This window comes from Neolamprologus brichardi, chromosome 6, assembly GCF_056152115.1.
Source record: "Neolamprologus brichardi isolate AB-2024 chromosome 6, ASM5615211v1, whole genome shotgun sequence".
Lineage (NCBI taxonomy): Eukaryota > Metazoa > Chordata > Actinopteri > Cichliformes > Cichlidae > Neolamprologus > Neolamprologus brichardi.
In genome coordinates, this window is record NC_142109.1 from 6,359,391 (window position 1) to 6,429,387 (window position 69,997).

The 69,997-nt window shown below is 40.7% G+C and overlaps 6 protein-coding genes across 7 annotated transcripts; 5 read left to right on the forward strand and 1 right to left on the reverse strand.

Annotated features, from left to right (window-relative positions):
* Positions 1–249: 249 nt before the first annotated feature.
* On the reverse strand, positions 250–4,373 carry rps19bp1 (ribosomal protein S19 binding protein 1). Its single transcript, XM_087841552.1, has 4 exons — positions 4,176–4,373; positions 2,725–2,898; positions 2,370–2,467; positions 250–1,135 (listed from the first exon to the last, which is right to left on the reverse strand). Exons 1-4 carry the CDS (start codon positions 4,228–4,230, stop codon positions 986–988), a joined length of 477 nt encoding a protein of 158 aa, XP_087697678.1. The 5' UTR covers positions 4,231–4,373; the 3' UTR covers positions 250–985.
* A 713-nt stretch (positions 4,374–5,086) lies between these two features.
* Positions 5,087–9,801, forward strand: LOC102779789 (3-mercaptopyruvate sulfurtransferase-like). The gene is made up of 2 exons (XM_087841551.1): positions 5,087–6,077; positions 8,933–9,801. The coding sequence occupies exons 1-2, from the start codon at positions 5,498–5,500 to the stop codon at positions 9,229–9,231; spliced, it is 879 nt and encodes a 292-aa protein (XP_087697677.1). The 5' UTR covers positions 5,087–5,497; the 3' UTR covers positions 9,232–9,801.
* A 202-nt stretch (positions 9,802–10,003) lies between these two features.
* Positions 10,004–27,735, forward strand: LOC148102449 (interleukin-2 receptor subunit beta-like). Its single transcript, XM_087841553.1, has 10 exons — positions 10,004–10,346; positions 21,815–22,120; positions 22,224–22,335; positions 22,453–22,543; positions 23,207–23,294; positions 23,414–23,547; positions 23,710–23,914; positions 25,218–25,302; positions 25,431–25,509; positions 26,241–27,735. The coding sequence occupies exons 2-10, from the start codon at positions 22,030–22,032 to the stop codon at positions 27,219–27,221; spliced, it is 1,866 nt and encodes a 621-aa protein (XP_087697679.1). The 5' UTR covers positions 10,004–10,346; positions 21,815–22,029; the 3' UTR covers positions 27,222–27,735.
* Positions 27,736–37,283: 9,548 nt separating this feature from the next.
* LOC118455208 (apolipoprotein L6-like) lies at positions 37,284–41,840 on the forward strand. Its single transcript, XM_087842396.1, has 9 exons — positions 37,284–37,292; positions 38,401–38,502; positions 38,622–38,714; positions 38,988–39,074; positions 39,166–39,205; positions 39,308–39,359; positions 40,697–40,826; positions 40,906–41,094; positions 41,418–41,840. Exons 1-9 carry the CDS (start codon positions 37,284–37,286, stop codon positions 41,838–41,840), a joined length of 1,125 nt encoding a protein of 374 aa, XP_087698522.1.
* A 4,989-nt stretch (positions 41,841–46,829) lies between these two features.
* Positions 46,830–53,214, forward strand: LOC148102450 (uncharacterized). The gene is made up of 9 exons (XM_087842397.1): positions 46,830–47,045; positions 49,874–49,993; positions 50,115–50,207; positions 50,480–50,572; positions 50,661–50,700; positions 50,795–50,846; positions 52,044–52,173; positions 52,253–52,441; positions 52,792–53,214. The coding sequence occupies exons 1-9, from the start codon at positions 46,830–46,832 to the stop codon at positions 53,212–53,214; spliced, it is 1,356 nt and encodes a 451-aa protein (XP_087698523.1).
* A 1,978-nt stretch (positions 53,215–55,192) lies between these two features.
* atf4a (activating transcription factor 4a) lies at positions 55,193–59,743 on the forward strand. 2 transcript variants are annotated; one of them, XM_035913380.2, is made up of 4 exons: positions 55,193–55,370; positions 56,342–56,503; positions 56,743–57,057; positions 58,018–59,743. In XM_035913380.2, the coding sequence occupies exons 2-4, from the start codon at positions 56,455–56,457 to the stop codon at positions 58,986–58,988; spliced, it is 1,335 nt and encodes a 444-aa protein (XP_035769273.1). In that variant the 5' UTR covers positions 55,193–55,370; positions 56,342–56,454; the 3' UTR covers positions 58,989–59,743. The 2 variants fall into 2 exon arrangements, with proteins under 2 accessions (XP_035769273.1, XP_006803853.1); XM_006803790.2 differs by having other exon boundaries at positions 58,021–59,743.
* The last annotated feature ends 10,254 nt before the right edge of the window (positions 59,744–69,997 follow it).

The following is a 69,997-nucleotide window of genomic DNA, read 5'->3' on the forward strand; positions in this document are numbered from 1 at the left end:
CTTTCCCTTAAACAAAAAAAGCCCATCTCGAAGGGGAAACAGTTAAGAGCTCACTAAATGAAACAGCTTTTTATGGTTAATCTTTAAAAAAATGTAAAGAGTGAAAATGTCTGTGCTCTTCCCCTCCAAACCTTATTTTGCTTTTATTAGGTTAAAAGGTGAACTAATATTAATCTGAACTGAACAAGAATAAACCCATGACAGGAGTCATTATTTCATTACTTTAATAAAGCAACAAGTTTGAGGACGACCATATCAAAACACGTGTTTATAGGAGGAATGATGAAAATGATGGAAGCTATTAATTCAAGGTGGTTGCAATAGAAATCCCAAACCTTTGTGTTGACTGTAATATTATTTAATAACTGATTAATTAGCAACTCTAATATCTTTAGATCTATCGAGTGTTTCATGCAGTTTTATTCCCAGAATAACAGCTTTTATTGAAAAAATAATTCAATAATCTTAAAAAAAAAGTCTAAGAAGATATCAAAGAAGAAGGGATGAGAAACAGAAATGTATTGTATAAATCATCCATAAACCCATAATTTCAGGAATTTGCTCTCTCACACCGCCCTGTAATGGCTCTTGCTAAGCTTTTCTGGTTATTAAGCCATGAATATGGTGTTTTTCTTGGCTGTGAATTAAAGGTGAGCTTCTTTACGTTTGTAGTTCACAAACAATGAAACAAAGGACTCTCGAGCTATGACTGACACAAGTCATATCTCAGTCATTTCCTCTCTCTTTGCAAATGATTTTTCATACTTTGTCTATGAACTTCAACCTGTGGTTGGTTCAAAATGTACATATATTACTCACACAGACACCCTTGAAAGAAAAAAAAAAAAGAAGGAAAAAAAAAACCCAAACCAGACAGACACTACATGAACATGAATGAGAACAAAATCTGGTCCAGAAATCCACTTCGATCCTCCAAACGCAGCCCTGGAGCTTCTGCTGTGGGCGCAGTGTCTTTGTGTCTGTTTTATTTCTTTTCCTCCACAGTCCTGCCAAAGTATTCCTTCTGAAACTGCTGGAACTCCTCCTCTGTGAACAAAGACTTTGCCTCTTTGGTCTTCTTCACAGGCCTGTCCGGGTGATTTCTTGACTGCCTCCCTTTATTGTGGTTCACGATCTGAGTCAGACAGAAATCAAATCAGCACGTTAGGGCCAAATCAGCACATTAGGGCCACCTGTAGACAACAAAAGCAGTTCATCAGTAGCCAGTGATGGCTATGAATAGGGATGCACCGATACCGATACTGGTATTGGGGCCGATACTGTAAAATGTGTGTGTACTCATACTCGTAAAAGTTAACCGATACCATGAACCGATACTAACTTATTTCATTAATCAGAGAGTGGCTTGTCATTTCTGTTGTCGTTTTTTAGATTGGCCACTAGGGGGACATCCCGCACTAAACAGGCACAGGGTTAGGCGAGTGAGACTGGCGGCAGTCCACGGGCAGTTTAAATAACAGAGGCTCTGACTCATTTTATCGCTCTGGATGACCTGCCACGCCAGCCAAGAGGTAAAGACAAGCAGTGTGTGCGCAATGTCAGGCCTTGGTTTAACGGCACAGTGGACTGATGATCCACGGGCAGATGAGGAGTTTGTTCGTCAATGCCAAATACTTTCGTTATTTTGTTTGTTTGTTTACAATATGGACACTCTGCAATAATTTAAAAGTTTATTTTATTCTCAAACCTAATTTGTATTTATTTTATTCCAAACAGAAGTGTTTATTTATTATTCTGAAAGCTCGAGACAGTGCCAATAGTTCAGTGATATTTTTTTAAATTACAATGTGGAGACTCTGCAATAATTTAACAGAAGTGCTTATTTTTCACTTGAAATTTTTTTGTGGTCATTTTTATTAAGATTTTATTTTTTATCGGCAGAGAATAAAATAAAACCTGTCTTCCAATTCATTGCATTTGTGTGTGTGTGTGTGTGTGTGTGTGGTAGAAGTATCGGTTTTTGTACTCTGTATCGGCAAGTACTCAGATCCAAGTATCGGTTTGTAAAAATTGGTATCGTTGCATCCCTAGCTATGAATCCATTTGGGTTATCAATAATGCAAAAACTAAATAAATAAAATCCTGGGATTTGGATCATTACTGTACAGGATGTTTATTGTTTGCCGACATTAAAATTGATACCATTGCTGAATCTGTGAGCAGGCTGAGAGGTACCACCGGATGCCACCAGTATTTTTGTGTCTGTGAGCAAGCTGCTTTTTTTATGTAAATATGACTCTTCTTTTTAAATCCTGCTTAACATTTTGGACTCCAGTGTTCCAAGAATAGATAAAAGTCACAGACAATGACAGTACTTGTAAAATGTGAGGGACTGATGACCTGGTTACCTTCATTGTGTCAGAATCTGTTGCTTTACAGCCAGTTGCCATAAAGTATTTGAGGTTCTCACTCAAATGGCTCTTCCCCTGCTTCTTCCTGAACTCCTCTGCAATTCAAACCAAAGAACAAGAAATTTAGAACAACATCAACTAGACTGTAAAAGAGTAACAGAACAATTATTCAGGTTTAAGTTCTTTTTCAGTGAAAGGCTGTACATTTTACAACTGAGTTTAAGACCAATGCTGCCACCTACTGGTCCTTACATAAAAAACGCAAAAGCCTCTGTACCCATTGTTTTTACTTTTTCACAGATGTCTTTTATTCTAAGCATGAAGAAGACTGAAATACAGCAAGCAGACTGACCCACTGCAGACTTGATCCTCTTGTCTTTAACAGTGGCTTTGCTCTTGCCAGGCCCGAGACGGCCTTGCAGTCTTTTGACCTGCTTGGTAACTCCCTGCCGCTTGGTGCTCACCAGCTCCATCACTGTGGCTGAGCTGGGGGTCTGCTGCTGCTTCTTCTTCACTTTAGTGACATCTGGCAGGAAACACAGGGCAAAAAGACACGCACAAAACCCAAAGTAAGCTGCAGACAAGGAAACATGTTCTTTTAAGAGTGTGAATCGATCTTATTGTCATTCAAAAGCTATACACTAATCATAGCATATCTGAATGGAATTGCGCTGCACTGGCTCACAACATTAATAAAAATTGTAGTAACAAACAGAGCTATAAACAAATTTATGTAAAATGCATAAAAATATACTGTATAAAACACAGCAGCATTGTTAAATTACCAGTGTATTACACTTATAGATAGCAATGGAGTATTGCAGCAGCAGGGAGATCAGTCCAAGTGTGGTCCACTCTGTGTGTGTGTGTGTGTGTGTGTGTGTGTGTGTGTGTGTGTGTGTGTGTAGATGGGAGGGGTAAAAAATTAGAATTTAGAAGCCTGATGGCTATTAGAAAGAAACTGTTGGAGGAATCTGGCTCTTCTGCTCCAACTATACTCTCTTCATCTGAGACAGGAAGTGCAGACATTGCTGTGCTCCCATTACAAGAGAACTACAAAGCTAGAAACTTAGTGCTGCTGTCCACCTCCTCCACAATGTTATTGATGAGAAGCTGTGTATGTAAGACAGTGCTGTTTGTGGTACATCGGTCCCCATTAATTGTCTCCACTTGCCGCATGCTTTCATGCTGGGAGATGATTTGTGTTGAATGCGGAACTGAAATGCGCATTGTGAGTCCTAAAGGTGATAATCATTAAGACATGGCACTGTGGACTGTTTTTAGGAACTAGTATGATGGTAAAATTCTTGAAGAATGATGGTACAACTGCATGGTTCAGTGAGGTATTGAAGAGGTCTGTGAGGACATGACCCAGCTGGTCAGCACATTCCTTGAGCACCAGTCCTGAGGCGCTGCTTGGGTACGTCAGTTCTTCTCAGGGTCCTCCTGACATCAGCTGTGCTGAGACCAAGTACCCGCTCACCCGGATGAGGAATTGCTTTCCTCACAGGAATGTTATGTAGGTTGAGGTTAAGCATAGTACCGTTATTCAAATACGTCTTCTTCGGGCTCTACGTTGCTATGGTTTAATAACGACAACGTGAAAACCTCCGAAATAATATTCAAGTAATCAATTTTAGACCTAAAAGCAACATTGTAAACCCCCTCTATTACAGCCTAACTATAACAATGTATAAAAAACAGAGATCAGTCACAAGTTATCGTCAGAATTATAATAGCGAGAGCGCTAATATCCAATACTGTTAGCCAACTGGCATAGCAAGCTCAAGAGGCTAAACTGACCTTTAATGTCATTGCTCAGCAGCTCCAGTCCTCTCCTGATCAACGAAGCCGACATCCTGATTCAAGCTACAAACGTTTTCTTCTACTTTCCACAAACTACAGCCACAGAAATGTGCTTTTATAACCGGGTAACAACATGTGGTTCCATAAACATCCGGCAAGCTCGCGTGCGTCGGTTAAAAGCAGTCGGCTTGACGATGTAAAAATGAACAAAGTTCCTACCTGGATGACCTGTTGTGCTATTTCAACTACTTTAGTTTTAATTTTTTATTCTTATTATTCTTATTCTTCTTATTATTAGTAGCAGTAGTCAGTGCGCCCCAGGGCAGCTGTGGCTACAACGTAGCTTGCCATCACCAGTGTGTGAATGTGTGGATGACTGAATGTAGTGTAAAGCGCTTTGGGGTCCTTAGGGACTAAGTAAAGCGCTATACAAATACAGGCCATTTTAGTAGTAGTAGTATCAAAACAGAACAAGCGCACTATGGAAACTGTGGGACAAGGAGAAAATGTAGTAAAATGATAAGTCATGCTTTTTTAATTGTAGGTCGAAGCAGTCTCCAGATTAGGTGAAGAGAATTAGCCAATGAGGCGTCCAAGTTTACTGGCCTGTTAATAACAGTCGGTTGTGCAAATATGATAAATGGCCTGTATTTGTATAGCGCTTTACTTAGTCCCTAAGGACCCCAAAGCACTTTACACTACATTCAGTCATCCACACATTCACACACTGGTGATGGTAAGGTACATTGTAGCCACAGCCACCCTGAGACGCACTGACAGAGGCGAGGCTGCGGTCACTGGCGCCACCAGGCCCCCTGACCAGTAGGCAGCGGGTGACGTGTCTTGCCCAAGGACACAACGACCTAGACTGTCGCAGCCGGGGCTCGAACCGGCAACCTTCTGATTACAAGACGAACTGGCAACTTTCAAATCAAATATGCTGTCGTCACCTCCACAATGCTACAATATTTGATCGTGTTCAAATATGGAACAAGTGACTCCAATCCTCTGTTATTTTCACTTCACACGGAGATAGGTTAATAGATGGAGTTGGAAAAAATGTGCATGTCTCGCTGCAGGCTTATGAATGAGTGTCGGTTCAGACTTTGTCTAAAATGTAGGCTAATGCCATTTTTACTGTGTCCCCCTTTCACTTTTATCAGTGTCAGGTGAGCCGAGGGGCGTTACGGTTTGGCATGCGCTCTCTCGCCACCATTAGTACCTTTGCTCACTCGACCGCTCCTGACTTTTGGCTCGGTTTTGTTAAATACAGTGAAACTTAGGCAAACTTTGTAGCCTGTCTGCATCTCCAGTTCACCATGGCTCTCCAAGCCACCGCTCTGGTCACCTCTAAATGGCTGGCTCAGGCTGTAAAGGTCCAGGGGAAAATGCGGGTCTTGGACACTTCGTGGTATTTGCCCAAACTGCGGAGAAACGCAAAGACCGAGTTCAAGAAGAAGCATGTGCCGGGAGCAGCTTTCTTTGACATTGACCAGTGCTGCGATAAAACCTCTCCTCTGGACCATATGTTGCCGTCAGAGGACTATTTTGCGGAATACGTCGGGAAATTGGGAATAGAAAAGGACACGCACGTCGTGGTCTACGATGGCAGCGAGTTCGGGGCGTTCTCGACGCCCCGCGTGTGGTGGATGTTCCGAGTGTTCGGGCACAGTGCGGTCTCTATGCTCAATGGGGGGCTCAGGAACTGGGAGCTGGAGGGTCGACCTGTGAGTGACCGGTACGTCAGACCCACAGCGACCGAGTTCAAAGCCTCTCTGAACCGCTCGTGGATAAAAACCTATGAGGATATCCTGGATAACCTGGAGACTAAAAAGTTCCAGGTGGTGGATGCCAGGCCCACAGGCAGGTTCAAAGGGCTGGACCCAGAACCCAGAGACAGTGAGTAGTCTGCATTAGAGCCTTTATGTCCTGTATGCCCCACTCAGGCTTTTGAAGAGATCCATTCTTCTCAGAACTTCATTACATTTTCAGATTACTGACACCCTTATTTCAAATAGCATCCTCAGACTACAGGCACACTGACACGAGGGGGCGTGTACTGTATCTTTATTCTTATTGCCTCTTGATGACAAATGCGTTGATTATGATTAAGATAACTTAACAACTCAGCTATTGTTGGGACACACTTGTGCCAGGATTTCCGGTCTGACTCGTGTCCGTGTGTAACTGAAATACTTCTAAAGAACCCAACGTTACACTCTTTTCCCTTGGAAAAGATGGTGACATGCGTTTTTTAATGGAATTTTTATCTTGGTCGAAGTGATGACTGAGTGACTCACAGTAACGTCCCACAGTAGCTTTTATTGCGTACATTGCTGATCATCACTTTTTCCATTAAAGGATTTATAGACAACATTGATGATCTTATCGTGCCTGTTTTTAAAATAAACAGAATGATTGAACCAATCAACTTGTTTAAGAGTGTTTAAGAATGACCGATCAAAAACTGGTTCGAGGATTGCAGCTGGAGGCGGGTATGAATTACCAATTTGAAATTCTCCAAATGTCTTCCTGTTGTCTGTGCAGATTTGTTTTTCTGGCAGTTGTACACTGCAAAAGAAAGACTTCAAACTCATGGCAGTGGAGGTGGATAGACACACAAACGTGTCACAATAAGTTATTATTGTTATTAGGGGAGTGTATCATGGCTCATGATATTTTATGTTATTGACCCCTGACACTCTTCTCTTTATTGATGGGATAATTAATGAACAAACATGGACAATAATTACTATCTTATAAAACACAATTACAGTTTGACTCTGACAGTGACGTCAGGGTGACACGGGTATGCAATTGGGGGGGGGGGGGAAGAGATAATGGTTTGCTAGTTCCTTGTACATAGTGTTTTATGGAGTTTGCTCTGTGCAAACCCAGCAGGCTGGGCTTGGATGACTGAACAACACAAACATGAAAAGAGGTCAGGCAGACAGGCCGTACTTAGATAGCCCACATTTTAGCTATAGCCAATGAACCATACACACACACACACACACACACACACTGCTGTACCACAGTAGCAGACAAAGTGAATGGTTAAACATTGAGATGCAGCAATAGTCCAACCTTTGATCTGCTGATGTTTTTAAAGACTGTACTCAGTGACTGGACAAAACAGTGATAAGGTACAGATGTCTTATATACTTCCCACAGTACACACACTGTTAGAGGGTAAAACTTTGATGTGCTGTTACAGGGCTCCTCTGCAGGCAGAACACTTCTGAAAGCAGTTTGAGCAGTGACCTTTCTGACTGCTCTCTTAAAAAAAAGAACTTCCCTTTTCATTGCATGTGTAAATCCAGCCTGGATTTAATTTGGGGGGAACAAATAAAACTTTCATATGCTAAATCTGCTCTTCTGATTGACTCTCTTGGGAGTATACGCATCAGTTTTTGTAATGTCTGTTTTCATATCAAACATCGATACAAACACACATATTTGTCTGTGGTAGTAAAAACGTAGCAAATGCGGGTTTCACTTTCTTTTCCTCGATTCCGAGTTTTGCTTTTGAAACACTGAACCAATTTCCCACTATAACTGATATAGTCAAGACTAAAATGCCGCCTGTCCCAGTGTGGTTGTGGTTTATTAACACCTGGCTATTTTTTTTAAACATTTAAAATGTGATCTGAAGAAAACCCTTTCTGGGGTTTCGTCCACATGGTCCTTCTGTAGCCAAAAGGTCACAGGGTTGAGTCATCAATGATCACATTATGTTCCTTTTTTTTTATCTCATATTTAAGACTGTCATCTTCAGTCATGGACTTTAACAGTCCTCTGTCTCATGCTTCTCTACTGATTTATTCAGAGTCGAGTGCAGCTGAGCTGGACCAATATAACTTACGCCTCTTACTCTTTCTGATGCTAGCAGAGTGGAGATGCCATAATAAGAGGCAGTCAATACAAAGGCAGATTATAATGATTTGCTAATCATGTGTACTCTATAACAAGTTATTCAGAAATGGGGATCATAAGAGTTTTACTAATGGCACTAAACATGTGTGGTAAAATTATTTGTGATGTAAAAGGTCACTCCAGGGTTAGAGACTACATCAAGGAGGGGTGTAGCTAGAAAGGTCTAAAAAGTAAAGCCAACACAGAAGTGCCTTAAACCCGGATTCTTTTTAATGGCTGGCACAACTTCAATAGTAAGCTTTTACCCAGTGATTGTGCAGTGTCATTGGTTTCACAGTTGCTTGCCACATGTGGTTTTAAAACACCACAGTCACAATGATGAAAATGCGTCACAGTGACACTTCACTTACTAGTTAATGGGTGATGTCATAGTTACTACTTGCTACTTAAAGAAATGACAAGAAAGCTTGTCTAAGAGTTTGGGCTGTGTTGAAGAATAAAGGTTGTCTAACCAAATAACGACAAACTCTGTTTTTGCCTCATATACTGTATTTCCATGTATCTTTGCATGTGTTTCAATAAATTGCTGCACATATTTTCCACATATTTAGAATAAAGAGCAGCAGCTCAAGAATTTTACTGTAGTCTACATTCAAAGTGTAGAACATAATCCAGACTGAGAAAAACAGAAGGGATCAACACAGGGTTAGCATGACTTAAAAGCCTCAGAGCCACCAAGGCTAATCAAGATCTCTAAAGGTATTTTTAATTGCATGTTTCTGTGTAACTGCCCACTTCTTAATTAATTAAGAGTACACATTTGCTATTTCAGATCATTTAATCATATTCTGAATGTATCTGCTCTTTCTGATTGACAGACACAGAGCCGGGCCACATCCCTGGCTCCATCAGCATTCCTTTCCACGCCTTCCTGTCACCTTCTGGCCACTTCCTGCCAAAGGAACAACTCCAGGCTCTGTTTGCCCGTGCTGGTGTGGATCTCGATCGCCCGCTTTGTGTCTTATGCGGCTCTGCAGTGACCGCGTGCCACGTGGCACTGGCGGCCCACGAGTGCGGGCACCCGGGGGTGTCGGTGTATGACGGTGGATGGTCGGAGTGGTACACCCGCGCCGTGCCCGAGCACGTCATATCAGATGGGAGAGGGAAACATTTGTGATAACAGGAAGGACCTGTGACCGATGGTTTTAGGCTGGATCACTTGCGCTGTTGTTGCTTTTGAAGTTTGGTCATCTGGGAATTGTGTGACTTCCTCCTGTGAAGCCACAGCCAGCAGCAGGTTAGCAAAATTTCCCAGAATGTCCAAAAAGCTCCTGTATTAATAATACACCACTGGGGATTTTTTTTAAATTGTTCATCTATTATATACTGATAGATGATTTGTGATTAAAGTCATCAATATGTGGACACTAAACTGAACTTCTTGTTGGCAGCTCATGGACTCAAAGACACCTACACTTTGTAATCTTGTCTAATCTTTGGTAAAATAAATGTTTATGTTTATCGGCGCAGTTACTGATTAAAAAAGACTGAAAATGGACAAAGAGCAGAGTCTACTTTGTTAGGCTCTTACAATAATGCAGTTTAAATGATGGACTTTTGACCTGTCGACTGATTAGAGCCTAAGAATAGTGATGTTTTTTTGTTTGTTTTTGTTTTTTTTCCCCTTCCAAAGTCAGATATCCTGAGAAGTTTGTGTCTAAAGAAAAAATAAATTAATATATCATCATGGTTGCTACTGTCTCGTGTCATGTTACACATTGCCAATTACTGTACAGCATTTTAGAAGACTGTTTTTCTGTGGTGACTTAAAATGATTTCAGTGATGCAATGTTGATGCTAAAAATATTGCTTTTAATATAACAAGTAAATCACTTTTGCCATATACAATAATCATTTCTTGAGTAAAGTTCAGCATGAACAGATATAAAATAGTCTTGCACAATTAAAAGCTAAAGGAAACAAAAAGGTGGCATCAAAACCCACGTGTGACTATCACCAAGTACTTGTGACGTACTTGGTGATAGTCACACGTATTTCATTACAGGCTTTTTTCCACTGCATAGCAAAGGGGTTGCTGTACATAAGTTAAAATGTTAAAGCTGACCTGTGAAAAGGAAGTAAGACTCAAATGTCCTCTCTTCCTCTTTCGCATTAATAAAAGCCTTTTGCTTTTTCTGAGCAGTATAGTTGTACATGTGTCACCAAGAGGACATGTTCATTATTTGTGCTGTTGCAGTGTGGGAGTAGTCACCCTGTCCTGGCTCTTAACTGGTGAGTGTGCTGCTCTGATAAATGATTTCTGTTATCTTGCTGTGAACATGAGCTCCTTTGGGAAAGTTGTTGGTGATAACTTAGAACAGCAGTGAAGTCCCAAGATAATCTCTTGGTTTGTTTCTCTATTTTCTCTTGGTTTGTTTTTTATGTCATAAATAATTGGGTTTTTTTACATTTTTATTTTATTTCAAAACACAACCTAAATTCTAGTTAGACTAAAAACAAAAATACTAATAAGAAGAAAAAGCTCGCTTGTTTTAACACTGATTATATTTTCAGGGCTTTAATGTGAAGTTATCTTTGTGAAGTTAATATTTATCCCTTTCCACTTTATAATGACCAACATTAAATGCCATTTGAGTTTGTGTTTCTAAAGCTTCCACTCGAGGGCAGCACTACACTAGAGTTTTAAACCTTGGCATTCAGCACTGTTGTATAATAAGAGCTCAGGTGAAACAGTCTGAACATTTAATCATGAGTATTTTTAATTAGTTTCTCTGAGCAGCTTTGCTGAGCACCTGCATCTACACACAGAGTTGTCTCAGGATTGTATCCACTTGAAAAATGTGTTACTTTGTATATAAAATGGCTTTAATTCTTAAATAGTTCTTGTTAAAGTGTTGCCGTAAACCTCACCCAAACAGTCGCAGCAGATGGCTGCCTCTCCCTGAATCTGGTTCTGCTGGAGGTTTCCTCCTGTTAAAAGGGAGCTTTTCCTTCTCACTGTCGACAAGTGCTTGCAATTTGGGGGTCATGTTATTGTTGGGGGTTTCGCTCTATCATTATAGTGGCCTTACATCACAATAAAAAGTGCTGTGAGGGAACTGTTATTTTGATTTGGCACTATATAAATAACATTGAACAGAATTGAAACTGACATTGTTAAAAAACTTGTGGAACAGTCAAACATTTACTCGTCAAACAGTAAATGAAGGTTTTTCTTCAAGAACACCTCCAACATTTTGACATTTATTAAGTATCTTTTGGTTATAGTTACATAATTAAATTCATATTACGATCATTTATTTGTCTATACATAACTATTAATGTACAGTTGGTGATCTTAACTTGGCTTTAATGTCCTTTATGAGTCTAATGGGCACCATAACTTGTATAAATCACGTTTTAAATAAATGTTGGAACTTGTCATTAAGACCCATCAGGAAAGTGTTTCCTCGGGTCTTTTTTCTTTAGAGTTCAAGGCTTTTTTGAAACTAGAGTCTTGAGATATTTCCATCTCTGGTTGGTCTCTTGCTGTTAGCTGTTTTCAGCATGCTACTGATGCTTAGAGAGATCTAATGTTCTGTTCGCAGCAGTGCAAAGGCAGACATCACAGACAGAAAAATAATATAAAAGATAAAGTTGTAAAAACACTTTATAAACTGTTCCTTTTTTCATCCGTCTCAGGAATGCATGATTTAGAAAGTAAAAAGATGACATAATCAAATTTTTTTTTCTTAAAATGTCAAGCATCATGGACAAATGACATTACATAGCAGTCGGTAGTAACGGTAGTTACAAAAGGTGCAATGAGCAATCAGCTAATACCCGCCACAAGATGTCACAACAGTACAAAATATTAGTATAATATTATACTACTATAATATTAGTTATAATATAGGCAATGTGCTAAGAAGTGAAGAGTGTGCTGAGAAGATTAAAGGAATACTTTAAGAAGCTAATGAATGTAAAAAATGAGAGCCAGAGGGGGACGGAAAGTGGATAGTTAGCCAATAAGGAAGTGCAGAGGATTAGTAGCAAGGAAGTGAGGCAGCTATAGAAGAGTGGAAAGGCAGTTGATCCAGATGACATACAGTGGAGGTATAGATGTGTCTAGGAGAGAGGGCAGTGGACTTTTTAACTAGATTGTTTAACACAATCCTGGAGATTGAGAGGACCCATGAGTAATGAAGAAGAAGTACACATCTTCTTCATTCCTTTCCAAGAACAAAGATGATGTGAAAAGCTGTAGCGGTATGGCTTCATGCTGTGAAAGAGCACTTCAGGTGTAATGTTTGCTTTAAGAGTGTTGCTGGGTGGGCACTGGTTTAGCATAGTTGGATGAGCAGGCGACCATGTGCTCTCTGTGCTCTCCCTCTGTCTCTTTTTGCATTCCTGTCAGTCTTCACTGTCTCCATCTAATAAAGCCAGAAAAAGGCCAAAAAATATATTTTTTAAAAAGTGTTGCTGGAACGTCAAAAGGGGTTGCAGTGTCTTCATGGATCCAGAGAAAACATATGATAGGGCGCCTGAGGTAGCGTGTTAGGAAATCAGAAGTGTATGTGAGTGTGGCGCAAGACATGCAGGACGCCAGCGAGACAGTGGGTTAAATGTGTGGTAGAAGTGCCAGATGAGTTCAAGGTGGGGATGGGATTACATCAGGGTCTGACTTTGAGTCCTTTCCTGTTTTTGATGGTGATGGACAGCCTGACAGGTGAAGTCAGGCAAGGGTCTACGTGGACTAACGATGCTTACAGATGCTATTTTGCAGTGGCGAGAAGGTAGCAGAGAGCCTGGACATGTGGAGGTTTGCACCGGAGAATAGAGGAATGAAAGTCAGTAGAAGATAGAATACATGAGTGAGAATGAGAGGGATACAGGTGGAACGGTAAACAGAGGTGGTGAAGGTGGAGTCAACCATCCAAAGCCTCATATAGTAGACAACAGAGGTGAAGAAGAGAGTGCAGCGGGTGGAGATGAGGGTCAAGGTTGATGTGTGACAAGAGTGAATGCAAAGATTTCCAGTGTGGTGGTGAAACCTGCTATGATGTATGGTTTGGAGACGGTGGCACTGACAAAAAGGCAGGAGGCTGACGTGGAGGTGGAAGATGTTTTACTAAGAGTGACCAGGATGGACAGAATTGAAAATGAGTACATGAGAGGTATAGCTCATGTTGAAAATCATTTTTGGAGGGGTTAAGGGTTTCAGGATATTCAACCCCTCATGAACAAAATGTATTGCCTAAACGTCTTATACGTGTCTGGCCAGGTTCTAGTAAGTTATGCACAAGTTGGCTTCTTGTATATCCTGTGTGCTGTGGCTTAAAAGCCCCCCTAATCGTGAGACTGGCCTACTTTTTGGTTATCTGCTTGTATGTGCCTGACGTGTCACAGCACATGATTAATATTTGTTTTGGTGTCTGTGTTAAAATATTGTCTTTAACGCTTTCTCACCTGTGAGGCCCAGTTCAGTCAGATGTAGGCTGTCTATTTCTATCTGCTGTGTGCAGCTGGATGTGGTACTTGCAACGGTGGCATATTAAAAAAAAAATACGACACACTAGCACACGTGCACACTTCAGCACCTCTAATTTCAAGTCCTTTCCCAAACTGATAGCATTTCACCAGCAGTGGATAGTTGTTTATTAACTGGGCACAGTCACTTTTTTGTAGTATAGACTGTTCTGCCACTTATATCGTGCCTCCAGGAAACTGCAGTGGGATGATTGCCGTGTGAGTGCATGCACACGAGAACAAAACTACATTTAGGACAGTGATGTGTTGTATTACTCAGTAACAAGTAAATGCATTGTGATTACAGTAACACCAACACTGCTTTTTACCCACAGAAAAACCAGGTGGGATGACAAATAGAGGTTTTTGCACTTTAATTAAATTAACCAATAAGCTTATTTAGTAAGCCAGCTGTTTCTCCCATTCTCAGCCTTTCTCACTTGCTAAGCTAACCTTCATATTTCTTATGTAAACATATGAGATATCAAACTTTCCATCAAACTCTCAGTAAGAAAGCACATTTCCCAACTAATCATTTAACCTGGCCCTAAAAAGAGTTGACTCTGAATTTCAGTTAGCAAAGCAAACAAAACAGAGGCATGAAATTATAGTTTCTGCACTAGCATACTACTTTTACTTCTTACCAAGTCATAGTAACATGCCTTTTTTTTTTTTTTTTTTTACAAATAATAGAAACTCAGTGCAAAGGGAACAGAAAGTGTTTATGCGAACATCGAAAAAGGGGTTTTCACCATGTTTCACATTTCTTGACACGCTGATTGAATGTCACCGAGTTACAACCCCAAGGGAAACCACAGCACCGCAGCCTCTTCTTTTCTCAGAAAATTTTCCAATACGTCACTAGACGCAAGACGGCAAAACTTTAGTCAAAGAAATGTTTAGAGTACACGGCCTGAATAACCCTACAGACATGGAAATGACAGCACGCTGAACAACTCTGGAACGGTAAGGTCAATTTTTACTTGGTTTATCAGCTCTTTTCTAAGAGACATCAAACACAATTTTTAGTTGCTATGAATGAATGAACCTGCGGTGAGGAAAGACGGTGTTGCAGTAGTTACAGTCGTGATGGAGAAAGTGATAAAGTCTACTCTGAAGCGAGATTAGAAGTGGCTGGTTACGTGCATGTGATGAATGGAAAAGGCTTTCTTTTTTTCTGTATTTAACTCATAAAATCATAACAAGTTAAAGCTCACCTATTGTGTTTATCCAAGAGTTCTCACTGTATTTTCCACAATATAATTGTGAACAAGACTTTTCACAGTTATATTGTAATTGTAATATATTCTGCACTAAAGATAACCTTAAAGGTCCAAGTAGACAGAAATATATTTAGATATAAAAACTAGTCCCAGTAAGATACCTAATGCTGTCTTTTTAATAAAAATGCTAACTCGGAAAGGTGCACTTTAAAACAGGAAAACAGGTGTGGGGGTGAGGCAGGGGGAGGTGGCAGAATAGCAAAGACACAAAATAGTGTGGAGGAGCGAGAGAAGGAAAGGACGCCAGAGCTAAAGGGTTTCTAAAAGGACATGTGGATAGTTTTGTCAAATAAACAAAAGTCGTCCATGCACACAGAAGCTTTTTTGGGGGTTGCAGTTTGAAATGTGTCAGCACGCTAACAAGCAAGTTTATCATGTTGATTTTACACATAAACAGTATTAAACAAATTGAAATTCAGACATGTCACAAAGCTCGTGGTAAGCTGTAAACACCCAAATGTCTGCCTGCCAGCAGCATTAGAGGAAACAGCTCAGGGGATTTATTGTATGTCTGTACAAAATTATGTGTCCCTGCATGCTCAACAGTCATACTGCTGCCGCCGCTGTTGTTTCAGGATACGCCTACTCCTAGACTGCGGCTATGATATGCTAATTTCTCCCACCTTCAACCCTTTCAGTTAAGAATTCAAGCCATAGCGGCATAATCAATCCAACCATCTCATTTCCAAGTATCTGATCGCATAAAAACTACTCTGCAGATTCTGCTCTTGTCTATGACATCATAATAATAATAACGATGCTTCCATTAATCGCTTACAGTAAACAAGACAAGGTTCCACCAACTGACAACCCGGCTCATTTTAGCTACTTATAGTCAGAGAGCAACAAACATCTTTACTGCCTCTTTTTGGTTGAACATCAGCCAAAAAACAAAAGAAGGAAAGAAAAAATACCCAGACAGGTCAGCAACTTTCTGGTAACCACCAGTTGCTTAGGGAAAATCTGCATTTCCTGACACTGACCATCTAATGAGTGACATTTTTGTCAGTCATGTAGGTTGACAGGGTGGACCGGACTTTAAGCTTAACATGATGACTATTATGAAGCAGTTCTGATCTGTATGCCCACAGAAATGAGTAAAACATGTTACTCCAGCTCACCACTAGTTGTGGTTTCAGAAACCGCTGCACCAGTAATGTCAAGAAAAAAGTAGTTCAAGAAATGAAGAGCAGACTTTCTGGATTGTGAATGAGGTTTTTTTTGTGTGCTTTTTTTGTTATTGGAAACAAACATACCTTTCTGGGAAAACAAAGGGGTTAGGATGTGGTTTAAGTTTTTAGTGTGTATTTGCATTCAGTTTGTGGTTGTTTTTCTCGTGTGTCAGTGAAGTGAGTAAGGAAAGAGAGAAAGAGACGAAAGAGAAAAAAAAGAGATCAAAGAGTGTCAACTTTTTCACTTTCCTGTAGGACCAGTGTAGGGGAAGTCCAAAAGTCAGTACACAAATGATATAAAGAGAACTAGTGCTTAACACGTGAAAAATGGTTCTTAGAAGGTAAAGTATTAAGATAGTGTCTGATAAGAAGAGGCAAGAAAAGGAATCTTGATTTTTTGAAGTTATTAACAAAGCGGGTTTTCCACGATTGGATAAGTGGTGAACTGACGCAAATCATTCAAATCTCCTGTTAGTTGGGGAAGTCTGTGGATTGTCCAGTATGACTTTGATCAGTGTCATTAATCACATGACTTCAGGTTTGATTAAAAACAGACTTGTGATTTCAGTCTTATGAACTTTAAAAAAAAAAATCCACCAGAACAGAAAAAGTCTTGTTGAAGTCTAACCAAAAACAAACAATCCATCTATCCATCTTCTTCCGCTGCGGGGGCAGCAACCTAAGCAGAGAAGCCCAGACCTCCCTCTCCCCAGCCACCTCCTCCAGCTTATCCGGGGAACACCAAGGCGTTCCCAGGCCAGCCGAGAGATATAATCTCTCCAGCGTGTCCTGGGTCTGCCCCAGGGCCTCCTCCTGGTGGGACATGCCTGGAACACCTCACCCAGGAGGCGCCCAGGGGGCATCCTTGTCAGATGCCCGAACCACCTCAGCTGGCTCCTTTCGATGTGGAGCATCAGCGGCTCTACTCTGAGCCCCTCCCGGATGGCCGAACTTCTCACCCAATCTCTAAGGGAGAGGCCAGCCGCCCTTCGGAGGAAGCTCATTTCCGCCTCTTGTATCCGCGATCTCGTTCTTTCGATCACTACCCACAGCTCGTGGCCATAGGTGAGGGTAGGGACGTAGATCGACCGGTAAATTGAGAGCTTCGCTTTTACACTCAGCTCTCTCTTCACCACGATGGACCGGTGCAGCGTCTGCATTACTGCAGTCGCAGCACCAATCCGTCTGTCGATCTCCGGCTCCCTTCTCCCATCACTCGTGAACAAGACCCCGAGGTACTTGAACTCAGAAACATTGGACATAATTGGACAATAGTACTCAGCTGAAACAAGGCTGTCCATAAGACTTGGCTTTGATGACACTGTAAGGGTAAAAAAGATGGTTTGTCAGAGTGGGAATAATTGAGGCTGAGGCATTCCTATCCAAAGTAATTACAGTGAATCATTTCATGCTCTGTATTCCATACACAACACCAGAGGTTACAAGTAGACAATTTTACATAATCCAGACCTTTATGTCTTTAAGAAATGCTTAAATGTGACTAAATGGACAGTTTCACCTGGCTTCAAAGATAAATATAGCTTGGCTCTGTCATCATAGCTATGAAAATGTGTGCAGTGTTTACTAGTGATATTGTTGAAGTTGAATAAAGGTAAGTGTTGGCACAGAAGCTCATGGAACTTCATGATTAATCTTTTGCATTTAAAAGAATCACCGTTCTTTGAAAGTCTGTCTGAAAGCTTTAACTGCAGAGGACTTCTACCCAGGCAAGAAGAAAGAGTTAGCTGTGATTAAACCAAAACACCCACATCAAACATGCGCCTTATTTGTGCCGTCTGCTACAGATTGATGTGACTGCAGTGCGACGTTTATAGATCTGGTAGAGTGAAAGGTCAGTTTCTACAGATTCCTCACACTGAGGAGCAGCAGTGCATTAGAGGTGTCGGGTAGGTGTATGTTGACAGACCATTTGCATGCAGAAGATCAGATAACGAATAAAATACAGCGGGGAAAATAAGTATTTGACACATCAGCATTTCCAGCAGTAAGGGGATTTCCAAGTGGACTATTGACACAACATTCCCACCAGATGTTGCCATCAAGCCAAACATTGAAGTCATACACACAAATCAGAACATTTAAGTATACAAGTTAAACCATAATAAATAAAGTGAAATGACACAGGGAATAAGTATTGAATACATGAAGATAACAAGGGGCAAAATGACATAGAAAGCCAGGAGATCACCTGAAATCTGTCAGTATTGATGGAGAAACCCAGTCCCCTATCAGTACTAACTGGAATCAGCTGCTGTAGTCCTAATTGATGGCCCATAAAGGCCCCTCATTACCCAGAAGGCACACAGGAAAGACTTCATGATGGGTAAAGGCAAAGAACTCTCACAAGATCTGCGTAATCTCATCGTTGAAAAGCATTGTGATGGGAATGGTTATAGGCGCATTTCCAGAATGCTGAATGTTCCTGTGAGCACTGTGGGGGCCATTATCCGGAAATGGAAAGAGCATCAGTTCACCATAAACCAGCCACGATCAGGTGCTCCACGCAAGATCCCTGTCCGAGGAGTCCACAGAATAATCAGGAGAGTACTCCAAGAGCCAAGAACCACTCGGACAGAACTTCAGGAAGACCTTGCATCAGCAGGTACTGTTGTGTCAAAGAAAACTATAAGCAATGCACTGACCCGCCATGGCATCCATGCACGCTCACCACGCAAGACTCCATTGCTGAACAAAAAGCATGTCAAGGCTCGGTTAAAATTTGCGCAACAGCATTTGGAGAAGCCTGTGGATTATTGGGAGACTATAGTATGGTCAGATGAAAGCAAAATAGAACTTTTTGGCAGTCATTCTACACACCATGTTTGGAGGAGAAATGGCACTGCTCACCACCCCAAGAACACCATACCAACAGTTAAGTTTGGGGGTGGAAGCATCATGGTTTGGGGCTGCTTTTCAGCAAGGGGTACTGGCAGACTTCATATCATTGAAGGCAGGATGAATGGAGCGATGTACCGGGACATTCTGGATAAGAATCTGCTGCCATCTACCAGGAAGCTAAAAATGAAAAGAGGGTGGACATTCCAGCAAGACAATGATCCCAAACACAAGGCCAAGGAAACAATGAAGTGGTTCCAAAGAAAGAAAATCAAGTTGCTTGAATGGCCCAGTCAATCACCTGACCTAAATCCCATAGAGAATCTATGGAGAGAACTGAAGATTAAGGTTCATAGAAGAGGCCCAAGGAACCTCCACGATTTAAAGACCGTTTGTGTGGAGGAATGGGCCAGAATCACTCCTGAGCAATGCAGACGACTGGTCTCTCCATACAAGAGGCGTCTAGAAGCTGTAATCACCAACAAAGGCTTTTCTACAAAGTATTAAATAAAGTGTGTTCAATACTTATTCCCTGTGTCATTTCACTTTATTTATTATGGTTTAACTTGTATACTTAAATGTTCTGATTTGTGTGTATGACTTCAATGTTTGGCTTGATGGCAACATCTGGTGGGAATGTTGTGTCAATAGTCCACTTGGAAATCCCCTTACTGCTGGAAATGCTGATGTGTCAAATACTTATTTTCCCCGCTGTATAAGCAGTCTCATATCATAATCTGACACAATAAGTAATCTACTTCATTTCCTATCCCATACTGGTGTTTCTCTTTTTTATTCTGGAAGATTGCAAGGCTGTTATCTTCTTGGATTACTACATGCGACATTGTCACCCTAAAAGAGCTCTCATCAGTGAATCTCAATGTCAGGATGGAACTGATATTGCTTTATGCTGCAGCACATGACTCAATCTAATAGTACATTTTAAGAGGATGTAGTTAGTGTAACTTCCCCCCCCCCCACCTCACCTTTTGTATCAACTGACATCTTGTTAATTTTTACACAAAGTGCCTCCTGTTAAGCTTATCAACTTCCTGACTACTAAAACATTTTCTTGTAATGTGCATGACTGGAAACTGTATACTCCATTTATTGAAATCCTGAAGTCTGAGCTCATTGCATGCAATCAGATTAAGTTTTTTTAAGAAGTGCCGTTAGCAGGAAGTGAACCTGTCAGAATAATGGAACATTTGAGTTCTCAGAAAAACATTTTGACCTTTATTAAACCTTGCAAACAGGTGACCGTAGAAGCACCAACATAATGTGCTTTCCCCTGTGCACGGAAATGGAAGAAAAACAGTAGTGTGCAGCTGTTTAGGCTAAAAAAAAGGAGAACAACACTTTTTCTTTTTTTTCTTTATTTTTCAAGAAATGTTACTGGCACCACAAATATTTATCAGTAAATGATTTTTTAAATGTCCCACTGCATTTTAAACTGCAGCAACTCATGGTATACTTGCCACTAACTGCCACAAGTGTTGACGTCTGCATGACACTTGGAACGTAGTTTGTTAGACAGTTATTCTATGGATTGTGGCTGAAGATAATATTTAGGGTTTTAGCTGCAGGTTTAGGTTTTCTATCATGCTACAAAGCAGAATATATGTTATGTTATGAATGTGAATCTAAACATGTAAAGAATCTACGTCAGCGCTGTGCAGTATAAACTTAATATGTTTGCGTTAATCACAATGAAAAGAAAGGTTCGCTTGAATATCAATGTGTTCTTGCAGAGATAAAATGCTTTAAAAAAAAAAGTCTTTACAAATAATACTGCAGTAAACGCACAACGTGAAAGTTTTAGGTCAGGCTGTGGGTGTTTGTGGGTCAGCTTGCACTTGGCTGCAAAACCACAAGAACCACGAATCCACACAAACACATTTTTTTTTTCATCCTGTTTTTCACAGAGTTTAAATGTCATTGCGGTCCGCACGCAAAGGCAGCTGCAGCTAATACGTTTATAAGTATTAGCTGTAGCATGCCCTTTGTGTGCATTGCTGTGCACGGTTAAAAATCCAACAGGCTGGGGGAAATGGCAGGCTGTAGTCAACAAACTAATAAATGATGATGAAGTGTAAAACTGAAACATTAACGCAGAAGCTGCCAGTTTCTACCTGACTGCTTGTTTAAATGTGTCATCAGGTACTAAATTTAACCTTATCTGTCAGTTGAAGGAAATGACAGACATGTGTTAACGTGCTTCAGATGCTCAGAAGTGAAGAATAATTAATCAGAAGTTCACATTTTAGTCTGGAGAGCAGTGCCGATTCAAAGTAAGATCCTCTACTGTGTTAATTGTTTGAATTGCTTGAATTGAAGCAATGAATTCAACCTTTTTTCCTTTTATCTGTTTGGGTTTGTGTAGCTGACACAATTATTATTATTATTTTATTAAGAGAACTGTTTGATATTTAAACTGTATTTTATTAAATAGTTTTACTGACTTCCAATGCAGATTGAATGGAAACTGCTGATATACAGACATTTTTGCACAAATGTGCAAATACTGCTGTATATTCCAAAAAGGAAGCTGATGAAAGGTTTTGCATGCCTTGAGTGTGCGTGGCTGAGTGTAAAATGAGAATTTGCCAGAGTATTTCTTTTCATTACCTGTTTTAATGGGTGTGGTCTTTCAGAAAAAACAGCTGGTCCTGTTTCACCCTGAAAAAGGAAATATCAATGGCATTGTATTTGGTGTTGATTTTGATGCATAAGCCTGATTTACATTGGAACTTTGTTGTCTCAAATCATCATTGTTAATTTATCCTGTGTCTGCAAGAGAACAAATGTCACATTTGTACAGATGTGGAACCGCAGAGGAGTGGGGCAGGATCTGAAACACTTCTATTTCTGTTTTTCCATCGACTGCTTATGTTACAACTTATTCTCGATGTGTTTGTAGGCTGCAGTTGTGTAGAAGCAGAAAAAAAAATGTGACAAACTCCTCTGTCACATTGTTCAATCTTGTCAACCAGATGATTTGGGCAGGATGAGAAAAATTGGGAAGCGGTGAGCCAAAGTCTGGAGCGACTACAATCCTTCAAATCTTCCAGTCACTGAGCTTTGGAAACAAACCATCCCAGTGGCCTCAAAGAAAGAAAACTGAGGACTTAACAAATGGAGAGAAATAAGAAAAGCCTTTCCCTGTTTATCCTGCTGCCTGTGCTGCTGCTCTGCAGAAGTGATGAGTGTCCCAGGCTTCCAGAGAGTTAGTCTTTATTCCTCTTTATTCATGTTTAACTGATTTTAAGATCTGTTGTTTGACATATTTACTCATTCTCATTTCATCTCTCCTGTTTCAATTCTCACAGATCTCACTTGCTACACTGACTACAATAGAAACATCACATGTTTGTGGAACAGCGAATACGTGTCTGATGACACTGCATGCACCATACATGCTCAATTTAAATCTCACTACTAGTAAGGATCTCAGTCACAAAAAGAAAACCTAGATGCATAATACCTACAATACACGAGTCACAAATGTCATCAGTAACATCATCTACAGCAAAATCAAATGAATATTCTTCTTCTCAGCTCTTACAGCACTTCCTGTGACCTAAAGTCTGTTGACATGTCCAGACCAGACCTAAAGGAGTGCTCCCTCATCTTTCAAATTGAATACACTGTGAGTGTGTGAACAACTAGCATTGGTGGATACCCTGTTTATTAAAAATATGTTTAAAATCTGCACAAGAGAGAAAAAAAAGAATCATCTGCTTTTTAAGGTATAGACAGATGTGAAGAATCCTGTGATGAGCATATGGCCAGCAGGACATTTAAAGCACACTTGTTTCCATTTTATATTAGAGTATCTATGCATGAATTTCAGGAAGTATAACCCAGACAGGATCAGGCTTCTTTTTTATTTTTACTTTTCTGCACATGAAGTGAAATTAAAGCTAATTATGGCCTCTGTGCAGACACAGACTATCAGTATTCCTGACAAGAAAGTGAAAATACTAATTTCTCAAAACATAGAAGCTAAACTGAGAGAGCATTCTGGACCCCTTTTTTCTAATATGTGCGGGTATACCTGCACATATGAAATAATAATATGTCAAAAATGAAGAAGAAGCATAACTGGTCTCACCCTTGTGATCACAATCTGAATTTCACTCTGTGACACCAAGGAAAACCTCAAGCCTCAAGCATATATACATCACTTCTAGATTTACATCGAAACTATTATCTGTAGATTTTAATCAAAACATTTTAAATTTACCAATTGATTTAGATCTTCACTAGTTTTGGATCATTTTATTAAATTTTTCAAAACAATTTCTTTCAGTTTTTTTCTTTCCATGTGTTGTCCATGAATCTGAGCTGTGCTCATATGAAGCAGAGTCTAATCACTTCCTACATGCCATCCTGTCACAGTGAGTGTAACCTATAATATACTACCTCATTGTTACTTACAATATGACCTATTTACAGAGCCCATGGAACATATTTGTGTGATTCGTGTGTGTGTGTGTTCATGTGCACACTCTTACAGTAAAGGTGAATCCTCCTTCGAAGCCAGAAGTCAACGCCACCTCTGTTTCCTGGTTGTCCCAAGACCCCAAACATGAAATGATCAGTTCATACGAAAGTGAAGTGCAGTGGAAGCAGCAGAATCAGTCATGGAGTGTAAGTTTAGATTTTGTATCACAATGTGAATGAGTTTGGGTATGAAGTCGAGATCCTGAAAGTGCACGTTTAAATAGTGTGTACACATGATCCCTGCCCTGTGTTTGTGTGAATTCATAGCAAGAGTAAATAAAGTGATATAAAAATCTTTCTGTCTGTCAGGATACCACCGTGCAGGAAAAAAAAATTCAGTGCGAGTATGAGTGCAGGGCAGAGCTGGAGCCAGACAAACTGATACAAGGCGAGAGGTACGAGGTACGAGTTCGTGTGCGGTCTGTTGAACTTGAACTTGAACAGGGAGCCTGGAGTGACTGGAGCCCCACTGCATCATGGGAGTCACCAGTAGGAAAAAGAAAACCACCATCAGGTACTTTTTTTTGCCAAATGGCTCCAAAGCCAAATAGTTTAGTTTAAGAAAGAGTTCTCAGTCCTGCCTTCTCTCATTTTTCTAAGCTAACGTGATCGGCTCTGTCTTCTGTTTCAGTACAACAAGGACACACATTTTATAAGAGCAACTAAAGCCCACAGAAAATCTGTATTTGTTTTACCTGATGAAGTCATAGTCAGTACAGTCAGTACCGTTGTTATTCTCTGTTTATGTAAATGACATGCAGCTCCAAGATAGGAAAGTGAAAATGTGAAAATATGCTGATGATATGGCTATTGTTGGTCTTCTATAGCAGCGGTCCCCAACCTTTTTTGGGCCACGGACCGGTTTATGCCCGACAATATTTTCATGGACCAGCCTTTAAGGTGTCGCAGATAAATACAACAAAATAAAACTAGTACCAGTACCGAAAAAAAAGAAGTTTATTCATAACACACGTGAAAAGACCAAGGAAAACTGAGTAAACGATAAAAACGATAAAATAACGCTGAAAACCAATAAAAACCCTGAAAACTATACATTTCACACCTGAGCCTCAACTCTCGCGGCCCGGTACCGGTCCGAGGCCCGGGGGTTGGGGACCGCTGTTCTATAGGAACTTGAGCCCTAATGATTTTGCTCAGGGATGCAGGTTGAAAGAAGGGTGTAAATTTCATTATTTCCTCGTTAAAAATGAAAAAGCTTGTCTTGAATTACCCAGTCCCCATGACCGGCTTCACTTTCTAGTCAGTCTGTGAAAGTCATTAATATCTTTAAGTATCTGGAAACACATTTTAAGGACAAGATTTATTTTTTTATGCTCATTCCATTTACAGGGAAGCTAATTGGAGAATATTTTGTTATTTTGTAACATGATTGTTAGAACTACCAGAACAATTACTGGTCGATAACAACCTTGATTGGAATCTAGTATCTTCAAGCTGTCTTAAGGAAAGCCTGGTCTATTGTTACTGACCCCAAACACCCTCTTCACTCTGATTTTGAATTAATGCTGTCAGGATGATGTTACAAGATGCCTCTAGCTAGCAAAAAAGTCTATAAGAGATCCTTCGTGTCAAAAGCATTTAATATTTTTAAAAAACCATCATATACTGTGAAGTATTTCTATAGGTATATTGGAGTTTTATTTATGCTTAGGTTTGAATGTGGTCTGATTCCTACCAATATTGTTATTATGATTTTATTGCCTGCTTGATTTTTGACTTGGTGAACCAAAGATAATTTTCCATTAGTGTGGACGATAAAGTTATTCTATTCTGTTTTCTTTTTTTGTATTTTTCAGATGTTCCTAGCCTTGTTGTGTGCATAATTACAGCAGGTGTTGTCGTGTTAATGGCAGTCATTCTCTGCACAACTAAAAAACACTGGTAAGCAAACTTTTCCAAAAATATCTCAATGTGCAGTATATTATGATTAGTTATTCTGGTATGATGTATTAAAAACAAAAAGATTCTTTTTGACGGCTTTGGTTTTGATTGTAATTTTGTTGCCTCAGGGTTTATGTAGTAAAGACAATGAAAGGTCAGCCCGTACCAGACCCAGGAAAATCCTCCCTGCAGAATGTACATTTTAAGGTAAGCATACAGGCTCTAGATGCGTCGTCTTTACTGTCTACTGTTAAATCATGTAATCAGGTTACAGTTTACAGTTTAAAATGAAAAACAATTGAAACTGCCATTTCAGGGCAGTAAAAAATAACATTTGTGTACTATCATGGTGAACATGTTTGCAGTAAATGTACATGAGTAGCAGCTATCGTTAGCATCTATTTTGAGCTGTGTGTCAGCCACATATGACTGTAAGTCGATGTGGCAGGGCGTGGCTTGCTGTGCCGTGCAGGGAGGGCAGACGCACCTGCATGGCATCCGCAATCATGCCCCGCCTACTTAAATACTGTAGTGGGTCCTGCGTGTGGTTGGTACGTTGAGCTGGCAGTGGCAGAGCTGCAGCTCTGTGTGTATTGTGGACAGCAACCATCAAGTATTAATAAAGAATGATTAAAATGTCACTGGGTCTGCCGTGGTCGTTTACAGTCGAATACTGAATCTTCTTTAGTTTTGAGTTCAAATAGTTTGTCATAACCATCTACAAATAAAAATGAGATAACTGCAGCTCATAAACAGACACAGCATGCAACATAAAAAGAGAATTACTGAAAGTTGTGCTGCAGACAGTCTAACCAGACAAACAAAATTGATCACCGATCCATTCGTCTTTTTAATCCTTTTCTTGAAGTGCAGATTGAATATCTTGTATATTTCAAATCTTTCTAATCTCTTCTGTTCTGTGACTTTCTCTCCTCCAGAGTGGGTTCCCCAGTGAATACTTTCACTCCTTCTTGAAACCAGTGGAAATGATCACTGTAGAATTAATCTCGCCTGTTGATGCTGCTGTGGCCTACAAGCCAGATGAGAAGATGGTGTTGAACAAAGGCAGCTATGACTCCACCAGCTCCACCTTCACTAACCCAAGTTACTCTGAGCTTTGTAGCCCTCCTCCTATTTCCTCACTCACTGCTGGGAATCTGAAGCCCTGTGCGGCTGACACGCCTTATGGTCCTGTTGGTGCTCAGGGCGAAGGGAAAAGCGCAGAACAGGAAAGCGATGAAGCGAGAGAGAAAGAACATGAGAAGTTAATGTTGCTGCTCAAAGGCAGCAGTAACAGTGAGCCAGTGCAGGTGATTTCAGACTATGAGAAAACTGAGAGGCTCGACAATGATCGATTTAGGCTCCAGAGTCTAGATTCAGGCATGTGCAGTTGTGAAGAGGTCAGTGAAGAGAGCATGGAGGCAGATAGCATCAATATGACTGATAGCCATGATGAGGAACCTGAGGCTGAGGAAGAGAAGGAGGGAGGGAATAAACAAAAAGCAGATTTTCAGAGGCTGTTTGGAAGCAGCGGAGGTGTGTTTGGCAAGTCTATCCAGGTTTGTTCTGATTATGAGCGAGTGGAGAAACAGCAGGCTGACAGCCCGGAGCTTCCCAGCATGGATTCAGGTGTTAGCAGTGGGGGAGAGGAGCAGCTGAGTCAGGATGAGGGCATGGAGGATGTTGATAAGTCCACTGAATCTACACGCTTCCTGTTTCCACCTCATCCTTCCAGTGCTTTACCATGCTCCCTGCTCTCTTTTCCACAACTGCCTCTGAACTTGCCTGGGCCACGTCTGAGTCCAGCGTTGCAGCTCCAGCCAGGTCACATGACACAGGGGTTTGCTCTGATGTCAACAGGCAGATCGGTGGAGCCCTCTGGTGATGGATATATGCCAGTGAAACAGGAGGAGGGCTGAGAACAGACAGCAGGCTCAACTAGCAGGACAAAATAGCATGTAGCACATGGAGGAGTCGTCACAGTCAGTCAGTTCTCAGAAAAATGTAACATCACATAATTCTTTCTCTTCTGCTCAGTTTTCAGCAACTTTGACAGTTTCATGAATGTATTTTACTTTTGTTTTTTATATATTTATATCAATATTTATGCTGTAACGGGTGTATTAAATCTGTAAATTAAGTCTGTGTCAAATCGTAAATCTGTGTAAACTGTGGTAAACTTCCCTACATGGACTAAAGTTTTTGGCCACATACATATTGAGCTATTTAAATCCATACCATGAAGCTTCCAGTGCACATTTTTTATCCTTTTTTTTTTCTTTTGTTGTCCCGTTTGGATCTTTAGCCATCAGAATTGTTGTCTTAAGGCCAAGAAAGATGCCAAGCAGATTCATTTTACCAAGTGGATCATCATGGCCTTGCCATATTGGTCCATTTGATTGACCCTTATTTTAATTATGTATTTATTTTATTTTCGGTTGCTACAAACAGGACAGACATGACTGGGGGATAGGACAGGGAGAAAGAATGAAAGAAAGAGAGGGAGAGAAAGAAAAACAGAGGGGAGAAGAGACGGTGAGAAAGGGGGGAAGAAAGAAAGAAAAACAAACAAAACGCCTGTCATGGTCCTGGGCCATGTTGGCCCAGTATTCATAGTTTTCGTGTGTTCTTGTATTTTGTTCTTTATTTATGCCTTGGTTCCTAGGTTGTTTAGTTAAGATGTTCTGTATTCAGTAACCCCCTGTGTGCCCCTCTGTCTATCTGTGAACCCTTGTTTCCCCTCCTTGTGTTTTATTCCATGTTTTCCCCAGCCCGTTATGTCCGTGCTCTCCCCGTGCTCTCTCTCCTCCTGTCTGAACCTCTGTGTACTTCCTGTTTTACTTTGACAGTCTCTCCTAAGAATGGCTGTATCCCAATTCAGGGTCTGCAGCCTTAAAGTACACAGCCTCAACGATCCTCAAGGGCCGCGTACTCAAAGACCGCTAAGGCCGGAAGTGTGAGGCTTGTGAAATGGGACGGTCTAGCCTCCGTCGCACTGCCCAGGTTGCCTAGCAACCATGATGGCGGGAAACGTGTGGTTGACAGAAATGAAGGAGAACATGTTTTGTTCATTTGTTTCTACATGAGCTTTGTGTGATTTAATGAGTATCTGAGGCTGAGACCACAGGACTGTAAAACATGATTGTTGGGCTTCATATCTGTACTGAACAGTCATATAAGATTAGCTAGTAAATAACAATTAGCTAATGTTGTTCATGAGACTAAAGTCAGTGTAAATATGATATGGCCAATATTATAGTTATTATATTAATCATTATTAGTTATTACAGCAGTGAGTTTGAACTCTCAAATCAAATCACTGCTATTGTCACATCACATGTGCAGGTACACTGGTACAGCACATGTGAGTGAACTCTGTGTCAAATACTGAGCTTCAGTAAAGATTCAAGTTGCAGCTATTTATATGTCCTATCACCTTAAATCTTCACTCAAAGACACTCAAGTATCTTTGACAGTGTATCTATAGATGTATTATATATAAGAGACAAATGTTCCTTCAGTATGTTGGCATTACTAAATTTGGCTCAGTGCTTATATATGTGTGTAAAAAGCAAATGTACGAGCTGTGATAACTGTTGAAGAATGAAGAGTAGACTGATATATTAAATATCCCTTTATTGGGTGAGAAAATCAGACCATGTCATAACTGCTTTAAGTCATACAGAATAGATATCAGAGCCTTAAACAGGCTGACTTCTGTTAAATGGGTCAAACTGGGCACAAAGTCTACAAACACATAACATCCTTATAGAATATGATGTAACACTATAGATCAACTTACCTCAGGATATATAAAGCATATAAACAATTACAGCGATATGATGCAACAAACACAGCACTGCTACTAATCCAAAATACTCAAAGCTTCATAGAACTGAAACAAACATTTATTTTTAGCTCCATTCTGCTGCTGATACATACTTTAGGTTTCTGAACATTAAACTTGTTTCTTCCTTTCATAGTGTGTAACTTGAAGGCCCTGAGTACTTTCTCCCACACTGAAAACACAGGAATGATAAAATTATTTGAACATTACCTAATAAGACTGATTCAGGACAGACAATTAGTTATGTTAAACTTTCCTAGCAGTCCTTCACAAACAGGGAACGGTCTGTCTATTCTCTCCATCTGTCAGCTGCTGCTGGCTCTTCCTCCTCCTCTTCCTCACACACTGCTGAGTTTGTCCTGGTGGATCATCAGGGGTGCAAAGCCTCACAGATGATGTGCAGCAGTGGGTCCCTCAGTCTGTCCTCACTCTGGACACTTGCAGTTGTCACACATGGAAATCAAATGCGTGTTAAGCTGCAGGATTCAAACACAAGTGTAACTTATAAATACATGTTCATACTTTTATTCCACAATCAGAGAGAAAGAAACAGAGAGAGAGTGCAGGACAGACAGACAGGTGACAGTCTCAGGAGTATTCAGGTGTATTCTTGTAAACAAGAAGAGTTCCCAGCTGGTACAGTGGACACATGTGTGACTCCTGTGATTAAAGCATCTTTCTTTCAGCTTAACGAGTGAACCGTCAGCTCGTTCAAACACATGTTAAAGTCCGTTTGGCTCGACACCACCGAACAGAGGCAGCAATATAACATAGCTAACATTAACAGTGCAGTGAATCCTGCTTGTGCCGTGATATTCAGGACTGCAAACCGAGCAGCATCACTGACTTTCAGCTTGTTGTGTTTGTGGATATATGACTGACTTTAATTATCCACAAAATCATCACATTCTCTGTAAGATTAAAGTCAACTATTGTATTATTATATTTTAAAGGCTTTAAAAGCAAGTAAAAGCTGAACGTACAAACATCACTAATAGCAAATAACTTTGCCGACATGTGGCCAACAGTAATGTTTTAATGTTCTTCATTATTAAACATTTACACATAAATAAGTGACATAATATTCAGTACTTACTTTTCACAGTTTACTCTTCGGCCGCTCCGCTTCTGCTGTCTGCGGCAGAATTATCTACACCGACTGCCGCACTATGAATTGTGGGATATGTTGGGCCACGAAGTCTACACTACCACAGCCTTAAAATTCAGGGAAATGAAGGACGCATTTGAGGGCCGCATTTCGAGCAGCCTTTGACTTGGGACAGCCTTCGGCGCGCCACTGTGACATAATCGGCCTTAAAATGCGGCCTTTAAGGCTGCAGACCCTGAATTGGGATACAGCCTATGTGTCATGTTGTGTTCACGCCTGCCCTGTGTTGTTACGATTATCTGTGTCAGCTGTGTTCCCCATGTGCTCCCACTTCCCTCGTTTACCCTCTGTGTATTTATGTCCACGTCTCCCTCAGTGCAGTGTCGCATTCTCCCTCATGACTGTGTGCCCCTCCTCTGTTTCCTCGGGAGTCAGTTCCTTAGTACTTCCCAGTTTAGTTTCATATTATTTTGTATCGCCTTTGTCCTCTGTCAGCAATAAAGCTGTATTTTGAGTTCAGTCCTGTTTTCCCGTGAGTTTGCGTTTGGGTCCTCTCCTGCCTGCACACAGCCTGATCATGACAACACCTGGATCACCTGTATGGAGAAAAAAAAAAAACAGAAGAGAAAGCAAACAAAAAAAGAGCAACAAAATAAATACAGCACCATCACAATAAACTAGCTAGCAGTAGATAACAGTAGATACTAAATATTAAACGATATTGTGCAGCACGCAAGACAGACAGCGCACAATGTGCTTTGAGGCAGCAGCCACGAAAGGTGTAGTCCGCGTCTGTGAACACCCGTGTGTACATCTGTGTGCACACCTTTGTGGATCAGCATGCTTGTATTCCAAAGGTTTCTCCATGTAACGATCTGCTAGGGAGTGTGGGGAGCCATAGGCTGTATCCCAATTCAGGGTCTGCAGCCTTAAGGCCGCATTTTAAGGCCGATTACGTCACCGCGACGCGACGAAGGCTGTCCCAATTCGAAGGCTGCTCGAAATGCGGCCCTCAAATGCGTCCTTAATTTCCCTGAATTTTAAGGACGTGGCGGTGTAGACTTCATGGCCCAACATATCCCAGAATGCATAGCGCGGCGGTGGGTGTGGATAATTTTGCCGAAAAAAAACGGCGGATGAGGGGCGCCCGAAGAGTAAACTTTAAGTAAGTACTGAATATCATGTCACTTATTTATGTGCAAATGTTTAATAACGAAGAACATGAAAACATTACTGTTGGCCACATGTCGGCAAAGTTATGTGACATTAGTGACGTTTGTACTAACTTGGTTTTACAGCCTTTACTTTAAAATATACGCCGTTCAATAGCTGACCTTAATCTTACAGAGAATGATCAAAGCTCATGTAGAAACAAACAAACAAATGAACAAAAGATTTTCTCCTTCATTTCTGTCACACAAAGCTGTATGAAACGTTTCCAGCAGTTAGTATCATGGTTGCTAGGCAACCTGGGCAGCACAACGGAGGCTAGACCGTCCCATTTCACAAGCCTCGCACTTCCGGCCTTAGTGGTCTTTAAGTACGCGGCCCTTGAGGATCGTTGAGGCTGCGTACTTTAAGGCTGCAGACCCTGAATTGGGATACAGCCATAGTCCCATCCCCCAGGGCATGAAGCAGGTATGGAGGAGATCCAGCCAGCAGCTACAGAGCAGAGGCCAGAGGGGGTTGCAGTGCCGTGCCCGCGGGCTCTGCCGGCAGCCAGCTGTGCCAGAGAGGACCGAGCTTCAGGCCCAGAGGCCTCAGGGCACCCCAACCCCCGGAAGGGGCCCATCCGGGCCACAGGCGCCAGGCTCCGCCAATCGGCCACCAGGAGTGAGCCGGTACATACATGAGCGCCCAGCCCCAGTCAACAAGAACCATTAACCATTAACCATTAAATGTCATAAATTCCGTTTTCATGGATGCCTGGATGTTAAACTCAATTGTTACACCTGGTAGAGCAGAACGCTGATCATGTTATTAAAGATGAAAGACTTTAGACAGTTTTTCAACTCTCAGTAATGCCATAGTGATCGTTTGATATATGGACCTGCAGCGGAGTTTAGGCCCAGACACGGCTAGTGACGTCAGACTTAACGACCGTATTACCTTGTATGCTACAACAGACAAATAACCAGAGTACTCTATTATGTGTATACTTTATCATGCTTGGTTTCAGGACTGCAGTGTTGACAGTCTTTATGTTGTGTTTTTCTGGATTCGATTGTGCAAATTTTATTTTAAGCTAATGTCTTAAAGAGCGCATTTTAATTTTTATGTTTGAATACATAAAGCACTGCCTTTATGTATTCAAACATAAAAATTAAAATGCGCTCTTTAAGACATTTGCTTAAAATAAAATGTACAGATGGTTAAATGACTGCGATGTAGGTACAGTGACAATGATTTTGATTTTATTTATTCTTGTGTGGCAGCTATTTACTGACTTTAAGAAGTTATTTGAAATTATGTCATGTCATGAATAACAGTTATTTTCCATGAAAACTAAAAATGGATAAAATCTCAATAAAAATTAACGAGAAGTACATGCAATTTTACAGTTTTTTGGCTCAACATGTTGTTTTGAGGTTAGGGGTGCCATTAGGTCATGGTTAGGTTTTTGGGTAAGGGTTAGGGTTAGGCATTGATTTCTGATGGTGGGTTAAGGGGCATTATGTCAATTCAGTGTCCTCACTAAGATGTGAAAACTAACGTGTGTGTATCTGTGTGAAGTTTTGATGTGAATCTGAAAAACACAAGTTTGAAAACACTGGAAAGACCTGAAGACTCTTTTTCCTTTTCTTTCTATACAAACAAAAATTCCCACTGAGGCTTTTCAGTGTGAAATTTTATTTGTATAGAAAATACCTGTGCCATTTGTCCCTGTTGCCATCTACTGGTGAACATCACCTTAACACTACATCAGGTGAGATTTTCACTCTGCACAGCAACACAAAACTCTTTTAACAACACAAACAAACAACAAAATTAATACATTTTAAAATGATGTAGACAGCTCAAGATAATGTTAACAAAGACTCGGTGAAAACTGAAGTTTATCTTAATCCTTAAAATATGCAGGGAATTACAGTTGCTTATGTCCAGCATCACTCTGTTATTATAAATTTTATCTAAAACGTGGCCAGTTTAATGTCTTAAACTGAAATCACATTAAAGTTTTGATCAACTAAAATCCAGCTGATTTTTTACCCAAAAAGTTAGATGCGAGATATAAAAAGTGGGTAGGACAAGGCTTAAAGGTATACTGTACATTTTATGATAAGGGAACTCTTAGGGACTTCCAGTCAATAAAAGATCAATGCCAGTTAAGCAATAGTGATTTTTTTTAGGTTTCTCCAAATCCAGCATCATCTACATAACTTTATACCCAAGAGAATAGATCTTTTCTCTCTTCCTGTTCTGAATATATTTGTTAAGGCATACCATGCGGATCCTGGTCTCAAAGTGATTTCTAGACTGTACAAGTGTTTACAGGAAGTTAAGAATATGAATACAATTTACATCAAACAGAAATGGGAAAGGGAAACAAATATGGTAATTTCAAATGACACTTGGTATCAGCAATGTGCTCTGTTATACGGCATTTTGAGTCTGGCTGCCCGAAAGACTATCACTAAGAAATGGCTCGGAGTATAAATTCCATCACTAAATGACTGACATGAAGTTGTGTATAGGTTGTTTAAAATGGAAAAAATTACATTCTCTAACAGATTTCAATATGATACATTTGTTGAAATTTGGGACATATGGAAATGTTACATTTAGTCAAGGCGTCCCGAATTTGTATGAACCTCCATATTCCAGTATCTTATATTTTTGAATTATTATGTACATATGTTAACTAGTAGGTACATCCCTTGCTTTTTGTGTTTGTTTGTTTATTCTTGTTGTACATGTTGTGTTTTATGTTCCCTATTTTAAAAAATGTATATTTAACAAAAGGTCGACATACTGAAAAGTGACTTTCACACTCTTTAGAATTGTGCCTGTAACTCTGTTTTTCCCTTATGTTTCAATAAATTGCTGCACATATTAAAAATAATAATAATAATTTAAAAAAAACTAAAACTGAGTCAGCACCAAAAAAACCTCGTATCTTTTAAGAATTTGTCCATAAACAGTAGCGTTGCTCTTGAAACACTGGGGCTAAATCTAGACCTGAAATCTTTGGAATTTTCAGTCAATACTGTATACTATTACTGTATTTAATAGTAACATTTATGTAAAATGTCAAACATTATATGCTACCTAAAGGTTGAAGTCACAGAATGATACTGAAATAAACAGTAATGCAATCTGAGTTTGTTGTTTGTTGCTAAAGTAAAACTTTTGATGAACTGGTGATAGAGCCTGTGCCTTTATTGTGCATTAATGTCTCCTTTTAAACTGTCCTCTTGCTCGTCTTTAGGATGCTACCTTCTTCACCTTTCCTGTTCCTTTCACTAAACTGCTCACTCTTGTTCTCCCTGCTCTCACTTCCTGTTCTGTTGAGTCAGCATGTGTCAAAGAAACTCTCCCCAAAACTATCACTTTTTGATATGATTATTAGATATTTAACATGTTATTTATCAGCTTATTTTATGCACTGAATCAATGAATTATTAAACAAATACCATACTGTAGAAAATCAAATTATTAATGCACTAAGCCAGCGGTCCCCAACCCCCGGGCCTCGGACCGGTAGCGGTCTGTGAGTCGTTTGGTACCGGGCCGTCAGAGTTGAGGCTCAGGTGTGAAATGTATGGTTTTCAGGGTTTTTATCGGTTTTTAGCATTATTATGTTATCGTTTTTATCGTTAACTCGGTTTTCCTGGGTCTTTTCCCGTGTGTTATGAATAAATCTTCTTTTTTTCGGTACCGGTACTAGTTTTATTTTGTTGTATTTATCCGCGACACCTTAAAGGCCGGTCCGTGAAAATATTGTCGGGCATAAACCTGTCCGTGGCGCAAAAAAGGTTGGGGACCGCTGCACTAAGCAATTTCCTGCCACAACAGCTAAATGGTCCTCAAAGAAAATACTGAATGCCTGCACAGTACAGGCCAGTATTTAATGCAGGCACAGATCTACATCATAGCATTCTGCTCTTTCCACCTCATGACGTCTGTCTAAACAGTCATGTCACTTCCTCTTTTGTTAATCTTTGTTTACTTTTAAATTTTGCAGTATTTAGTTTTTTGGGATATTTTATTTTTCCTTTACGCCATTTTCGTCTATGTGTTTTAATGCTCAATCATCCTGGTAAAGAAATCCCAAAAAGTGGTAATCTGGACGTAGCGTTTTTCATCACTCATCCAAGTGACTTCTTCAGTCTCAGCTGACTGCAGGTTTCCACAATCTCATAAACAGTACATTTGCACAATGACTGACACAAACAATGTGCTGTGAGGTCAGTTTCATGACCATTAATATGCAAATTGTCATGACCATTGATCAATGGCCATTCGCAGAGAGTTGGGAAATGGCTGCAATCACAGCATTGTAAGATGGTTAAAGATGCACCGTTAGGCCATCTGGCTAAGTGGATGGGACAACACAGAAGAGCTAACTCATCAGGCAGTTTATTTATGCCTTCAGGCATGATGAAGACATGCTGGACAGGGAGGAGCGCTGGTTTGAGTGCAGAGTCAAAGAGGCCATTTACGTGAAAAGGGAAAGACCATCTCTGAATCGAGGAGCGGGCCTAAGGGAATCATAATGGGCATGGTTTCTTGTCTGACTGGTATTCTTGGTCTTCTTGATGCTTTGTTTGATTTCATGAGGCTGTCTTGAACATGTCTACATGCCTAAATGCTTTGTATTGCGGACTCACAATTGGTTAATTTGATATTTGCATTATTGAGCAGTTGAACAGGTATACCTGATAAAGTGGCTGCTGAATGTATGTAGTGTGACTTACAGCAGTCGGTGCTATGCTCTCAGGTTGTATATATTTTCTTTGTCTGTTTTCTGATCTGTATGTTTTCATGAGTATTATTTTGCTTTTCTCCATTTCAGCAATTTTTCACATAAATCCGTCACATGTAATTTTTCTGTGTGGATCCTTTTTACTCTGCATTATGCCTAGAGTTTTGCAGAAATCTTTGCAAAATCAGTAAGGTTTTGTAAAGGTAAAGTAAAGAACAATTTAATGTCCAAGTCTTAAAAAGGTGGTGAAAGATTGTTATTCATTAATCACAGAGTTGAAGTGATTGACTGACTGGCACATTTGACAAATGTGAAAAACTTTAGTAGAGGTGAGTCTGTGTCATAAAACTATTTTGAGAACTACATGAAGTGCAGTGAGAATAACATTCCTGCTGTTAACATTGTGCCTAATTGATTGAGACAACCTGTAAAGCCAGGGCGTGAATTACAGCGGATCCTGGCATGACATTCGCACCCTTCATTCTCATACCTGAGAAAAGGTTTGCAGTTTTTCTCAGTTGCTTTGGTGCAATTCTCACATCTGTAGCCGCTTTCTCAAAACAATGATCACTAGTGGGAAAGAGTGATGAGAAGAATGTTCCAGCTCTGAGATTTCCACCAAAGTGACTAAAAAACAACAAAACAAACTGTGTGTGGTGCAACTGTATTACAGTGACATAAAAGACAGTTATCCTGCTTCACATACTTGAAAAGGCACACATAGAGACCTCTGTATAAGCAGTTACTAATGAGATTCCCTCTGATGTATATCCCAGTTTAGAAAAACTTTAGCAAAAGCGGAAGTTGTCTTTCTGTTCACGCAATAACATTTATGCGTTCAATTTCATTAGAAAAGTAAAAAGAATATAAGTATTCTTTTAATATTTCTTGTGATGAGTGGCGGGTGTTGTTATGCTAAAAACATTTTCCAGTCCAACAACAGAAGTGAATGAAAAACGGAGAATGAATATCATGACGTGACGTTTCAGTCACCGTCATGCCTAACCTGTTTGGATTGTGGGATGAGCATTCATTTAGTGGAGCAGCCAGCCAAAGTGCAGCATCCTGTAGTGACACAGAGACAAGAGACACATTACACAATGCCACAGGTAAGAAATTCAAATGGAATTTTAATGAAGTTTAGATGACTCACAACAACTTTTACTCAAAATGCCATTCATATTGTTTTAGTCAAAATATCCTACCTATCTGGAATTTGTTCCAAAATATTATTTGGCAGAATCATAAAATATTTTTTTAAAAATCAGGTTTTGGCAGTTAATTTGGTCATTTTGCGCTGAAGAATGAGGCTCTGTCCAGCTCTCAGTCTCCGCAAACCTCACAGTAAACTGTTATCTTTAGAACTGCTTTCTAGTATTTTCTCTATCACCATGTTGCTGCAAGGCTTTTCAAATGTCAGTTTTTGTGCTTGCTTTGTAAACTGCAAACTTTATGCAACTCCCCTTGAGTCACATAGTCAAGAAAAACATCGTCTTCACTGCTTAATACCAAGCATACGTAGGGAGGGGTTATTACAGTGTGAGCATGTAAATGTCTTAAATATGTTGCTTGTTTGTGCTTGTTTGTCATGTCTTTTTTTGGTGATTTCTTCTGAAACTTTATTTAGCTGTTACATTTACGTTACATTGACATACATATATTCATATATACAAGCATCGCGCACTTGATTACGCTGAAGATGATTGGAGTCAATAACAAAGGAGTTATTAAGTAATAATGTAGTCAGAACAAATCATTGGAATTCCTATTGCATACAACTGCTTCCCATATTTACTGTATGGGTACCATCATTGCCAACATCATATTCTCTTAGAAATGCTTGTATGTTTGAATGCATCTTTAATATGTCTTCAGTGTTGTTACTTTCTTAGTCAAAGGCTGACTTTGGAACAATGCCACTGATAGATAAACTGATAAACAGCCATTATCAAATTTTATTTGGAGCAAAAGTGAAACCAGTCAACAATGGGTGTGTCAGCTGCAGAGATGTAATCAGCCTTGTTTAGTGGACCTGAGATCTTGAGACAAATTCTTCTGTAAAAATGTATAGATCACAAGATTTGACTCAACATTGTAATGTGAACATGCACTTATGGTCTCTAAAAATAGAGGGGGGCGGGGGAGAGAAACTGTAGATGCATTTTTTGATAAACTTATTCTGTGTTATTATCTTATTATGTTCCTTCTTTCCTACAGCCAAAGCATCCCCTTCCCCTGCCAAGGAAGCAAATCTCCCTTCCAATCAGTCTTGATGAGCCAGGAAAAAGTGCTCCCCTGTCACCCACAAAATCTGAAGAGGTTTGGTTTCAGTCGCCTACACTCTCAGAAGTTTAAGCAGTGGCTATATATAAACATATATGGTTGCATTCTAATCATTTTTAATTATTTGGTGATTTTTTTTTCTATTTTAAACTCAGAACATCTGCTCGAGTCCACCACCAGTGTCACCAAAGACGTGGACTGTTAAAAAGAGTCCAGAAGGAAATGGAGTTTTTGTGGAAAAAATAAAGGTACCGCTGGTCTATATCTAATGTTTTTTTTTCTGTCCGCATCTACTCACACAATGAATGCTTTTAATGTGTCACAGAAATGTAGTTTATCTGAAAGCAGTTGAATTGCAGCAGTACAAAGTTCAGACATGTGCATTCAAAGAATCTGAAACTGGTGTCTCTGATCAAATTCTCTGTCATGTTAGATAACACATGAAGTATGTGCACAGTTCAAACAGGATTACCATGTTCAAGGTTGATCTAATAAACATGGATTGTTTCTCTTTTTCTAAGATGCTGGATCAGTGTTTTAAGGATAAAGGTGAACTCCCTTTAATGCCTCCTAAACCCCATCGACTGCAGCTTGATGATGAATCCCTGGTAATTACTTAAAATAAACACAGCATTAAATTGATATCAAGTGATTGTTTTGTCATGTTTTAGCCACTTTAAATCATCTCTCTTTAATTAGGATGCTGAGAGTCTGTCAAACTTCTTTGAAGAGTCGACACGTGAGTAAAAAACTTGCTTGAACCAGCTTGAAAAGATTTCAATTGGATGTTGTTTTTTGTGGTATCCTGTTGTTGCTGAACTGTAGTGTCATTTGCTTCTAGCCTGGAAAACTCTGTCCAGTGAGCTCCAACTTGGTAGAGTACCAGAAAAAGTGTAAGTTTTTATCCATGCTTTTACATGTGGGAACAATAGCTATAGTTAAAATGACTGTTTGTTGGCACTAAGTTTGTCTTTGGATTAATTTCATCTTCACTTCAATGCAGCTTAATTCAATTCAGTGACATGCAGACACACCACACAAATGTGAGCATCTTCCTCTCTTCAGACATCATTGTACTTCAGTCTTTAACAGAGGGTGGACAGACTGACAGTACTGTCATAAACCTACTCGTGCACTCCTTTGGCTACAGCACTTCTTTTATACCATACAGCTGGTTGGCTGATTGCATGTGTTTAAGTTCAAGCCTAATTTTAGTTCCCAGCCATTCACATAGCCTTTTTGCTTAAAGAACATCTTTGCATGCTACACTGGCTCTCGCTGCCCAAAGCTGAGGAGGAAAGCAGTTTTCAAGACCACAAAATTTCACAAAACATTTGGAAGAATGAAAGAAAAAGAAGAAGAAAAAGAACAATGCAAGTGAAAGTGAAGGCATGCAGAGATGCTGGAAGGGGCTCATTCTCTGTGACCTTTTTGTTCATGAACGTTACACAACTAGGGCAGGGCTGGCAACTCCCATATCTCTCATGGTATGCATTAGTTTCACTTTCTTAAATTAATTAAACAAGTTAAACAGGAATAACTTCCATAAACATGGAAGGGCACGAAATAACATTTTATTTTATTTGACATTGGTGACTGAGGCAAATAAAACAGTTTTTTGTGTGTGTTTTTATTTTTTCTAAATGAGATTCACCAGAATAGTGCGGCTAAAGACATCTGAGGTTAGTTGTTGATTTGAGCTGTTTGGAAGAGTCTTTCCTGTAATTGCATTACATGCCTCCTGCTTCAAATGATTAACGACACGCAGATTCACACTGATTTCGAATAGTGTCCTGAGTAAAAAAATAAAATAAAAATAGTGTCCTGAGTGCTGCTTTCCATCTGGTCCAAATACTTCTGTAGAGAAAAAAACCAAAACAAAAGCAGACTTTTAATACAGAACAAATCTTAAAAGTATGAAACATGTAAAACTAAGTGACCTGCTTAAGAAAAGATATACTCACAGCAGGCAGTCATGACACACGTGCTTCACCAAATAATCTACCATGAACAAAAGAAGCAGCTCGTGAAGCAAATGAAGACTTAGATCGTACATTGAATTGCAGTGTTCCAGTTATCTGTGATAAATGCAGTGCTTTTCCTGCTTTAGGAAAAGTCAGAGAATCACCAAAGTTATTACAGTCTGTTATCATGAATAAGTGTATTTAAAATGCAAATGGTTTTGTCGACATTAAAGGTGAATTAATAAAGTTTTTATAACACATTCTAGGGTCATTGAAGTTAAAGCTGAACATCTTCATAAAGCTTTCAATTCTTACATCTCGACGACATCTGGGTGTCAAGGTGGGCTGCAAGAGAAAATAGACGAGCTTGGCTCCATCGCTGACAACTTAGATAAGGTAAGAAGGTGTGGATATATTTATGGATACATGTATATCTGTGTCCATGGGTTCCCTTTTAAATCATTTTCTTTTTCAGGTTTCAAAGGGGACAAAAATCGCTGGCATCACAGGAGGCGCTACAACTGTAGCAGGAGGTGTGGCAGCAGCTGCTGGGGTGATCCTGTCCCCGTTCACGCTGGGAGCCTCGCTGGCACTAACTGCTGTCGGAGTCGGCGTGGCTGCAGCTGGTGGTGTTACTGGTGCATCAGCAGCCATCGCAAATAAGGTGATGGTCTTTAAGGCACTGGCTTAAAACATCTTTGTTCATGGTTTTTGTAGGTTGATAGGTTTTCCTAAATTTTTAAGAGAAAATACATTTTTCAAATCTGTTCTGACTCACTTTTGTTTTTGTTCTTTTGTTAATTTGGAGTTCCAGGACTTCAATAATCTAACATGCTGAATGTCTTCTTTTACAATATAAAGTCTCTCGAGATCAAAAGCCCTGTTTTTATGCTATCACAATTTTAAAAAAGGGTACTAACTGGAAACTACCCACACTAGTTATCTGAATTTCTGGTATTTAACTGATTGTGAAGCATGTTTTTCCAGGTGAACTGCAACCAGGACCAGAAGAAAATCGAAAAGGTCTTTACCGACTACGAGTCCCTCAGTAAGGGCATTCAGGAGAAACTTGCTTATGTCATTGAGGGCATAGAGCAGCTGAGGCAGCATGGTGTCATCATGCTCGAGAGGACCAAGGTGAAGTCAGAGAGGGCCTCCAAGTTGTTGGAGTTCTTTGGTCAAGGAGGGCCATGTGCCAAGGTCTTGGAGGCAAACTCCAAGCCATCTGGGATGATAGAAGGCTTCGCCCTCGGCATGGATATGTACTTCACCAAAGGAAAAGATGGAACCAAGGTGAAGAAGGGCTTTGAGTCAAAGTTGGCAAAGAAACTCCGCTCCTTGGCGGTGGATCTCCAGAAAGGACTGGATGAGTCCATCAAAATCAAAGAACTGTTTGAAAAGTATTGTTAGGAGGGTATTTTTCTCCACTTGAATATCTTTTGTTTTGGGGTTGTCTTTTAATGTTAATTTTCAGCTTTTATTAAAGTTTATTGATCGATATATATATTACCTCTTTGGCAACAGGTTTGAAAACAGAACAAAACTTTTAGTGCAACTTTAGGAATTGTAACTTCAAGCAGTTTCTTTTAAATGGCATGTAGTTATTAATGCTGTATAAAACTGAGATTGTGTTAACCTCCCTTACTTTAGCTGGTTTTTCCTGTTAAGATTATTTCTAAAACTAATCTAATCAGATTTTGTCGATTCACACCTTAAGCTAGGTGTTAAACAGAATGCCATGACATTTTTAAAAATGACTTCTAAATAAACTACTTAAAGACCGACACCATCCACCAGGGGGTAGTGTAATTCTTTTTTCTGTTTTTTATTTCACCTGATACTGAGTACAGTTTTAAAATACATAGACTTTTGTCATTCCTAGCTTGACTTTATATGTCATGAGTGGTTGTTAACTGGAAGCTTAAAATGAAACATTTTAAATGTTACTTCTCCATAAACTTACTCAGGCCCCAGACCTGACTGTGTGTCATACAAACCGTATGACAATCACAGAAATGCAGTCAAACTTTTTCTCAGTGTTTATTCAAATACTTCTGCCTATCATTCAACCTATTTATGCTATAAACCTTTTTAAATTTTCACACTATCATAAGGTGTGGACACCTTGGGTTGTGAAAAAAGTTTGAATGACCTAAAAAAAAAAAAAATAGGGTTTGGGTCCAAATTAATGTCACCTTCAGGACCAATAGTGTCTTATTGAGTCCCTTGCAAGCTTACAGCTCCCTCATAACATGAATAGTTAAAAATAGCCATGATCAGAAATGGTCTCTTTTACTTCCTGATGCCAGTCTCAAATCCTTCAGTCACCTATCAGGGGAAAAAACATCTCAGTGAGCTTAAAACAACAACAAAAACTTAGAAAGAGAAACTGGCTCTGCACAGTGGACTGCAAAGGACTGACTTAATTTGAGAAACGTGGAACGTCAGATGTATCTGCCAGGGTGCAGGGAGCTTGAGCCAAACCGCAGACACTGATTGCAGTGTCAATCTCATACGGGCCGATGATGTTGGGGTCCAACTTATGAGAAGGGATGTCTTTGGCAGCTAGCCATACCTTCTGCCCTGGCTGGTACAAGGGGGCCGGAGTGCAGCGGCGGTTGGTAAAGAGATGATGACGTTCTGGTTAACTGGTTCGGAGGAGAGCTTGTCGCATCTTGTACCAAGTTCGTTGGCAGCACTGAAGATGCTGCTGCACGGAGGGGACAGCAAGGTTGAGCTCGTTTTCAGGGAAGAGCAAGGGTTGATAGCTGAGAGAACCTTCAAATGGCCATAATCCTGTAGTAGAAGATATAAGTGAGGTATGTGCATTTTCCATCCAAGGTAATTATGTGGCCCAGGTGGTGGGATTTTGGGGTACTAAGCAGCGGAGCGCTGACTTCAGCTCCAGGAGGACTGGTACCATGATCGGGGTCCCCCAGGAATGCTTGGCGGATGACCTCTTCTATACGCCAGGTGAGGGCGCCCACCTTGCAGGTGGCAGGTAGGATGGGAGCCGGTGAAGATGGCTCGGTGTTTGGAGAATAGTTGTAGGAGAGCACGTCTGGCTTGATATTCTGAGAGCCTGAGAGATAGGAGAGACAGAGGTTAAAAAGAGCAGAGAACAGTGACCAGCAGGCTTGCAGAGAGTTAAGCCTTTTAGCTGTTCATTGATAAATTAGATTTTTCTGGTCTGTCTATATGAGAAATGGTTGTTCCATTCCCTCCAGCCAGGATGCCATTCTTCCAGGTCCAACTCGATTGCCAGGAGCTCCCTATCCCCAAATTCGTAGTTCTGCTCAAAGTTGGTGACTCAATGTGAAAAGAAGGCGCACGGCTGGAGTTTAACATTGTTTTTCTTTACGCTACCTGTTCTGACCTGCCTCCCCAATGTGATATTTATGTAATGTATGTATGGTCGGAAAAGGTCCCATTTCGCTGCAGGCAACTGCAAGTGACAAATAGAGCTTCATCATTACCATCATCATCATTGGCGTGAAACAAAAGATCAAGGCAATGTGAACACAAATTCAGTGGAATCTGAAGTTTATCTTGATGTTTAAAATATGCAGGGTGTCATACTAACCCAGCTGCTTATGTCCAGCATCACTCTTTTATTATAAATTTTACCCAAAATGTAGCCACTTTAATGTCTTAAACTAAAATCACATTAAAGTTTTGATGAACTAAAATCGTCAAGTCTGTCAGGGACCCTGGGTCTGAGCGACCCAGGACCCTGAGCAGTTATGGACTTATCTTTCATTATATGTATTTTTGGTAGTGCTGTCCCTCTTCTGCCTGTTTGCAGATGTGTGTGTGTGTGTGTGTGTGTGTGTGTGTGTGTGTGTGTGTGTGTGTGTGTGTGTGTGTGTGTGTATGGATGCAGGTGTTTCTGCGAACACCTGTTCACGGGCGCCTTCAGGCCTGGTGGGTGTGGCCCTGCTAGGGAACTGGCCACACCCGAAGCCCCTGCCAGGCACCTGCTGCTGATCAGGGCTCGTCGGGGGAGCTATTTAGGAGAGTGTTGGAGCTCCCACCGGCGTGGGATCATTAAGTTAAAACTCCAAGTCAGTGTGTGTAGTATTAGGAAGTGCGGATCGTGTGTGCCCGCGGGGGTCAGTGTTTAACAGCTGCTTCTATTGTTTTCCTGCAGGAGGAATGTGGAGAAGAAGGACAGCACACACAGGGTGTGCAGAAACACGACAGCAGGGAGCACGAGCACGGACGTCGGAGGGGAACGCACACACGGGAGTTAAGGGAGCAAAGGGGATTTTGTGTGCATCTGTTGTTAACCACACTGTAAATAAACACACTGTTTGCATCGCAGAGTCCTGCATTTTGGGCCCTCCTCCTCACTTCCCCACGGTTGGCTGTCATCAACCGTGACAGAGTCAGCCCCAAAAAATCTTGTATCTTTTAAGATACATAAACAAGAGTGTTACTAGGATCTTGAAATGCTGGGGCTTAATCCAGACCTGCAATCTTTGGAATTTTCACTCAATAACAGCACCCTTTTAAAATTATTTACTGTATTTTATAGAAAAATTGATAAAAAATGTCAAACATTATATGCTGCCTAAAGGTTAAAGTGACAGAATGATACTAAAATAAACAATCAATGCTCAGGGAGGGTGCCCAAGGGCAAGTGTCAAGTGGCCGGGCCTTAGTCCATGAGGCCTGCTAGGCACTCCCCAAAAAAGGGACATGGACCCATCCTCATGCAGGCCCACCACCCGCGGGAGGCACCGTAAGGGTCAGGTGCACTCTGTGCCAGGCAGCGGCCAGGAGCAGCGGCCAGGAGCAGAGGCCAGGAGCAGAGGCCCTTGCGGATTGATCACTGGCTGCCAAGACTAGCAATAGGGACATGGAATTTCACCTCTCTAGTGGGGAAGGAGCCTGAGTTAATGCATGAGGCTGGCTAGATGCAGACTAGATATAGTCAGGTTCACCTCAACGCATGGCTTGGGCTCTAGACCATTCTACTGGACAGGGACTGGACTCTGTCTCAGTCTGAAGTTGCACTTGGTGAGAGGCAGCGGGCTTAGCTAGGTATTCTAATATCTCTTCTGCTTACTGCCTGTATGTTGGGGTTTCTCCCGGTGGATGAGAGGGTTTGTGCCCTGCGCCTTCGGGTCGCAGAATGGGTCCTGACTGTCGTCTGCGTTTATGCGCGGATTTGTGGTTCAGAGTATCCACTCTTCTTGGAGTCCCTGGGCAGGGTGTTTGAGGGTGCTTCACATGGGGATTGTTGTCCTACTGGGAGACTTCAACGTTTATGTGGGCAATGACAGTGAGACCTGGAGGGGCGTGGTTGGCAGGAACGGCCTCCCAGATCTGAACCTGAGTGATGGTTTGTTATTGGAAACTACAGTTTGTCCATAACGTACACCAACATAAGTGTCCATAAGTGCACGTGGAACTAGGACACCATAGGCTGCAGGTCAATGAACGATTTTGTAATCGTATCACCAGACCTACGACCATGTGTTTTGGACACTCAGGTAAAGAAAGGGGCTGAGCTGTCAACTGATCACCACCTGGTGGTGAGTTAGATCAGATGGCGGGAGAGGATCCTGGACAGACGGGCACACCCAAACGTATAGATCGAGTGTGCTGGGAACACCTGGCTGTAGCCCCGGTCCACAAGATCTTCAACACACATAGCTTCAACAACATTCCGAGAGAAACTGGGGACATTGAGTCTGAACGCACCGTGTTCAGCATCTCAATTACAGAAACCACTCCACTGAGATGTGGCCCCAAGGTGGTTGGTGACTGACATGGTGGTAACCCCGAACCAAATGGTGGACACCAGAGGTGAAGGGAGCCACCAGGCTGATGAAGGAGGCCTATCAGGCTTGGTTAGGCTGTGGAACTTCAGAGGCAGCTAATAGGTACCGACAGACAGTGGCTGAAGCAAAAACTTGGGTGTGGTAGGAGTTCAGAGAGGCCATGGAAAAAGACTTTTGGACTGCCTCGAGGAGATTCTGACAAACCATCAGGCAACTCAGCAGGGGAAAGTGGTGTTCTGCCTGCACTGTGTATAGTGTGAGTGGAGCGCTGCTGACTTCAACTGAGAACATTGTCGGGTGGTGGAAGGAATACTTCAAGGACCTCCTTAATCCCACTGGCACATTTTCCTTGGAGGAAGCAGAATCTGCAGACGAGGGAGACAGCTCATCTATCTCTGGGGGTGAGGTCACTGAGGCAGTAAAACATCTCCTTGGTAACATAGCCTCCTGAAGGCTCTGGATGTTGTAGGGCTGTCTTGGTTGACATGCCTTGGTCACTTGGGTGATCTCAGATCTCATCTTTGTTTTTTGAGGATGATGTGGTTCTGTTTGCTTCATCAGATAATGGCTTCCAGCTCGCACTGGAACAGTTTGCAGCTGAGTGTAAAGTATGGGAATGAGACTCAGCACCTTCAAATCTGAGGCCATCGTCCTCAGGATGGAGTGCCCTCCGGGTCAGGGACGAGTTAATGCCCAAGTGGAGAAGTTCAAGTATCTCAGGGCCTTGTTCACGATTGATGGACTAGCTCCCTCACCAGCTCCTACCTCCCAGATCAACAGACGAATTGGTGTTGTGGCTGCCGTGATGCTGTACTGGTCTGTCATGGTGAGGAGAGAGCTGAGTGCAAAAGCCAAGCTCTCAATTTACCTGTCAATCTCAGAACAAGATCACGGATTCAAACAGCAGAAGTGCGGTTGCTCCGAAGGGTGGCTGGCCTCTCCCTTAGAGATAGTGTGAGGAGTTCAGGCATCCGGGAGGAGGTGGTTCGGGCATCTGATAAGGATGCCTCCTGGGTTAGGTGTTGTGGGTATGTGCCACCGGGAGATGGGCCTGGGGCAGACCCAGGACCCGCTGGAGAGATTATATTTCTCGGCCGGCCTGGGAACGTCTTGGTGTTCCCCCGGCCAAGCTGGAGGAGGTGGCCGTGGAGAGGGAGGTCTGGACTTCTCTGCTTAGGCTGATGCCCCTGTGACCCGGAAGATGGATGGATGGATGGATGGGTATTTTTTCCTTTACACTATTCATTTTCCTTTTATCCTTCCTTTACCCCAGTTACGTGTTTTAATTGTCAATCATGCTCAATCATCCGGGTAAAGAAATTCCAAAAAGTTGATTCTGTTCATTTGGACGTAGTATTTTCAGTGAGAGAAACATTTCATAACTCAGTGAGTTCTTCAGTCTTAGCTGACTGCAGGTTTCCCCAAACTCATAAACAGTAAATTTGCTTAATGACTGACACCAACACGAACAATAATGACTGACACTAACAATGGGGTTGGGGAGTTGGGGAATGGCTGCAATCACAGCATTGTAAGATGGAAAAAGATGTACCCTTATGCTATCTGGCTAAGCGGATGGGACAACACAGAAGACCTAACTCATCAGGCCAGGACTCTGCAGTCTATTTATGCCTGCAGGCATGATGAACACATGCTGGATACATAGGAACTCTGGTTTGAGTGGGGAGTCAACGAGGCCATTTACGTGATAAGGGAAAGACCATCTCTGAATTAAAGAGGGAGCCTAAGGGTACATCTTTCACCATCTTACAATGCTGTGATTGCAGCCACTCCCCAACTCTCTGTGAGTGGTACTCATGGCCATTGATTAGTTAATTTTGTTTTTTTTAGTTTCTTTGATAGACTCTAACTTTGCATGTGTTTAAATGTAGGCGCATTCATATGTGCATACATGGAGATCCAATAGTTGGTTAGTAGGGTGGACCTCTGCGCATAATGATATGTGTCTGTGTATATTTGTCTGTGTCCTGGAAGTTTCCTTCTGCTGGACTGAGATCTGCTGACTGTGAAGGCCAATGGTGTACAGGTGAGTCCATGTGAAATGTATCCTCAGTTTCCTGTTCATAGCCGATAGGTGTGGCTCCAAGTGTGGTCTTCTGCTGCTGTAGCCCAACTGCTTCAAGGTAAGATTTCTTGTGCTCTTCTGCATGGTTTGTTTATAATCGCTGGTTATTTGTGTTACTGTTGCTTTCCTATCAGCTCTGGTGATTCTTCTCTGATCTCTGACATCAACAAGGCATTTTCACCCTGAGAACTGCTGCTCTCTGGATATTTATCTTTTTTTAGACCAGTAGTTTTTGACACACTCAGACCAAAAACCATGCCTATTATAGCTTACTTCTTGATGCTCTGTTTGAACTTCATGAGGCTGTCTTGAACATGTCTACATGCCTGAATGATTTGAATTGCTGACTCACGATTGGTTCATTTGGTATTTGCATTATTGAGCAGCTGAACAGGTATACCTAATAAAGTGGCTGCTGAATGTATGTAGTGTGACTTACAGTAGTTGGTGCTATGCTCTCAGGTTGTATATATTTTCTTTGTCTGTTTTCTGATCTGTATGTTTTCACGAGTATTATTTTGCTTTTCTCCATTTCAGCAATTTTTCACATAAATCCATCACATGTAATTTTTCTGTCTGGATCTTTTTTACTCTGCATTATCCCCACATTTTTTGCAGAAACCTTTGCAAAGTCAGTCAAAGTAAGGTTTTGATAAAAGTAAAAAAAAAGAAACTTCATGTCTAAGCCTTAAAAAGGTGGTGAAAGAAAATTGTTATTTATTCATCACAGTATTCCTAAAGTGTTCCTTTAAATGATTTCCTTTAATATTTTTTGTGAGAAGTGGCGGGTGTTGTTATCCTAAAAACAACATTTTCCAGTCCAACAACAGAAGTCAATGAAAAAAGGTAAATGGATACCATGCCGTGACGTTTCAGTCACAGTCATGCAATCTGTTTGGTTTGTGGGATGAGCATTCATTCAGTGGATAAACCAGCCAAAGTGCAGCATCCTGTAGTTACACGGAGACAGCAGGCACTGTTACACAATGCCACAGGTAAGAAATTTCAATTGAATTTTATTTAAGTTCAGATGACAACAACTTTTACTCAAACTGCCATGCATATTGTTTTGGTCAAAATATCCTACCTATCTGGAATTTGTTCCAACATATTTCAAAAGAACTGCAAAGGTTTTGTTGCCAGAATCATTAAAAAATTTGAATTAGATTAGATTTGCGCTCAAAGCAAAAGTGAAACCAGTCCACAATGGGCGTGTTAGCTTCAGAGATGTAAGCAGCCTTGTTTGGCGGGCTTGACCAGGTAGATTAACAGTTTGGTTGTCTTGAATTTCAGCTCTGTAAGCTGACTCTGAATTTAAATATAATGTGTTCAGATTTGTAGTTCCTTAGAAATCTTGAGGCAAATTTCACTGTAAAAATGTATAGATCACTAGATTTGACTCAATGTTGTATCATGAACATGCACTCATGGTGTCTAAAAGTAGGTTCAGGGAGGGGGCCATTGAAATTGTAGACCACAGTTCTACTTTGATAAACTTATTCTGTGTTACATAACTATCTTTGTCACATTGTGGCAGCACCTTCAATTATGCTCCCTCTTTTCTCCAGCCAAAGCTTCCGACTCCCTTGCCACGTCCAACTCCCCTGCCAAGAAAACAAATCTCCCTTCCAATCAGTCTTGATGAGCCAGGAAAAAGTGCTCCCCTGTCTCCCACGAAATCTGGAGAGGTTTGGGTTCAGTCGCCTACACTCTCAGAAGTTTAAGCAGTGGCTATATATAAACATATATGGTTGCATTCTATTCATTTTTAATTATTTGGTGAATTGTTTTTCTCTATTATAAACTCAGGACATCTGCTCGAGTCCACCACCAGTGGCACCAAAGAAGTGGACTGTTAGAAAGAGTTCAACAGGAAATGACGTTTTTGTGGAAAAAATAAAGGTACCGCTGGTCTATATCTAATGTTTTTTTTCTGTCCGCATCTACTCACACAATGAATGCTTTTAATGTGTCACAGAAATGTAGTTTATCTGAAAGCAGTTGAATTGCAGCAGTACAAAGGTCAGACATGTGCATTCAAAGAATCTGAAACTGGTGTCTCTGATCAAACTCTCTGTCATGTTAGATAACACATGAAGTATGTGCACAGTTCAAACAGGATTACCGTGTTCAAGGTTGATCTAATAAACATGGATTGTTTCTCTTTTTCTAAGATGCTGGATCAGTGTTTTAAGGATAAAGATGAACCCCCTCCACTGCCTCCTAAACCCCATCGACTGCAGCTTGATGATGAAAATGAATCCCTGGTAATTACTTAAATTAAACACATTAAATTGATATCAAGTGATTGTTTTGTCATGTTGTAGTCACTTTAAATCATCTCTCTTTAATTAGGATGCTGAGAGTCTGTCAAACTCCTACAAAGAGTCAACACGTGAGTAAAAATATCCAGCTTGAAAAGATTTCAATTGGATGTTGTTTTTTGTGGTATCCTGTTGTTGCTAAACTGTAGTGTCATTTGCTTCTAGCCTGGAAAACTCTGTCCAGTGAGCTCCAACTTAGAGGAGTGCCAGAAAAAGTGTAAGTTTTTTATCCATGCTTTTACATGTGGGAACAGTAGCTATAGTTAAAATGACTGTTTGTCGGCACTAAGTTTGTCTTTGGATTATTTTTACCTGAAATATGTGTTTGGATTCCTCAATGCACATTCACTTCAATGCAGCTCAATTCAATTCAGTGACATGCAAACACATCACACAAATGTAAAGTTTTTCCTCTCTTCAGACATCATTGTACTTCAGTCTTTAACAGAGGGTGGACAGACTGACAGTACTGTCATGAACCTACTCGTGCACTCCTTTGGCTACAGCACTTCTTTTATACCATACAGCTGATTGGCTGATTGCATGTGTTTAAGTTCAGGCCTAACTTTACTTCCCAGCCATTCACATAGCCTTTTTTCATAAAGAATGTCTTTAAGAAAAAAGGCTATGCTCGCAACTCTCATACCTCTAATCTAGTTACATATGAATACATTATTGTTTAGCATTAGTTTCACTTTCTAAAAGTAAGTTAAACAAGCTAAACAGGAATAAGTTCCATAAACATGGACAAAGAACATTTTATTTGCCTTAGCAACCAAACATTAGACGTTCAGTTTTTTGTTTTTTTTTAAGTATTTATTTTTTCTAAATGAGATTCATCAGAATACTGCGGCTAAACACATCTGAGGTTAGTTGTCAATTTGAGCTGTTTGGAGGAGTCTTTCCTGTAATTTCATTACATGCCTCCTGCTTCAAATGATTAACGACACGCAGATTCACACAGATTTTTTTTACACAACAGACATTGTCAAATAGTGTCCTGAGTGCTGCTTTCCATCTGGTCCAAATACTTCTGTAGATAAAAAAACCAAAACAAAATCAGACTTTTAATACAAAACAACTCTTAATAGTTTGAAACACATAAAACTAAGTGACCTGCTTAAGAAAAGATATACTCACAGCAGGCAGTCATGACACACGTGCTTCACCAAATAATCTACCATGAACAAAAGAAGCAGCTCGTGAAGCAAATGAAGACTTAGATTGTACATTGAATTGCAGTGTTCCAGTTATCTGTGATAAATGCAGTGCTTTTCCTGCTTTAGGAAAAGTCAGAGAATCACCAAAGTTATTACAGTCTGTTATCTGTGGATCATGAATAAGTGTGTTTAAAATGCAAATGGTTTTGTCGTTATTAAAGGTGAATTAATAAAGTTTTTATAACACATTCAAGGGTCATAGAAGTTAAAGCCGAACATCTTTATAAAGCTTTCAATTCTTACATCTCGACGACATCTGGGTGTCAAGGTGGGCTGCAAGAAAAAATTAAAGAGCTTGGCTCCATCGCTGACAACTTAGATAAGGTAAGAAGGTGTGGATATATTTATGGATATATGTATATCTGTGTCCATGGGTTCCCTTTTAAATCATTTTCTTTTTCAGGTTTCAAAGGGGACAAAAATCGCTGGCATCACAGGAGGTGCTACAACTGTAGCAGGAGGTGTGGCAGCAGCTGCTGGGGTGATCCTGTCCCCGTTCACGCTGGGAGCCTCGCTGGCACTAACTGCTGTCGGAGTCGGCGTGGCTGCAGCTGGCGGTGTTACTGGTGCATCAGCAGCCATCGCAAATAAGGTGATGGTCTTTAAGGCACTGGCTTGATTAAATTCTGCTGTTAAAAACAATCGCAGCTTTTCTTTATCACTTTCACACTCCAGTGATGCATCTGAGTTTTTGGGCTTCAGTATCTTAGCCAAGAACCCTTCTCCCCACTGTCTAAGTGTTTGCTGTCATAGGGGACCGTTGGAGTTCCAGGACTTCAATCTAAAATGCTGAATGTCTTCTTTTACAATATAAAGTCTCTCGAGATCAAAAGCCCTGTTTTTATGTTATCACAATTTTAAAAAATGGTACTAACTGAAAACTACCCACACTAGTTATCTGAATTTCTGGTATTGAACTGATTGTGAAGCATGTTTTTCCAGGTGAAATGCAACCAGGACCAGAAGAAAATTGAGAAGATCTTTACTGACTACGAGTCCCTCAGTAAGGGCATTCAGGAGAAATTGTTTTATGTTAATGAGGGCATAGAGCAGTTAAGGCAGCATGGTGTGTCCACGCTTGAGAACACAGAGGTGAAGTCAGAGAGGGCATCCAAGGTGCTGGAGTTCTGTGGTCAAGGAGGTGCATGTGCCACGGCCTTGGAGGCAAACTCTAAGGCGTCTGGGATGATAGAAGGCTTCGCCCTCGGCATGGATATGTACTTCACCAAAGGAAAAGATGGAACCAAGGTGAAGAAGGGCTTTGAGTCAAAGTTGGCAAAGAAACTCCGCTCCTTGATGGTGGATCTCCAGAAAGGACTGGATGAGTTCATCAAAATCACAGAACTGTTTGAAAAGTATTGTTAGGAGGGTATTTTTCTCCACTTGAATATCTTTTGCTTTGGGGTTGTCTTTTAATGTTAATTTTCAGTTTTTACAAAAGTTCATTGATCGATATATATATTACTTTTTTGGCAACAGGTTTGAAAACAGAACAAAGCTTTTGGTGCAACTTTAGGAATTGTAACTTCAAGCAGTTTCTTTTAAATGGCATGTAGTTATTAATGCTGTATAAAACTGAGATTGTGTTAACCTCCCTTACTTTAGCTGGTTTTTCCGGTCAAGATGAGTTAACAGCTTAAGCTAGGTGTTAAACTGAATCCAATGACATCTTTTAAAAAAGACTACTAAATAAAGACTGACGCAATCCACCAGGGGGTAGTGTAGTCCTTCTTTTAAAATGTTTCAACTGATGCTGAGTACACATTTTTAAAATACATAAACTTTTGACATTCCTAGCTTGACTTTATATGTCATGAGTGGTTGTTAACTGAAAGCTTAAAATGAAATATTTTAAATGTTACTTCTCCATAAACCTACTCAGGTACCAGACCGGACTGCGTGTCATACAGACCGTATTACAGTTACAGAAATGTAGTCAAACTTTATCTCAGTGTTTATTCCAATATTCCTGCCTATGATTTTGTCCTTCAGTTTTTGACTAACTAAAGTTATGCTATAAACTTTTTTTTTTTTTTACATTTGTCATTTGAATGGGTTTGGGTCCAAATTAATTTCTCCTTCAGAACCAATAGCATCCTACTGAATCCCTTGCAACAGCGTAGTTACAGCTCTCTCATAACATGAATAGTTAAAAATAGCCATGATCAGAAATGGTCTCTTTTACTTCCTGATGCCAGTGTCACATCCTTCACCTATCATGGGGGTAAAATCTCAGTGAGATTAAAACGACAACAAAAAACATAGCAAGAGACACTGGTTTTGGAGAAGCACAAACCAGACCCAGGTGTACTTTCAGATTCACTGTCCTGCAGCTTGAATCTTTCAGTACTGTCAAGTTTGATGTTTCCACCCCTATTTCAACTTTGGATGGAGGTTGTTTTATCTATGTTTGCTTTGTTGTCAGTACTTGCTTATTACACTATGACTGGCTCTAATAAGTGTATCTACAAACAACACTGAAGATTTCATTCAGATACCAATTTTGGGTTTTAGGGGGCTGCTCTAATATTTGGCTTCAACACCATCTTTATCTTCGGTTTGAAAAAAAGGAACAGTGCACTTCAGTGACAATCAGCCTTTTATTTACCTCGCTGAAAACTTTGAGCATCTAAAATAATATCTTCCCTTTACAAAACCATCCCAACCACATTAAACCTTCATGTAGGGCGAAAAAAAATAATTATGATGAAATGTATGAAGTGAGACTCCTCGCTCTGCAGTCTGCACAGTCTTGTTCAGTCCAAATAATAGTTACCAGGCTTGTTTGACCAGAGAAAGACTGCTCAAAATGACAAGGGTGTGACCCTACATGTGTTAGACATAAGCAGTAAATCATGTCCGTCTGTATGTGAATAAAATATAAAATGGGACACGTTGTGATCTAAATTAACTGTCGGCCAGTTAAAACAATAGACATCTTCGCTCCAGTACAATGAATATTATTGCAAAAATGCGATTTGGATGGGTTTTTTTTTACAAACAGTAAAACAGCTAAAGGCCCATAAAATATTCAATACTCAATGTTTACATCCCCGATTTGACCTATATTTTACGTCACAGCAGCCTGTGGATCTACTTTGTCCGTTGCAAAAGATATGATTCATCCAACCAGTTATAAACATGAGTCAGGCGGAGGGATCGCACTCACAAAAAAGGCTCGTTTGTTTAAGTTAACCAGCATAGTCGAGTGGCCACGCTTTTGTTGACGTTATAAATACTGTTGTGAAGACCTCCCACTCGCGCTGCTGGTTTCACAGTGAACAAACGCCCTCGCGCTGGGTGCGGAGTGATATACGCAGCAGTACTTCGGTCCTATATAATCCCCACGCGACGGCTCTACCTGCTCTTCGTTCCTACAGCTCCTAAAGTAAACACACTTTGCGCATAGTAGCTCTAGCGGGCCAAAATGGCAGTGTAGAGGCGTGCGGCAGCTAACCTTGCAGCGGCAACAAACCGGCAGTGCAACGGCTAAGTGCACTGGCTTTTTCTGGCAAAATGGCGTAAGTAACTTTTTTTTTTATGTTTGCAGTCTTCTAAAGATAAAAGAATATAGCCGCTTCCTGTAGTAACTAACCTGTCAACTAGAGTGTGTTACTGGCTATTAAACTTGTTGATCAAGGCTATTTGTTTTTGTAAAAAAAACCCAAAAAACTTTTTAAGTGTGTTTTAATTCCTAGTTCCTTGTTTGGAGCTAAGGTGTCAAATTACAGTATACCAGCTGAAGTAGACCGAGCCGGCGCCTTACTTTGTGTTGTGAATCACGCTAACGAGCCGTCGTTTGGGCACTGGAAACATTTCAGACGTCTCATTTGAAGTTGTAATTTTTTCCCATGGCTGCGACACTGCTGTCAGTGTGATACTATAAACATTTTAGTGTTTTGTATACGTTTCACATTGGCAACGTGGCGTCCAAAATGGCGCGCGCTGTGGGTTTTTAGCTCGTTCCCCGCCTCGCGCAGATGGCTCTGTTGTGAAAATGGCGGTTTGCCTTCCCACATCTCCGCCATGACTCATAGGCGTGGGTGGAGTTACCAGCCAATGCATGACCAAATTAGGCAAAGTTATCCCCCGGTGGAGGGCGGAGTTTCCCATCAATACAGCTTTGACGCTTAAGGGGAACGGATTAGCCAAAATTAGATACAACCCTCTCTCCCCCATAACGGGATGTCAACTCCTTTAATGACCCTGGTACACACCACCAAAGAAGCCTACATTGTCTGCACAAGGGTCGTCAGTCAACAATATGCTTGTTTCAGGAAGTACACCTGCTCTGGGGAAACTTTGCATTTACAGATAAACTTGGCCCTGCCAAACATCGAATTTTCATAAAGTTTGAATATATCGTTTCACAACTTCCTGCAATAAAATGTGTCACTTCATTTTAGTTTCCATGTGAATCAACACTTACATTTGCTTATATTCCTTATTTTTCTCCCATTAACATGATTTCTGTTTTCCCCCCTCCAACCAGGTCTCTCCCGGCAACCACCTTCAGCTTTGCTGCCGTCGACAGCATACCTGGACCTCTCGACTCACCTTTGTTCTTGTACACCTTTTCACGGCTACCACTGACCAGCAGCAGCCATGACCCTCTCCCAGCTAGCCCTGGAGGACGTGGAGGCCCTGTACTTAGGTGTGTGTTGTGATGACACATATTGCCAAAGCACTAGTACAAACACTGCTGAATGTGCTGCTTTGTTTGCATAACATTTGGTAATGATAATACCATTCCCAACAATTCTAAAGCCAATGAAGTACATTTCCATATGGTCAGCATGGAATTATCTGTAGATGGGTTAGATGTTTTAGTGAGTTATTGGATGTATTGGATGCCCAAAGTTAGAAATTGACGGGCTGATCTTTTGTTCTCAGGGCCCTCCTTTCTGATGGCTGACCCCATGGGGCCCCTTCTGGACCAAGATGAAGAAGAAGCTCTTTCTCCCTCCTCCCTAGAGGGGAAGGCGCCAGCTTCGCCCTCCCTTTCTTTGTCCACTTATCCATCCTCCTCGTCCCCTTATCATACCATGTCTTTCTCCCCGCTGTCTTTGTCCTCCCCATCTCCCTCTCCCCCTCCCACCCATTGTTCCTCATTCCTGGGAACCAAGGCCGGAGCGGACTCGCTGTCCCTCTCTTGGCTGGGTGCCGGCGACCTGCTCGACGCCCATGTTGGAGCAGATGATGGCAAAGGTGAGAGTGCCTTAAAATACATGTTTAATGAGCAAAGGGGCAAGTCCTAAATTTTAACAATTATTTTTCAAAAGGAAATAATTTGACTACTTGTTGAGCTGATTAGAAACCAAATAAAAGAAATGATGGGAGATTACTAATTGGAGTATGTTTAGGACCAAACTACATCTTCCACTCTCATTAGACTGAAGTTGGGAGTATTTCTTGTGCTGTGAGTATTTCAGAGGAGAGGCCCGCTGTCAGTTACGTATTTGAGGTTTGCTTGCAGGCTGAGACCTGACGTTAAGACCGTGAGTGAGAAACCCGGATGTTTGTAGGGCAACAAACATTTATTGGTTTGTGAGTGGCGGGTGTGGCTCAGAGTTGTGCTGTAATGACCGGCTCAAACTGGTTTTGTTAGACGTCATTGTGAAATGACATATATAGCCCTTTGTTCTTCCTGGCATCAGTTAAAGGTGTAAAATTCCTTGTTTTATGGATTTAGTCTCGCTTGAGTATTTGAAAACGTCAGAAGCATAATCGAGGGAGAGATCAAATTTACGCCTGAAGTCATGTGTTGAATACGGTTGGATCACAACGTTTCAAGAAAATTTGATGTATAAAAAATAAACACTATGTTTTGTTGATGCTTGCAGCCAGCAGCTCTCATAGTATTTTGGGATATTGTGTCTTGGGTCGATATTTTAAACAGCAGCTTTCACCGTGTAACCACATCAGTAATTTACATCCGCCCATTGTTTTTTCTGTCATATGTAGTAATGTGACTATAACCCACATAGTGTTGATATTGTCATACGGCTTTTTTATAGGTTGTAAAAATTGATCCAGTACATTTTACAACCCTGGTATTTAACAAATAAGTAGCTTTATGGAGTATTGCATGGAAATGATTCACTGTAAGAATAATGATCCAAATTTCTGAACTGTTTATTGCGAGTATTAATGAATAATATTTGCCAGCAGATGATGCTTTTGCCGGCATGGACTGGATGTCAGAGAAAATCGACCTGAGTGAATTTGACCTGGAGTCTTTCATTGGATCCTGCTCCTCTGATGAGTCTCCCAGCTCTCCTGAAGATCTCCTGGCTTCCCTGGACTCCTCCATGGATTTGGATCTAGATCCCTTTAACACAAACATCCCCGTCCCACACAGCAGCCTTGAGCTGAGTTTGCCTCTGCCCGACATTCCCAGTCCCCCTCTGGAGCTCCCTCTCCCTGTGGCAGCTGAGGCCAAGAAGATGGATGTTGCTCCTGCTCATGAAGTTAAATCTGAACCTCCCTCTCCATCTCCCCCATCTCCAGTCTACACATTGGAGCTGGGAAGCGAAGTAGATGTCCTAGATGCTGACAAGCAGACCACATCCCTCACAATCATCCCAGACCCCAGTGGAAGCGTTCAGTCGACTCCCATTGTTCTCTCCATCCCCACCTCTGGTCACTTTGTGGTGGTCCTCTCAAACAAAGAAGAGCCCTCCCTTTTATCTCTCCCCGATCAAGCTGTTAAAACCTCTCCACCAAGCGAATGCGACAGTGACTCTGGCATTGAGTCAGTCATTGGTTCTCCGGTGCGCCTTCCTTCTCCTCTTCCTACCCCACCCCCTGCAGCTGGTTCCTCTAGGACCAAACCCTACTCCAAATCTGAAGCTTCCACCTCTCCCAAGACCTCCAAGGTCAAATCAGTGTCTGGTGCTCCCAGAGGGGTGGAGAAGAAGCTCAAGAAAATGGAACAGAACAAGACAGCAGCCACACGTTATCGGCAGAAGAAAAGGGTTGAGCAGGAGGAGCTGCACCAAGAGTGCGAAGAGCTGGAGAAGAAGAACCACGAGCTGGCGGAAAAAGCAGAGTCCATCAGCCGAGAGATCCAGTACCTCAAGGACCTGATGGAAGAGGTTCGAAAGCACCGCCGTGTAAAGACCAACAAAGTGGCTTAAAAAGAAAGTAGTGAGAGAGTGGTGTTCCTGCTTCAGTGATCACATGCTTAAAGGGAATCCAAACTAGTAATTGAAGAAAATTGTAAAAGAGCTGCGCGTGAAACCTGCCACTTGGTGGAATAGAAGGAATAGCCAGATAAAAAGTCAAACTCGTATAGAAGTTGAGATTAGTAGTGTAGATTAGGGGGCTGGGAGTTTGTGAGGCGAAGCATCTGTACATGCTTGTCTCTCAGTCCCCTGTCTTATTCCTGGTACAAAAAACAGGGTGTAAGTTTGTCTTTGTAGACTAGGCATGCAAAGCACGAGTCACCGTAGCTCCTGGTATTGTTGTAGACCTGTAACTCATTGACAGAGATCCCCTTGCTCCATCACCACTTCATCACCAGACGTCCAATGGGCTTAAATACATTTATTCAGTAAAATTAAACACCACTTCTACCCCGTTCCTACTACCTTCTAACCCCATGCAACCCTATTATGACCTTCTTCTTAACATCTTGACTTCCAGTAAGGGGCCTCAGCCTACTTATGAATCCGTGATATTACACTCGACTCACTTTTATGTATATAGTTTCTCCTCATTTGCTTGCAGATTGTGGGTATTTTTCCCCCTTTTTTTTAATTATTATTTAATGCTGGATAAAATATTAGCACATCTTTGGTAGCTCTGTCTCCTAGCACTGGTGTTTGGCTTGTAAAAAATGCTTTGCTGGTCTTTTTTTTCTATTAAATATCTATCAGTACTCCAGTGATAATCTGTGTCTTTTCTTTTTTTTTTTGAGTACATTTGATAGTTAAGTCTGTCAGGCTTTTCTGGAAAAATGATACGACAGACTGTAAAACACACATTGGGTAGATAAAAATGAGATTTTTAAGATGAACCAGTTTCAGTGACAAAAATAAAATCTTAACACAGATCCTTTGGTGATATATTTATGTTTATAAAAATGCTGAGTCATTTGCAGAAGGCAATGAGACGAAAAATGAGTCATGTAAGGATCAATTACTAAGAGACTAGGACTTGAACTTATAACTCAAGGCTATGAAAGTGAATGTTATTAATAAAAATGGTGCCTTGTATTGGGAAAAGTTGTGCACAAATGTATATTTTGAAATTTTCCTTTCCGGTTACATTTGTACCTTACCTGGTTTGTATTGCCTTGTCACAGACCAGATCTGCTAATGCCTCAAACCTTTGGAATGAAAACTAATCTCTTTCCACAGAGCTGCGTTACAGTAGTATTTACATATTCTCTGTGTTAGTCAAAGTTCCTCTTAATGTTATTGTGTTGAAGAAGTCTTTCTGGTTTACTACTCAGTAGGAATATGTGAAGAAGAGTGAGGGCAACACATTTTATCAGTTGAAGGCCTCGATGCATCGTGTTCAACATAAACCCCATGTTTAAGCAGAAGTAAAAATTGCTTTATACAAAGAGTGAGTGTGTGTGCAACTTCCCCTTGACTTAACCCGCTAAATAAGTTAAATCACAAAAACTGAAACTTGTGTCACACCATCTGGAGCTGCAAAAGCAGCTTTTCTATCTGGAAATGAGACAAGAACAGAAAGAAACAGATGGGCCAAGGTTGTATGGGAAAGTCCTTGTAAGTGTGAAACTAGACAACACTCCCCAGGGACTCGGCGGGGGGGCATGTTTGCACAGTTTGTTCCAAAAGTGTGTGTGTGTGTTAGAGGCCACATTTGGAAACTTTTTAATTTGATCATACCTTGTGTGTTAAGCATGAATTAGTATTTTAACTTACAGTTAAGTCGGTGTAAAGAATCCCAGTGTGTGTGGTTTAAAGCCACCTCAGTGTGCTGACTTGTGTTGACCAGCTGTGTAAATTTAGTCTTGTCAGTAAAACCCCTCAGGCGCACACACAGACGCACACATGCACACTCCTCCTTAACAGATTCCTCAGTAGCAAGGCTTTGCCCTCCTGCAAAGATACCGATAAGAAGAGTGGCTAAGCTGGAAGGAAAGAAGAGAGATGAGGAAAAAGGTCTGCTTTGGTATTATGTGAACCCTGCAGTCCTTGTTAAGGATTTGCTCTCTGATGTGTTTAATTGTTGCAGTTAGGCTTTTACCTGAAAACTTTCAAAGGGCCTTTATGTCGCTGTTGTAGGCTGTTATAGAGTCATTCTTAAAACATCTATCAGTGCTTCCCACTGAGTCGCTCAGAATCAGCTGCTTTTCTGTCTACAGTAACCTTTGCACATTTAATGAAGTTAGGCAAACCTGTACCATCAGAGTATGAATAGTTTTCTAGTTACAGGCCCCTGGGCCTTTTTATTTTTATTTACGAGACAAATAATAAACTGAATTCACATTTTTATGCCCAAATTTGAGCCCACACACTGGCATTGGTAAATAAGTGTCACTTTTCAAAACGTAACAATAATGTGTTTTCCCTGTTCGTTGTGTCTTTTTGCTTAATGGTAAATTTCAAAATGAACGGTGGACAACAATAATTAAATTTCAGCATTAAAATATGATTTCAGTTAAAGAGCTTCTGCATGCAGGTGGATTAACTAGTACAGAAACAAAGCAGTGTATTTAAAACGTAAAAACTAGAACCAAATCAATCTGACAACTCAAATCTAAGCATCACAATCCACAACCAAATTCACATGCACCTCACCTCTCTGCTAACACACATACCCAGTTATATGAAAATAATAATATAACATAAAAATGCTATGTAGAGTTCAAATGAGACTTGTTAGTAAAGTGAAGTAGTTAATAATTTAATTTATCTGATGTTTCTGGTAGGGCTTCACACCGACGGTTAATTTGACTTTTCTTCTCCTTTGCGCTGGAACAATGCCCGGCAACACCTCACTGAAGAATGAGGCATCGCCACATTCCTACCATGCACATGCTGAAAAGCAGCTATGATTTAGTATGCAATATGGTGAGCATTTACACACAAAATCAGGCGTGCAAATGACAAGGCTATACCGAGCACGGCATGGTCTATTGGTTAGCTGTGAACATGCTAAAAATCTGTTAGGGACTGATATACTTTAATGCTATAAAGAAAGTTTAAGAGTTATTAAGACTTTCCTTTGTGTTTTCCACTATTCCTGCTTGTTTAACAACAGCTGAGAGGGAGTTTTATGTGAGCAGTAGCAGGAGCAAAGCTTTGCGCAGCCCCTTCTTGGTGTTCTGGAGACAGAAGTTACCATATTTGGACGACAGGGTGGGGTGCTAATTTATCTGCTTCGCTGGCAAGTTTGGTTAACAAGCTGCATAAATCGTATGGTTGGAATGAATATTGTGTGTTATCTAACCCGACACTGGTACTGCTGCTGTCAGGTTTCTCATGTCAATTCAATTCAATTCAATTTTATTTATATAGCGCCAAATCACAACAAATGTCGCCTCAAGGCGCTTCATAGATAAAGAGAAAAGCCCAACAATCATATGACCCCCTATGAGCAAGCACTTTGGCGACAGTGGGAAGGAAAAACTCCCTTTTAACAGGAAGAAACCTCCGGCAGAACCAGGCTCAGGGAGGGGCGGCCATCTGCTGCGACCGGTTGGGGTGAGAGAAGGAAGACAGGATAAAGACATGCTGTGGAAGAGAGACAGAGATTAATAACAGATACGATTCAATACAGAGAGGTCTGTTAATACATAGTGAGTGAGAAAGGTGACTGGAAAGGAAAAACTCAATGCATCATGGGAATCCCCCGGCAGCCTACATCTATTGCAGCATAACTAAGGGAGGATTCAGGGTCACCTGGTCCAGCCCTAACTATATGCTTTAGCAAAAAGGAAAGTTTTAAGCCTAATCTTAAAAGTAGAGATAGTGTCTGTCTCCCGAATCCAAACTGGAAGCTGGTTCCACAGAAGAGGGGCCTGAAAACTGAAGGCTCTCCCTCCCATTCTACTTTTAAATACTCTAGGAACAACAAGTAGGCCTGCAGAGCGAGAGCGAAGTGCTCTAATAGGGTGATATGGTACTACAAGGTCATTAAGATAAGATGGGGCCTGATTATTTAAGACCTTGTATGTGAGGAGCAGGATTTTGAATTCAATTCTGGATTTAACAGGAAGCCAATGAAGGGAAGCCAAAACAGGAGAAATATGCTCTCTCTTTCTAGTCCCTGTCAGTACTCTTGCTGCAGCATTTTGGATTAACTGAAGGCTTTTCAGTGAGTTTTTTGGACATCCTGATAATAATGAATTGCAGTAGTCCAGCCTGGAAGTAATAAATGCATGAACTAGTTTTTCAGCGTCACTCTGAGACAGGATATTTCTAATTTTAGAGATGTTGCGCAAATAGAAGAACGCAGTCTTACATATTTGTTTAATATGTGCGTTGAAGGACATATCCTGGTCAAAAATGACTCCAAGGTTCCTCACAGTGTTACTGGAGGCCAAGGTAATGCCATCCAGAGTAAGAATCTGGTTAGATACCAAATTTCTAAGCTTTTCAGCGCCGAGTACAATGACCTCAGTTTTATCTGAGTTGAGAAGCAGAAAGTTAGTGGCCATCCAAGTCTTTATGTCTTTAAGACACTCCTGCAGTTTAACTAATTGGTGTGTGTTATCTGGCTTCATGGACAGATAGAGCTGGGTGTCATCTGCATAGCAGTGAAAATGTATGCTATGTCTTCTAATGATGCTGCCTAGGGGAAGCATGTATAATGTAAACAGAATTGGTCCTAGCACTGAACCCTGTGGAACTCCATAATTAACCTCAGTGTGTGAAGAGGACTCTCCATTTACATGCACAAATTGGAGTCTATTAGATAGATATGATACAAACCACTGCAGTGCAATACCTGTAATACCTACAGCATGTTCTAATCGCTCTAATAGAATATTATGGTCAACAGTATCGAATGCTGCACTAAGGTCAAGAAGGACAAGCACAGAGATGAGTCCACTGTCAGAGGCCATAAGAAGATCATTTGTAACCTTCACTAAAGCTGTTTCTGTGCTGTGATGAGCTCTGAAACCTGACTGAAACTCTTCAAATAAACCATTCCTCTGCAGATGATCTGTTAGCTGTTTGGCAACTACTCTTTCAAGGATTTTTGATATGAAAGGAAGGTTGGAGATTGGCCTATAATTAGCTAAGACTGCTGGGTCTAGAGATGGCTTTTTGAGTAAAGGTTTAACTGCAGCCACCTTGAAGGCCTGTGGTACATAGCCGATTATTAGAGATAGGTTGATCATATATAAGATCGAAGAATTAATCAATGGCAGAACTTCTTTGAGCAGTTTTGTAGGAATGGGGTCTAAAAGACATGTTGATGGTTTGGAGGAAGTAATTATTGACGTTAACTCAGAAAGATCGATTGGAAAAAAAGAGTCTAACTTAACATCAATGGAACTACAAGTAGCTGTAGATAATATTACATCTGTGGGATGATTATTGGTAATTTTTTCTCTAATGATAAAAATTTTATTTGTGAAGAAGTTCATGAAGTCATCACTAGTTAACGTTAAAGGGATGGTTGGCTCAAAAGAGCTCTGACTTTTTGTCAGCCTGGCTACAGTGCTGAAGAGAAACCTGGGGTTGTTCTTATTTTCTTCAATCAGTGACGAATAGTAAGCTGTTCTGGCTTTGCGGAGGGCTTTCTTATAAAGCAACAAACTATTTCTCCAGGCTAAATGATGATCCTCTAAATTTGTGACACGCCATTTCCTCTCCAGATTACGAGTCGTCTGCTTGAGGGTACGTGTTTGAGAATTATACCACGGGGTCATGTACTTCTGATTAGAGACCTTAGTTTTCACTGGAGCTACAGTATCCAGAGTCGTACGTAGTGAGGAGGTGAAATTATTAACAAGATAATCGACCTCTGTTGGGGTAGCGTTCAGATAGCTGCTCTGCTCTGTGTTGGTACAGGGCATTGACGATGATAACAGTGGCTGGATTATATTCTTAAACTTAGTTACAGCGCTTTCAGAAAGACATCTACTTTGATAAAGTCCACTCTCCACTGCTGCGTAATCAATTATTGTAAATGTAAATTTTATCAAGAAATGATCAGACAGGAGAGGGTTTTCAGGAAACACTGTTAAATGTTCAGTTTCTATGCCATATGTTAAAACCAGATCTAGAGTGTGATTAAAGTGGTGGGTGGGTTCTTTTACATTTTGAGAGAAACCAATTGAGTCTAACAACAGATTAAATGCCATGTTGAGGCTGTCATTTTTAGCATCTACATGGATGTTAAAATCACCCACAATAATTATTTTATCTGAGCTCAGAACTAAATCAGATATAAAGTCTGAGAAATCAGACAGAAACTCTGTGTAAGGCCCAGGTGGACGATAGATGATAACAAGTAAGACTGGTTTCTGAGTTTCACAGCTGGGGTGGATAATGTTAAGCATCAGGCTTTCAAATGAATTAAAAGTCTGTCTTGGTCTTTCATTAATTAATAGACTGGTGTGAAAAATTGCTGCCACACCGCCCCCTCGACCTGTGCTTCGAGATTTCTGGTAGTTAGAATGACTCGGGGGTGTTGATTCATTTAAACTAACATAATCATCCTGCTGCAACCAGGTTTCTGTAAGGCAGAGTAAATCAATTTGTTGATCATTTATTAAGTCATGTACTAACAGAGACTTGGAAGAGAGAGACCTAATATTTAATAATCCACATTTCACTGTTTTACTCTTTGGTTCAGATGTGGATACTGTATTGTTCTTTCTTTGTAAATGTTTAAGTTGTTTGTTGCTGGTTTTTAGTTTGTTTTTTGTCTTTTTGGAAGCAGACACAGTCTCTATGGAGATGGGTTTTTGGGGGGGTAGCAGGAGGAGAGAAGCTGCAGAGAGGCGTGTAAGACTGCAACTCTGCTTCCTGGTCACAACTCTGGATAGTCATGTTTTGAGGGGTTTAATAAATTTGTCCATATTTCTAGAAATGAGAGCTGCTCCATCCAAAGTGGGATGGATGCCATCTCTCCTAACAAGACCAGGTTTCCTCCAGAAGGTTTGCCAATTATCTATGAAGCCCACATCATTTCTGGGACACCACTCAGACAGCCAGCAATTGTCATGTGCAGTAATGCTGGATACCGCACACCTGACGTACAACGTAAATTCAAGAATGCTGATTTATTTACTTCTTTTATCTTATTTCTCTTTGTTTTTTCACCTTAGGTTTAAAACTCTTATTCCTTTAGTTTTTATCTCGTGAAAGTTTGTGATTTGTATTCCTCTCGTTCAACTTTTCATTGTGTTGTTGACCCTGTGCTGACTATCATGTGACAATAAATCAAACTGATCCTGAACTCAAACTTATTGGATGGTCTGTATAGCAAACAGCAAGTTTATTATTTGTAAGACAATCCCATTACAAATGCTTCAGAAGGTGCCCACAGCAGATAAGAAGGAGAGAGTTCCAGTTCAGTGACTCCAATTAGCGGAGGTGAAGCCTAGCAGATGGTGTTAGGAAACCTGTCACTAAAGGATGACCATGCTCTGAACTCCATTATCTGGGTGGGTGTGTTATAAAAACATTTATTTATTTATGAATAAGCTTTTTAATGCATTTGGACATTTCTCTGTCCGATAGCATTGGCTTATTTATCTGATGTTGGACAATTGGACGCTATCCAAAACATGACCTTAAGAATCCAGACCTGAACTTCATATTTGCATGTGGTCCAGATAAGAAGGGTGGCTGAGCTGAAAGGAAAGACAAGAAGAGACGTGTTGATTCAACGTCATACTGTGAGGTAAAACTTCTGAAATGATAAACAAAGGTTACGATAGAAACATTTGTTTTCTATAAGCAGGTGATAGCTGTACTGGCTCTGAGCAGAGCACTGGCCTATATTCCTCTGTTCCAGTTTCAGTTTTATCGCTGTCATCTTGCTGTTTCCCAGACTAACAGAGTCAGATCCGAATCTGTGCAGTCATGTGTCTCCATTTGTGAGATTTTCACGCCTGAGCTGGTCTGAACCGAGGCCTTGTTTTACATATGTCATGCCACAGGTTGTAGATGGGAAAAGGACATACCCTGGAACTTATATACAATCGTTAAATAGATGCTGATATCTCATACTGTGGGCCTTGTGTTTGTTTGTTTGTTTGTTTTGCACAATCATATTTTCGTGCACAGTTATCAATCGGACTAATGAGAATATGGCCTTGCGTGGTAATCTGTGATACTGTTGCAAGCCCGGATAAAATGTGACACAACAAAATCTTTTGCAATGTTCTATTTTCTATTGCAAAAGACAAAGACAGAGCAGCTTCCTGCTCTGTCTTTGTCTTTTCCTTTATTACTAACCTGGGCAGGTTGCCAAAGTGGCCTTTTTTTCTCTGTTAGCCCAGACTCTCAGTTTGGTAGTTTAAGCTTTTACAAAACATCGTCACATTCATGTTTTATCATCAATGCTTGCATGTGACAACTGATGTGATACACTTAAACTGATTACGTATGTCTGGACGCTCGTTTTTTGTGACCAGTTTGAGCCAAATTGATAACATATTTGCACATACAAGGACGGCTGCAGACACCAGATGTCATGGCTGTGTGCAGGCAGGCAGGGAGAGAGGACCCAAAATGCAGGACTCACAGAGGCAAACGTAACTCAAAACAGCCAGCTTTATTGCTGGAAGGCAACTGAACAGAAAACTAACTAAACTGAGAATGCAAAAACAAACGAAACACACAGTGAACGTGAAGGTACAACAGGACACTGACACAGAGAAACACGGGGCTGAAATACACTGAGGCGTAATCAGGGAATGAGAAACAGGAGGGAGACACAGCTGGGAGAGATTAGGGATAACCAGACAGGGGGACGTAAAACAGAATGCACTCACAAGAGACATGGGCCTTCACAATAAAACAGGAAACATGAAACTAAACGACTTGACCAAAGCTATAGTAAACACGAGGTTACAAGAACAAAACCCTTAACTGAAACAAAGACTAAGAATAATAATAATCAATCAAACAAGAGATTAAGAATATAACCCATAATAAAAAACAAACATAAAAAACTCAAAATGCCGGGTCAAAATGACCCAGAACAGTGACACCAGAGGAGACAAAACTTTGGCAACAAAGGCTAATCCCTGACAGTCCAAAACATGAAAAGTAAAAGTCCAAAGAGGCGAAATGAGGGAAAAACTGAAAGAATAAACCCAGACTGAACAGACATCACGAGAAGGGTAATGTCTGATTGAGTTACAAAATAATGAGGGCAGGAGAAAGGAAATGAGGAAAGCAGAAAACACAGACAACCACATAAGGAACCTCCAAAGTAAGTCAGTAAGTACACATTGACTAAGTGTACACAAGAAAAGGGCGGGTGAGTTTCCAAACACTCCTCCAGTGTCTTCTTAGCCCTGAGGCCTGAAACTGCAACACAAAAAAAGACACTTCTGACCCGGACATTTATACAGCTTTGAATGTTAAAGTGCAGGCAACTCTATTTCACATTGTATCACAAGACTTCATGGTATCTGCTTGACCAAAGGCATGAAACCTAGTAAGGGTTTATGGCTATTCATAGTTTGACTGTAAGTCAGTGACAGCCAAGCAAACTGACACATTCGTTCACGGCCCTATTTATGGATTATTACTCCGCTCTGAACTCCTGCAGATATTTGGATTATAAAATGAAAGCTGAAGGTGATCTGATTTGGAGCAGTTGCTGTAAAGCATTAAAATATTTTTTTTCTTTTAGATATGAGAATCAAGCATATCAAACTGAAATCCAGAACAAAGGATTAAAATTCAGTTTTCTTTTCTTTTCACTTCAATTCATTTCAAATTCATTTAATTTAATCACAACAGTCACCTCAAAGCACTTAATGGTGTAAAGTAAAGACCCTAGAATAATACAGAGAAAGCCCCTTCAATTAGATGATCCCCACTGTGATCAAGCACTTGGTGACAGAGGAAGGAAAAACTCCCTTTAAAAAGGAAGAAGCCTCCTCAGAAGCAGGCTCAGGGCAGAGCAGCCAAAGGTGACAGGACAAAAGAAGCAGATATTAATATTAATCAGTGATTAACCTGAAAGTTGTGTACAAACATAGAGAGTGAAAAGATGACATTTCCATTAGTCAACACATAAGCAGACAATATGACAGACTCACTTTCCTTATCGCCAACAGGAAAAACATCCAGAAGTGGAACGTGTCAGCGAGGCGACTCCACCATTATATCTTTCCCCGAACCTGAGGGTTGTTTTCCAGATACAGTTCATTGCAGTTTACAGTAAATAAAGTCTAACTGGCCAACCACTTGACACTTACCTCTTACCACTATCCATGCAGTTTTGCTGTTGACTAAAAGTTTAACCAATCAAAAACAGAAGATGGCTTAGAAACCAGAGGTCCTGGAAGCTGTATTTTTTATCTTGTGCACACAGGCTAACATGTGCACGCAGGTGAATGCCCAGTGACATATGATCCACATAACTTACAAAGAGGCCTCACCCTAATTTTCAGTTTCTGCTGTTTTTGCATGTGTACACAGGTGATCACCAGCCAGAAGCACTTCCTGCGCAGCTGTGCATCATGCAGTTTTAAATGCTGTCCTTCAGTATGCACAGGTGATGGTGGCAAAGGGCAAGAGCAGCAAGAATAGATGAATTTATACTAAATTATTGTTGTTGTTGTTGAAACAAATATATATATATATATATATATATATATATATATATATATATATATATATATATATATATATATATATATATATAAATCACTTTTTGGGGATCCTAAGAGGACAAATGCACTGCAACCTAGGAAAGCACTGACAAACAGAAAAATACAGAATAAACCAAAGTGGTAATGAAAACAACCTCTGCATTACCTCACAAGACAGACTATTCCTCTGCTTTTTTTAAAAAAAAAAAAGTGTGTCTCTGTGCAGTCCTCCACATGTTTTGTGTATCTGTGTAGCTGGTCCATTAAATTGTGTGACTCCAAAAACACTTTTATTGTGTTTTATGGCCTTTTACCCTACTTTTGTTGTTTCTTATTTAACTTCTGTTGTGTTTTTCATGTTTTTCTACTTGC

What these genes read in the sequence shown, in the direction of transcription:
- rps19bp1 (XM_087841552.1), bottom strand. Translation starts at nt 4,230, where the DNA reads ATGTCGGCTTCGTTGATCAGGAGAGGACTGGAGCTGCTGAGCAATGAC. An exon ending in GCTGAGCAATGACATTAAAG is followed by an intron (nt 2,899 to 4,175) that starts GTCAGTTTAGCC and finishes GTTTCCTGCCAG; the next exon opens with ATGTCACTAAAGTGAAGAAG. An exon ending in CAGATTCTGACACAATGAAG is followed by an intron (nt 1,136 to 2,369) that starts GTAACCAGGTCA and finishes TGTCTGACTCAG; the next exon opens with ATCGTGAACCACAATAAAGG.
- LOC102779789 (XM_087841551.1), top strand. Translation starts at nt 5,498, where the DNA reads ATGGCTCTCCAAGCCACCGCTCTGGTCACCTCTAAATGGCTGGCTCAG. An exon ending in GGACCCAGAACCCAGAGACA is followed by an intron (nt 6,078 to 8,932) that starts GTGAGTAGTCTG and finishes TCTGATTGACAG; the next exon opens with ACACAGAGCCGGGCCACATC.
- LOC148102449 (XM_087841553.1), top strand. Translation starts at nt 22,030, where the DNA reads ATGGAGAGAAATAAGAAAAGCCTTTCCCTGTTTATCCTGCTGCCTGTG. An exon ending in GTGTCCCAGGCTTCCAGAGA is followed by an intron (nt 22,121 to 22,223) that starts GTTAGTCTTTAT and finishes CAATTCTCACAG; the next exon opens with ATCTCACTTGCTACACTGAC. An exon ending in CAATTTAAATCTCACTACTA is followed by an intron (nt 22,336 to 22,452) that starts GTAAGGATCTCA and finishes TCTTCTTCTCAG; the next exon opens with CTCTTACAGCACTTCCTGTG.
- LOC118455208 (XM_087842396.1), top strand. An exon ending in CACCCACAAAATCTGAAGAG is followed by an intron (nt 38,503 to 38,621) that starts GTTTGGTTTCAG and finishes TTTTAAACTCAG; the next exon opens with AACATCTGCTCGAGTCCACC. An exon ending in TTTTTGTGGAAAAAATAAAG is followed by an intron (nt 38,715 to 38,987) that starts GTACCGCTGGTC and finishes TCTTTTTCTAAG; the next exon opens with ATGCTGGATCAGTGTTTTAA.
- LOC148102450 (XM_087842397.1), top strand. Translation starts at nt 46,830, where the DNA reads ATGGGAATGAGACTCAGCACCTTCAAATCTGAGGCCATCGTCCTCAGG. An exon ending in TGCTGTACTGGTCTGTCATG is followed by an intron (nt 47,046 to 49,873) that starts GTGAGGAGAGAG and finishes TCTTTTCTCCAG; the next exon opens with CCAAAGCTTCCGACTCCCTT. An exon ending in TCGCTGACAACTTAGATAAG is followed by an intron (nt 52,174 to 52,252) that starts GTAAGAAGGTGT and finishes TTTCTTTTTCAG; the next exon opens with GTTTCAAAGGGGACAAAAAT.
- atf4a (XM_035913380.2), top strand. Translation starts at nt 56,455, where the DNA reads ATGACCCTCTCCCAGCTAGCCCTGGAGGACGTGGAGGCCCTGTACTTA. An exon ending in CGTGGAGGCCCTGTACTTAG is followed by an intron (nt 56,504 to 56,742) that starts GTGTGTGTTGTG and finishes TTTTGTTCTCAG; the next exon opens with GGCCCTCCTTTCTGATGGCT. An exon ending in TGGAGCAGATGATGGCAAAG is followed by an intron (nt 57,058 to 58,017) that starts GTGAGAGTGCCT and finishes AATATTTGCCAG; the next exon opens with CAGATGATGCTTTTGCCGGC.